At 41.8% G+C, this 70,522-nt stretch overlaps 6 protein-coding genes across 25 annotated transcripts in view; all 6 read right to left on the bottom strand.

Annotated features, from left to right (window-relative positions):
- LOC130185367 (NACHT, LRR and PYD domains-containing protein 14-like) overlaps positions 1–17,401 on the bottom strand; it is a 72,347-nt gene extending 54,946 nt beyond the window's left edge. For 9 of the 19 annotated variants that reach the window (XM_056401809.1, XM_056401815.1, XM_056401812.1 and 6 more), the window contains exons 1-3: positions 17,298–17,401; positions 16,779–16,928; positions 15,273–15,392 (exon numbers count right to left, since the gene is read on the bottom strand). In XM_056401809.1, the coding sequence (XP_056257784.1) occupies positions 15,273–15,392; positions 16,779–16,909 (251 nt within the window). In that variant the 5' untranslated portion in view covers positions 16,910–16,928; positions 17,298–17,401. The other 10 variants (XM_056401822.1, XM_056401826.1, XM_056401823.1 and 7 more) reach the window with 7 other exon arrangements.
- Positions 17,402–21,788: 4,387 nt separating this feature from the next.
- tlcd3ba (TLC domain containing 3Ba) lies at positions 21,789–28,263 on the bottom strand. Its single transcript, XM_056401807.1, has 6 exons — positions 28,097–28,263; positions 26,677–26,760; positions 23,232–23,472; positions 22,960–23,055; positions 22,724–22,833; positions 21,789–22,320 (listed from the first exon to the last, which is right to left on the bottom strand). The coding sequence occupies exons 1-6, from the start codon at positions 28,219–28,221 to the stop codon at positions 22,089–22,091; spliced, it is 888 nt and encodes a 295-aa protein (XP_056257782.1). The 5' UTR covers positions 28,222–28,263; the 3' UTR covers positions 21,789–22,088.
- Positions 28,264–33,441: 5,178 nt separating this feature from the next.
- nlk1 (nemo-like kinase, type 1) lies at positions 33,442–47,859 on the bottom strand. Its single transcript, XM_056400451.1, has 13 exons — positions 47,777–47,859; positions 43,978–47,391; positions 43,294–43,720; positions 41,756–41,885; positions 41,581–41,636; positions 40,272–40,378; positions 39,705–39,790; positions 39,222–39,431; positions 38,439–38,540; positions 36,383–36,469; positions 34,838–35,036; positions 34,619–34,712; positions 33,442–33,795 (listed from the first exon to the last, which is right to left on the bottom strand). Exons 3-13 carry the CDS (start codon positions 43,599–43,601, stop codon positions 33,747–33,749), a joined length of 1,428 nt encoding a protein of 475 aa, XP_056256426.1. The 5' UTR covers positions 43,602–43,720; positions 43,978–47,391; positions 47,777–47,859; the 3' UTR covers positions 33,442–33,746.
- Positions 47,860–47,891: 32 nt separating this feature from the next.
- Positions 47,892–56,103, bottom strand: LOC130184509 (myc-associated zinc finger protein). 2 transcript variants are annotated; one of them, XM_056400453.1, is made up of 7 exons: positions 54,841–56,103; positions 52,691–52,841; positions 50,684–51,087; positions 49,602–49,864; positions 49,360–49,457; positions 48,940–49,111; positions 47,892–48,234 (listed from the first exon to the last, which is right to left on the bottom strand). In XM_056400453.1, exons 1-7 carry the CDS (start codon positions 54,871–54,873, stop codon positions 47,943–47,945), a joined length of 1,413 nt encoding a protein of 470 aa, XP_056256428.1. In that variant the 5' UTR covers positions 54,874–56,103; the 3' UTR covers positions 47,892–47,942. The 2 variants fall into 2 exon arrangements, with proteins under 2 accessions (XP_056256428.1, XP_056256427.1); XM_056400452.1 differs by having other exon boundaries at positions 49,394–49,457; positions 54,841–56,092.
- Positions 56,104–57,083: 980 nt separating this feature from the next.
- On the bottom strand, positions 57,084–63,457 carry cdipt (CDP-diacylglycerol--inositol 3-phosphatidyltransferase (phosphatidylinositol synthase)). Its single transcript, XM_056400454.1, has 6 exons — positions 63,288–63,457; positions 61,836–61,970; positions 61,470–61,623; positions 60,960–61,041; positions 60,769–60,850; positions 57,084–59,931 (listed from the first exon to the last, which is right to left on the bottom strand). The coding sequence occupies exons 1-6, from the start codon at positions 63,328–63,330 to the stop codon at positions 59,798–59,800; spliced, it is 630 nt and encodes a 209-aa protein (XP_056256429.1). The 5' UTR covers positions 63,331–63,457; the 3' UTR covers positions 57,084–59,797.
- Positions 63,458–69,726: 6,269 nt separating this feature from the next.
- Positions 69,727–70,522, bottom strand: part of taok2a (TAO kinase 2a) — a 20,501-nt gene continuing 19,705 nt past the window's right edge. Inside the window, 1 exon segment of the mRNA XM_056400568.1 lies at positions 69,727–70,522. This exon segment is cut by the window's right edge and continues 27 nt beyond it. Within this exon segment, the coding sequence (XP_056256543.1) occupies positions 70,362–70,522 (161 nt within the window). The 3' untranslated portion in view covers positions 69,727–70,361.

The raw sequence follows: 70,522 nt of genomic DNA, 5'->3' as shown, positions 1-70,522 counted from the left end.
TAACGGTAGTTGACGGTGGAGACCGTTAGCGACACCGGCTGCTACTAAAACGGCGCGAATAACAAACGTATGTTGAACTGGTTCATGTAACAGTTCACATATTTCCCTACGAACAAGTGTAAAATTATGTAGGTTAGCTAACGCTAGCTAACGACAGCTCCCGTGAGCGCGTGGGTTGCTAATAAAACGGCGCGAATAGCAAAGTTAGTTTTGCCTTACAAACTAATGTAAAAGGAACTTCGTTAACTAACACAACGGACGTTTGTATCGTCGACTACTACTAAAACAGCGCGAATGACTAGGTTATGGTGAAATGGTACATGTAACAAGTAAATATCTTTCCTTATAAACAAATGTAAAATAAATCACGTTAGCTAACGTACTTAATTTAGCTTTCGTTGAGTTAGCTAACAACAACTACCTTTAAAGTCATAGGGGCTAAAACGGCGCGAAAAACAAAGTTACGTTAATATTAGCTAATGTCTACGCCTTATTCGTTGACATGTCACTTAACTAACTGACATGTCAGTTAACTAACATGGCACTCCAGTTTAAATTGTGACTCACCACTGAATCTCGGTGCTTTGACTTCGGTCACCTCTTCACCTGCTTCAGTTACATGTTTAAAAAGATCCTCAGTTGAAAGGAGCAGGGTGTTTTGGTGCAGAGGTCTGTGTGAGTGTCATGGCTGGAGAGACACGGTCTCCACTGACTGTACGTTAACGTGTGTGGGCGCTACAGGGACTTCATGGTGCATTCAAGTTCACCTCGTTAACTAAGGAATCTAATCTCAAATGGCCACGAAGGTTATTTAAGTTCACCTTTTTCTTTTTTTCCACTCTTTTAAATACATAAACTGTGTGTATTGGACTTACCATCATTGTACCAACATTCAATAGTATCATCTACTGACCTGTGTCAATTTTCTTTCTGTTTTTTTGTAGATAAATAAATGACATAAATTAACCCATGATCTTCCAGCACCATCACTTTAACTGTTAACTACTGTAGATCTTATAACTAACAGGCTCAACAGTTGTTTGTTCATGTTTCTGTTAAAAACAAACTAATCACCTACACTATCAATACTTTATTATTCTTTCAACCAATCAATTTAATAATTAGATGCTAGAAACATAATATCTTATTCACTTGTATAAAGCAAGGTTTTAAAATTTCATTAAAAATATTAAATGGTAAATACAGGAAAACTCTCCAACACATGATTCAAACAAGTTTCACTTATTTCATCTATTATCTGATCTACAACAATTCAACCATGAGAAACTTCTGGGGACATTGAAATGAACTAAATGTGCTGCTTGGAGCTCGGACCACACTCTGTCCACAAACATGGACTTCAACACAAAATCACTGTTTCTCATCATTTCTGTTGCGTATAAAAATAAAAGCATCTCTACAGCTTCATGCAGTTGTTTGGTTTTCCATCAGGTCAAAGTTCTGGATAGAACCTGGTTCCTGCTGCTGTTTTATTTCTGGTATCACCTCCGCTGAGGTTCCAGGTGAGCTGAGGAGACACATGAAGGTGACATGAAAACACCGCAGGCTGCTGATTGGTCAGAGAGAATCGTCACTACTGCGTCATCGTCGTGCGAGACGGGACGTTCTGAACAAACCCGCCATTTTTAAACAGGCAGCGACTGAGCAGCGCTCACTGTAGACTCTTTATTTCTGTCAGTCATTGTTCTGAACTCTTAGTACGACAACCACAGAAACCACCGTGGTCAATGAGGAGGAGCAGACTCTGGTGAGGTTCCCTGGCGTTTGGAGATGACGTCACAGCGGCTTTGTGCGTCGTGGTAGAAAAAGGAGAACTGGGGAACTGGAGTTGAGTGGAGTCGGTACCATGTGGTGGAGAAACGCTGTATGAAACACGGGTCCTGCTGTAGCACCAATCCCATTAGAACCAGATGGAACCAGCGACGTCCTTCACCTGTCCATCGTGTTGAAGCTCCTGATGCACAACAGCTGTCACCTCATCAGGCTGGATGAGGACGTCGCTGGTTCCATCTGGTTCTAATGGGATTGGTGCTACAGCAGGACTCGGGTTTCACACTGTTGCATCTCCTCACTGATGGGAGCTCGTGACGTTCCCTGTTTCCTGGTGACGTCTGTGGCGTGATGACGTTGATCGACTTTGTAAAGTCAAGAGGTTAAAAAAAAAACAAAACATGAGTTTTTTCTCATAAATTTGTCACTTTAATCTAAGAACATCACCGCCCCCCTACAATGAACTTAATATGTTGTCATAACAACCACATTTCAACCCATCCATCCATTTTCTTCCGCTTATCCTCTAGTAGGGTCGCTGGAGCCTATCCCAGCATCTTTTCGGGGCGAGAGGCGGGGTACACCCCGGACAGGTCGCCAGTCCATCGCAGGGCAAACACATAGATACAGACAACCATTCACACTCACAGCCACACCTATGGTCAATTTAGAGTATCCAATTAGCGTAGTCTCCATTTGCATGTCTTTGGACTGTGGGAGAACATGCAAACTCCGCAAAGAAAGAACCTTCTTGCTGTGAGGCCACAGCGCTAACCACTGCACCACCTTGCAGCCCCCACATTTCAACCTCCAACATATTTAGAAATACTGAATAATGTGGAAATTAGCTGCAATTCTCCATAACGCCACATGATGGAGCTGATTAATCAGATTCATCACTGTGGGATCAGCTGATCTGAATGAGACAGAAAACAGTCCAGGAGGAGGAAGAGGAGGAGGGGGAGTCTCAGTGTGTGTGCAGACGCCATTTAGGACAGATCATTCAAGTCAATTTTATTTGTAAAGTTATCTCAAGGCACTTTCCAAATAGAGCAGATCTAGACCTTTTCTTTATAATATTATTTACAGAGACCCAACAATTCCCACCAAGAGCAGCACTAGGCGACAGTGGCAAGGAAAACCTTTTTTTAAGAGGCAGAAACCTCGAGCAGAACCGGATTCAGGGTGGGCGGAGCCATCTGCCTCAACCAGTTTGGTGAGAGACAGAGAGACAGAGAGAAAGAGAGAAAAGCACAGAGGAAGAGAACAAGAACATACGGTGATAGCAATATTAATAATAGTTATAGTAGCAGCAGTAATAGGGTCAGTAATGTAGAGGCAACTGTAGTGCTCATACTGATAAACAGTAGTGATGACGGCTGTTACAGTCTCCAAAACTAAAGCTCAAAAGGGGCAGGAGGCTGCAACACATGTAAAAAGGACACCAGACAAGAATAACTTTTCACCCAAGCTTTATTGAAATACCCCCAAAATATATCAAAATAAATATTTTTATCATCCTAAACCAAAAGAAACAAAAAGGACCGGTGACCCCGGCCGAAATAAACAAAAGACAGGAAAACGCTGGGCCAACCACGCAGAGGGCCGTCGCTCCCAGCACTTCCTCCTAGACTACCTAAACCCAACTTAACCTAAAACAAAAGACGAATAACATGACTGCCCGTAATCTCCTGCCTGAAATAACATAAACTAAAATAATAAAACCCCACCGCACCTAACTGTGCGTGGAGGAACGATCCGCTTGGAGAAGGAAGAGAGGACAAAGAACCCTCACCCAGGTACAGCTGTCTGTGTCTGTGTCTCCTCCCCCCAGTCTCTGTACTCTCCGCCCCTCTTATCCCCTCCCTCTGTCCCTGAGTGCTGATTGCACCCAGGTGTGCTCCCAGGTGTGCACCAGGCAGAGGGAACTGGGAGACATGAGTAGCAGCGAGAGAGGACAGGACACCACACAACCAGGGTGCACGTAACAACGGCTAATAACATTAATAACAATCATTGTTAATTATAGTAAATTTGAGCAGGTTTAGCAGCAGGTGTTAAACAGGATCATGGGGCAGTAGGTGGTTTGCAGTTGCAGGTCCAGACTCTACAGCTGCAGCTTTGGAGGCGGGAGGAGCTGCAGGGAGTAACAGGAAGGAGATAGAGAAGGGGAACGGAGAAAGAGAGGCACACAGCCTGGGCGCTTCATGTGCTTGAGGGAAAAAATAAACAGTTTGAATGATGCAGTGATAATCACAAAGTTTACAGTGATCTCGTCGGCAGAACAACCTGGACTATACTGTACTGAGTTTACTGGTTTATTGAGACTGAGGCCCCCCCGCCGGTGGTAGGATGGCAACAGGTACAGAGCCTGAGTTTGTGAAAGAATAGGAAGCTAACTGCTCTAAACGTCTAAACGTTACAATAATCGAGTCTTGATGAAACGAAAGCATGAATTAAGATTTCAGCATCAGTCTTAGATAGAAAAGACCCAATCCTAGCTATGTTACGTAGATGAAAAAAGGCGGTCTTGGTGATATCTTTAATGTGCTGATCAAAGGAGAGGGAAGAATCGAAAGGGACACCCAGATTTTTGACTGTCAGACTATGAGAAATAACACAGTTATCAAGAGTTAATGTTAATTGGGGCGTCGTGTAGCGTAGTGGTCTAAGCAGGCGCCCCATGTGTAGAGGCTACAGTCCTCGCTGCAGTTGGCCCCGGTTCGAATTCCGCATCGGACGGCCTTTCGCTGCATGTCATTCCCCCTCTCTGCCTCCCTGTTTCCTGTCACTCTCCACTATACTATCAAATAAAGGCATAAAAAAAAGCCCAAAAAAATATACTTTAAAAAAAAAAGAGTTAATGTTGATTGATCAAACTGGTGTCTATGTCGAGTCGGGCCAACGACCAGCATCTTGGTTTTGTCAGAATTTAGGAGCAAAAACTTATGAGACATCCAGCTTTTCACGGCAGACAAACAAACCTCTAGATTTATAATCTGAGAGGAATCATACATGTACAACATACATCTGTTGTATGTGTATGATGACAAGATCTCATCATCATAACAATGGAAATTAATTCCATAACTGTGATTAATTTGACTTAAGGAGAAATATAGAGAGAGAAAAGCAGAGGGCCAAGAACAGAGCCCTGGGGTACTCCATGTTTCACAGCAAGGTATGTTGACATAGTGTTATTATAGGAGACGCGCTGTGTTCTGTCAGATAAGTAGGACTTTAACCAGGTGAGGACCAGGCCAGAAACATAGAATTTGGTTATCATTTTGTTTAAACCACGTTTCACAGAGACCAATCATTTCCAGCTTGTGCTCAAGAATCAAATGAGTCCACAGCGACTGATGATGGTCTGTCAGGTCCAGAGGAACACACAGGGGTGATGGTGGACTGGACTCTGTGTGTGACAGTGGAGCTGTTCTCAGATCAGTTCAGACTGCAGCACTGAGAGTCGTCTCCACTTCTTCTGATTCCTCTGTCAGTCACTGGATGAAGCTCTCCTCTCCACTCCACCTCCCAGTAACATGGTCCAGTCAGAGCCTCTACACACCAGCTGCTGCTTCAACATCTGGATCATCAGGACACACACACACACACACACACACACACACACACACACACACACACACACACACACACACACGCACACGCACACACACACACACACACAGACACACACACACACTCCTCTTCACCACCATCTGTTGAGAGAAGAAGAGACAGAGGAGATGAATCAGTGTTTACAGAGACGTCATCAGCTGGACTTCAGTCCTGTTCAGTCCAGATGTGCAGCAGCTGTGTAGCGTAGCCTGCTTCCTCTCAGCTCTCATGTTAACGTGTTGGAGTGAACACTGAGCTGGAGGCTCACACACCTGCAGAGACTTTTAGCATCAAGTCTGTTGACTCTGCACATTTCCCTCAGTCCACAGTGGAAACAAACTGCTGAGTCATGAAGGTTCATCACTGCTCCAACAGCTCAGTGATGGATTCACTGTCCTGACATTTAAACACAGAGTCTCTGTGTGTTGATGAACATCTGGTCTGTTCCTCACACATCACCTGACAGATAAACATGGAGGCTGTCACTGAAAACATCTGGCAGAGGGACAGATATACAGATGTGCTCACTGGACTTCAGCAGAGCTTCTGGTCTGTATAAAGATCACATGGTTACAGAGTGTAATGATGCTTCTGTGGAATAAGAGCCAGTGACTGTCAGACATCAGACTGATCTCAGAGCTGTGACAGAGATCAAACTGATCAGGTCTTGAGTTGTGAAATGAGAGAACAAACTGTCTCAGATCAGATGTGACAGTTTGATGAATGAGGACACTGTCTCTGTTCCTCTGTGAGGCTGTCAGCTGTAATCAGCTTCACTTCCTGTAGACATCAACTCAACAACAACAGTCGTCTTCACATCCACTCAGACACATGATCACAACGAGCTTCTGGCCGCTCTGATTGGCCGACTGTTCTCTCTCTCTGTCTTTCTGTCCAATCCTGAGGCCCGTCACCGTTCTCCTCTCACAGCTTCACTGAGGGAAGCAGCTGCTGAGAAGGTCGGAGGTTTCCAGGAAACACTGGCTCTTTGCTCTGATACTGTGTTTAGTACAATATGATGGAAGCAGCAAGGACTGACTCCGCCCCTTTTACTGACCTCAGAGTCTCCAGTCGACAGTCTGGACTCTCCTCAAGATCACACAGCTGCTTCACATCTGGATCCTTCAGGTTGTTGTAGGTCAGGTCCAGTTCTCTCAGGTGGGAGGGGTTGGACTTCAGAGCTGAGGCCAGAGAAGAACAGCTGATCTCTGACAAACTGCAGCGCTCCAATCTGAATAAAGAATAAAAGAAGTGAATAAAACAGATGATTTAATAAAAGACTTTGGAAATGTTCAGCAGAAACTTCTACTGCTCCTAACAATAATAATCATGACACATTTTATTTGTCGGCTTCTTTCCAAACATTCAGACACTTTACTAAACAACAAGATTTGCAGTTAATGGAGTGAAACATGTGAAACCAACAGTGTGGTGCTTTTCTCTTCAACACATTCAACAAGTCAATTCAACTGTTAGAAAAATACAACAATGTTCACACTTGTGTTAAAGTTCATTTAAATTCACTTCAAAGAAAAGAAGAGTTTTTTCTTCATCAGTTGAATTTCAGTGTTTTTGTACAAATATTAGTTCTGAGGATCTTCTGTATGTTGTTGTGATAAAAATGAATTGACTTTAAGGACTCACACTGGACATTTTCTACAGTGTATTTAGAAAACATGAGTCCTCTGACTGAGAGAAATACCAGTGTGTGAGTTCTGAAGGTTGAACTGAAGTGAACAGACATTATTCATGACAACTGAGTGAAATGAGCTGAAACTGAAGAATCATTGTGAGAGAAGAACAACTGGAAACATGAGACAACCACTATTTAAAATGTCAGTAATGACTTCATTCAAAATGATTCAAGTTCTGTGTGAAGATAAATCAGCTTCAGTTGTGGATTAAAGATATAAGATCTACAACAGTAACAGTCAGTGAACTGACCTCAGAGTCTCCAGTCGACAGTCTGGACTCTCCAGAAAACCACACAGACCCTTCACTCCTGGATCCTGCAGCTTGTTGTTACTCAGGTTCAGGTGTTTCAGGTGGGAGGGGTTGGACTTCAGAGCTGAGGCCAGAGAAGAACAGCTGATCTCTGACAAACTGCAGAGCTCCAATCTGAATAAAGAATAAAGATGTGAGTTCAGACACAAAGTTCCTTCTTGGAAGCTTCAGTGTTTCATCATCTGTTCAGAGCTGAAGAAGCTTTAGAAAGTAGAAGTTTAGAAAATGAAAGTCAAACACCTGAACCAACAGGAAGCAGGTTAAAAACAGTCACATACAAAGAGTGAAAACAGCTTCATTAATATCAATGACAACATGCTGCTGCTTCAATACAGACGTAGTGACTCCACCTCTTAAACTCTACCAGCTCCACCTGTGGCTCCATCTGTACAAACTCATGTTGAGCAGCCACATTTATTAGAGCTTCTACTTTCACTGAGCTCTTTCTGACTCAAACAGCTGATCTGCAGCGTGATACACTGAGGGTCATAGGTCAGCTTGTGCGTAGTAATATGGCAGTTCAATGCTTGAGAAAAGCTGGTTCCAAAGTTAAGGGCTGTTTGACAGCAACATCAAATGGGGAAAATATTCTAAATGATTTGAGCTTTTTTCCTTGGGCATTTTGAAAGTGTCTCAGACAGTGTTTTTCTGCTGACCCCGCCCACAGCAGCTCATCACTCAGCTTCTGTGGCCGTGCTCTCGTCTCTTTCTCCAAACTGGGAGGGGCCCATCTGAATCTACTATAGCTGATACACTGACTCTGTTTAAACACCTCACACAGCCCCACGTTAAATAACCTCAGCTGTCACTTTCAGCTGCTGTAACTCCTCCCCTCACCCAACCACAGAGGAAACACTCTCTGCCTGAGCCGCCATATAAACCAAACAACATCCAGCCCTTCTTGGTAATCCTCCAAACAAACCAGCTGAGCCTCTTCAGCTTCTTCATTTTAGCAGCAACAAGCCAAACACTTGTGTTTAAAGCATCATGAGTTCACACTACAAGCTCTGCTCTTACCTGTCTCTGCCTGTCTCACCTTTCTTCTAAGCCACAGTCATTGACAGGAAGTGGCTGCAGCGTCTGCCGTGTTCTTCACTGCCTGCTTTAGACTCAACCCTCTTAGACCCAGTTCAGGGAACAGGGACCAGACTTTATCTGCCAACAAAACCCCTCCAGCCAACCTCCACTGGAGCGCAGGTTTCCAACCAGACTCCTCTGCCTCTGCTGCCAGCTCTGTGTATCTGAGCTGTTTCCTCTCATGGTTCTGTCAGCTCCACAACATACACAAGCTGCTGTGTTTCTGACCACAACAACATCTGCTCTCAGGTCAGTGCTGCACTTTCATTTAACAAGGTTCTGACTTCATTTTAAAAACTGTGCACGTCCTCTACTGCTCTGAATCACTAACACTATGACTGCTCTCACATTCTTCTGTTTGGAGTCATTACAACACACAGTTTTTTCTCTTCACCAGCTTGTTGCTTCAAAATCCTCACAGAGAAATCCTGAAAATATATGAACCAATGAAAAACTGAGAGTTCACAAAACTACAACAGTCAGTGAACTCACCCCAGAGTCTCCAGTCTACAGTTTGGACTCTCCAGTCCAGCAGACAGAAGCTTCACTCCTGAATCCTGCAGGTTGTTGTCTCTCAGGTTCAGGTGTTTCAGGTGGGAGGGGTTGGACTTCAGAGCTGAGGCAACGACTTCACAGTGAGTCTCTGACAGTCGACAATCACCAAGTCTGTGATTAGAGAAAAAATAAAATGTGTTAGAATAAAAATTCACAACATACAAAACATGTCGTCATGTGATCAACATCTGCTCTTCACATTCGTGGTTCATTTCATCTTATTGTGTTTGACATGAAACAATAATTCTCTCTCTCTCTCTCTCAGACCTGCAGATGTTTAACGTGAGTCTTTGTTTTACTTTAATCTCACAGATGAAAGGCGGGAAAATGGTTTTACATTTAGGTTCCATAATGTCCACAGTGTGAGTGTGATTGATCCACAGAGTCAGAGTGAAGCCATCGTGTTTAGAAAAACATTTTTACTGTTTTCTGTTATTAATTTGACTCCAGAAGATTTTTCTAATGAGTTGAACTCAGTGAACAATTAAAGATGATCTCTCTTTGCTTCCTGCTTCTGTCAGGTGATGCTGTTCACGTCCATACGCAGGAAAACTTTGGTGACTGTTGCCAAACGCTGCAGAAATGAAACAAACAGCTTCACAATAATGATGAATGAAGTCAATAATATCTGATTTCAGGACAACAAACAGAAAAGGACAAAACAAACAGCAGGACACTGATAATGAAGCCTTCCAATACACTGTACAACTGTTCACACACCTGGATATAATTACACTTTCAGACGTGCATGACAGACAACCACAGAGCTGCTGTTGTCACATGATGTCATCATTGACCTTTGGTGTGTAGAAGAAGACTACTCTCCTCTACAGCAACAAGAGAGAAACACCTGAGAGTTTCTGTCTCATTTAACATGATATATGGAAACACTTTAAAGGACCAGAGTGGAGGATTTAGGAGGACCTGTTCACACAGATGGAAGATAATATTCATAAGCACCTTTTCATTAGTATATAATCACCTGACACGTCTCCTTTCACAGAGCCTGCCATGTTGCAGCGCCATGTTTCTACAGTAGCCCAGAGCGGACAAACTAAACACTGGCTGTAGAGAGGGCCTTTAGTGTTTTTATGTTCCCTGAAGGCCACCATAGCTTCTCCTACACGCTTGGAACGGGAGGGGTGGGGGTGGGGGGGTATTCAGGTGGTTGCAGTCTACAACGTCACCACTAGATGGCACTAAATCCTACACACTGGTCCTTTAAAGAAAGACCATGAAAAACTTACAGAAGGAAATAAAACAACTTCACTCTTCAAATGAAAAGTTGACTTCATAAGCACCAACTCCTGCTCTGATGTGACCAGTAGCTTCTTGTAGCTCATGCTAATGTTAGCAACCTTTAAAAGCTAATGTTGACGTTACTGAGTCACTTCACTAGTTTGATGCCTTTTCTCTGTTTGTGAAGCTGTGACATCATGTTTTAGCATGAACCATTATCACATTAGTGTTTGTTGTCACCACAGTGGCTGCTGTTCACAAAAACTCACCAACTCACTTCAATGTAGAGAATTCAAAATGTAAAGTAGCACCTTTAATCTGAGCGGAGGTCTGGTGAGTTCACGTCTTTCTGACTCCACACATTCACATTCTTTTACTTTTCAAACTTGTAGTTTTCAGACCCAACCCACGCTGACTCAAGTGACATCACTGGAGGACATTTATCAGACTTCACACAGCTCCCTCTGGAGACACTAAAGGCTTTACACTGTTTTCTATATGCAGTCGTACTCCTCAACACCTGGAAACACCTGGAGACACACTGAGGTGTGAGATCAGTGACTCCTGCTTTAATTAGTTTTTACTATTAATTACAACCAAATGAAATATTAACATTTTAGTGCTCACAACATTTAAAACATCTCCAGAAGAAGAAAAGCACAACTGACCTCAAACTTGTGAAATGTGAAACAAAGAATAAAGACAAATATTTAATACTAATATTTAAGACCTAACTAAATGTAATTTAAGACCTAACATGCGGCTAATGTAAAGCTAGCGGAGCTTGGAGAGTTGGTTATCTGGTTGCTAGGCGCACGCACACAGGTCAGGAGCTGCCGTTGCCATGGCAATGTGAAAATCTGCCCAGAATTTGGCTTCTACATGGCTTCAAAACAACTGCAAATTATGAGAAAACCGTTACTTCTTTTCAAAAACTGAAAAGACCGTGCCAGACACTGAAGCCAGAAGTTTCTACAGTCTCTATTTTATTCAGATATTCCTTAAAATGAGTGAGTAAGCTCAGTGCGAAGACAGAGTGAGATTCTTTTGAATAAAAAAGACGATTACATTAGGTGTCAATGAGAGTGAGACAGGTATTGCTGCCGGACTCGGCACCCCCGTTTAAATTTTGTGCAGACCCTGCCTGTCAAAGTTACATTTTATGAATCCCAACAACTATGTCTACATTTTCAGAAAGAATTATTTGTCTCCTTTTTACGGTTTGGCCGCGAGCTCGAGTTAAAAATAAAAATAAAGGTATTTTTTACTGCTTCACGCACTCTAGCCAACTGACGCTTTCACTCTAACTTTGAAGAAAAAGTGATTTGCACTCCTCCTTTGAGTGCTCACAGTTTGAAAAGTTTACATGTTATGTAAAAACAGTTCCTGTCTTTTTGAGAGAGCAGAAGTTTTCCTCCGTTTTATAGTTTGAATCACGTTTCTACGTGCAGGTATGAGAGAGCTGGGTGACTCAGAAAAAAGGTGAAATTTTGTAGAAAAAAGGTGAAATTTTGTGGGTTTCTAAAGAAAATTCCAATGCATTCCTAATGCATTATTTATTCCCAGTTTTTTGGGAATAACTTTGGGAAAAATTGGAATTTTAACACCAAAAGTCATAGCAGCTCTTTTGGGATCAAGACGCACGTTTTGATGTATATATTACCAGGGTTTTCTCAAAGCTGCGGGACGAGTTACGCGCCGAAATTTGGCGGAAGAATAATAAACCCGAAACAGAAGATTAATAGATGCCTCGGAGCTGAGCACCCGTGGCACTAATAATTTAATACTGAGGAAGTTTGAAGAACTAATTGATAATGTTAATGATCATGTCTGGACTCACTCAGCCTTTCTGCAGTTCCTCACAGCTGGGATCAGTCTCCATCGTCCCTCCTCTGATGTGTTGTACTTCTCCAGGTCCAACTCATCCAGAACCTCCTCTGACATCTGCAGCATGTAGGCCAGAGCTGAGCAGTGGATCACAGAGAGTTTCTTCTCTGATCTGTTCTCTGACTTCAGGAACTCTTGGATCTCCTGATGAACTGAGTGATCCTTCATCTCCATCAGACAGTGGAAGATGTTGATGCTTCTGTCAGGAGAGATAAAATAACTGTTCATCTTCTTCAGGTTGTTGATGGCTCTCTGGATGGTTCCTGGACTGTTCTCTGTCTGACCCAGCAGACCTCCTAAGAGCCTCTGGTTGGACTCCAGAGAGAGGCCATGAAGGAAGCGGACAAACAGGTCCAGGTGACCATTTCTGCTTTGGAGGGATTCCTCCATGGCTCTCCTCAGGAAGACATCGAGTGGTGGACCACTGCTCTTATTGATTCCAAGAAACTTAGAAATCTTCTTATGAAAAGACTTTGGCTTGGAGTTCCTGAGTTTGAAGTCTTCTCCCAGGAAGTTCTCCAGGACCTCTGTCTTCCTGTTGGTGTAACAGTGGAACATGTAGACTGCAGCCAGAAACTCCTGAACGCTCAGATGAACAAAGCAGTAGACTGTTTTCTGGAAGATCACACTCTCTCTTCTGAAGATCTCAGTACAAAGTCCTGAGTACACCGAGGCCTCTGTGACATCAAGACCACACTGCTCCAGGTCTTCTTGGTAGAACATGATGTTTCCTTTCTCCAGATGTTCAAACGCCAGCCTCCCCAGCTTCAGAAGAACTTCCCCGTCAGCCTCCGTCAGCTCCTGTGGACTCGTCTCACGTCCCTCATGGTACTTGTTCTTCTTCCTCTGTGTCTGAACCAGCAGGAAGTGTGAGAACAGGTCAGTCAGGGTCTGGGGCAGCTTTCCTCTCTGGTCTGTGGTCAACATGTGCTCCAGAACTGTAGCAGTGATCCAGCAGAAGACTGGGACTTGACACATGATGTGGAGGCTCCTGGACGTCTTGATGTGTGAGATGATTCTGCTGGACAGCTCTTCATCACTGGATCTCCTCCTGAAGTACTCCTCCTTCTGGGCGTCAGTGAAGCCTCGTACTTCTGTTACCCTGTCCACACATGTAGGAGGGATCTGATTGGCCGCCGCAGGTCTGGAAGTTATCCAAACGAGAGCCGAGGGAAGCAGATTCCCCCTGATGAGGTTTGTCAGCAGCACGTTGACTGATGACTCCTGTGTGACATCAGACACAGACTTCCTGTTGTTGAAATCCAGTGACAGTCTGCTTTCATCCAGGCCGTCAAAGATGAACAGAACTTTACAGACAGCGAGCTGCTCTGCTGTGACCTTCTGTAATGTTGGATGGAAAACATGGAGCAGCCTGAGAAGACTGTACTGCTGATCTCTGATCAGGTTCAGCTCCCTGAACGAAAGCAGAACCAGCAGACTGACATCTTGGTTCTCCAAGCCCTCTGCCCAGTCCAGAGAGAACTTCTGCACCGAGAAGGTTTTTCCAACGCCAGCGACGCCGTTGGTCAGAACCACTCTGATGGGTCTCTGCTGGTCAGCTGAGACTTTAAAGATGTCGTGGCACCTGATTGGAGCGTCATGGAGGGTCTCCATCTTGGAAGTTGTCTCCAGCTGCCTCACCTCATGTTGGGTATTAACCTCTTCACTCTGTCCCTCTGTGATGTAGAGCTCAGTGTAGATCCTGTTGAGGAGGGTTCCACTTCCTGTTCCACTTCCTGTTCCACTTCCTGTTCCACTTCCTGTTCCATCAGTTCCTTCAGTCACATGTTCACATCTGCTCCTCAGACTGATCTTATGTTGATCTAAAACCTGCTGCTCCTCCACAGAGACTTCACTCCTCTTCTCTCTGTGAAGACATTTCTTTATCACTAACATGTCACAGTCACAGGTCAACATCTCTGTTCTGATTGGTCGCCAACCTCAAGAGGGCGGGGCTTCACTAACATGAGCCGGTCTGTCTAGTCTTAAAAGTTTAATTCATCAAGTCAAATTAAATTCTGAATATAAAAACTGCCTCTTGATTTTAGTCTATTACATTATGTGTATTCATATCTTGTTAAGCTGTTATGAAATATATTTTCTAACAAATATCTTAAATCATTAAAACCCTTTTAGATATTTCTGTGTGATGAATGTGACGTTTTTGTGAATCTTTCAGGAGCTGATAATGTATTGAATCTTGATTCTGTATTGATCCTATCAGCTCTTTGGTATCTGGCCACTTAAAGCTGGAGTGCAGGACTTTTACATATAAAGGAAGGTGTGTGAAATCCAAACCTTTGTTAAATGAGTTCTCACAGAGCTGATTAACCCTCTCAGCTCCAGGTAAATCTCTGTATTCTGCAGTATAGCTGCGTTTTAAATCTGCTGTCTGCGGTGACTTTCCCTTACTGCGCACCGGTACTGATGCATTTGAGGTCAATAAGGAAAGACTGATTTTGGAGAGCTGGAGAGGCCAGTAACAACAGAGAGTAACCATCATTTACCAAGCGTCCAAGAAAAGTTCCTGATTCTCCAGATAAAAAGAAACTCTCAGAGGAAACAGAGGAAACTGGTGAGGCTTTTCCTGGTTGGAGAGCGCTGACAGAAGAGAGGGGACTGATGGTGTTTGTAAAATACTTGGAGTCGGCTATTTAACTATGACATTAACTTCACCTGAATAATGACTCATCGTCTTGGAGCTGATTGATGGTGTTGCTGTGATTACTCTCACTGCCAGAGGGGGGAGACACTAAATGATAAAGTGTCACCTCCAACATGGAGACACTGTGTTTCTTCTCTGTCCTTCTGTTGATTGACAGGTCTACAGACTGGTGGAGCACAGAGCTGTTGACATGAAATCAGGCTCGTGTTCATGCAGCCACTTTCACACTGACTGAGGTTCATGAAACAGTAACATGAGAACGCTCTGCTTTATAAATCTGATGCAAAGACTGTGTGTGCATGTTTCTGTCTCGGAGTTTTTGTTGTGACCAACACAGAGTTTATGAATCTAGCTCCTGGTTTCTCCCTGTTTCCTTCACATGTGTCTAATAACTGAATCATCTTCAGCTCAGTTTACAGTAGAAACAGCCTCTTACTGTGAGTCTGAGGGTCCAGGTTCATCACTGAAGTCTGGAGGTTTTTCGTTGGACCGGTCACTCTTCATAGACAGACAGATGGATCCTGGAGACTCTGCTCTCAGTCTCTGGTTCTGACCTCTGCAAACACAAACATGTTTTTATTCATATCACATCGATCACTGATCAATTCTCTGATGACAGAGTCGATGTGGGAACTCTCAGCTGACGTCACCATCCAGCACCACACACTGTACTGAAGGATGGAAGCAACACAGCTCAAGAAGCAGAGTCATACAAAGGTGAGATGAGAGGATCAGATGTCTGTGACCCGACACCGCTCAGCATCTGTATCCTCAACCTCAGCTCCACTGTGTCAACATCTGGATCTACCTGGTTAACAGTCCTCAACAAGAGACAGTGGACAAACACACAGAGAGGCAGAGTCACATCTGCATGAATATCACTGATGGTCTTGTGTGTAATTAAAGGATCATTCTGATGTTATTCTACATTTCTGTTCTTGACAACAAACCTCATGAAAAGACCCAAATCAACAGAGTGTGTGTGTCTCAACACTTCCTGTCTGTGTCTCTCAGCTCGGAGCTCATTGGTTCCTACTGAAGATGTAAAGCTTTAAAAACACCTCACAGATATATACTTTCATTTTTTAAAAGTCTCAGTAATTTCCTCAAACAGCTGCTCACTGTCGTTTCTATCAAACAAACAGGAGGAAACATATAAAACGTTTGTTGGGACTATTTTCAGCGGCGGATGAATCCACATTTGGTGCTGTGGTGAGTATTCGGGGCAGCAGGACGGAGTGTGTGGGACTGAGTCTGAATAAACGACAGTGTGTGTTCATGATAATGAAGGAACATGTCACCCAGTGACACAGTGTGGTTCACTGATGTCTTTTAACATGGAGCTCTATGGCTCAGAGGAATAACTTATATCAGGCTGTGATAGGTTTGGCTCTGCACATGGGATTTATTGCTGATAAGAAAAATATGGACAATCACCAGACTCAGCGCTCGACCTGAACTGATTCTATTTACTGCATTTAGTAACTTTACTCATGAATCTGGTTTCCTCATTAATTATTCATCACCTTTGTTAACAAATCCAAATGCTGTTGGTCAAACAGCGTCTACAGTGAAGCTCTGACATGTGAAACTCTTCATCATTCAGGCTGTAAAATGATCCTGCAAACTGCTGTAAACTCTGTTAGATCCCAGCTCATCAAGGTTCACCACACCACCCTTTAATTACTGATGTCTTTAAATCTCTGTCATGTTCATCAGCCGCAGGAAGAATGTGGAAAAGATAAAAGTTCAAATGTTGTTTAATATCTGATTCATTTCACTAGAAACAAGCGACCTGAGCAGTTAGTATTAATACACTGATAAGCCTCAAGAACCAGGAGGAACTTATTTCCTGTTACAGGCTGTGACGTCACTGCAGGACCTCAACACACTAAACACTGTCACAGTCTGGAGGTTCACAGGTTTGTAGCAGGTCTCTTACTGTGAGTCTGAGGGTCCAGGTTCATCACTGAAGTCTGGAGGATGTTTGTTGGACCAGTCACTCTTCATAGACAGACAGATGGATCCTGGAGACTTTGCTCCGTCCTCCTCTTCCTCCACACCATCACTCATCTTCAGGACTTCAGTCAGTCTGAGAGGGAAACCAGTAACACTGACTGTGAGCTCAGACACACAAGAGTCAAGACAATCTGTTCAAGAGTCACATGCAACATAAAGAGAACAGGAAGTAACACACACACTAACAGAATATACAGTATAATAAACTCCAGCTGCTCAGTCTTCATGTTCATTATTCAGCTCATCACAACGTTGAGTCAAACTGTTGATTGTGACGCAGAGAACAGGAAGTACCACAGCTCATGTTGTTCCCTCCTTTTCTCTCAGTGTCTTTGTGTGGACAGAAGTTCACTCTGACTCTTCTTCCCTCCACAGTCCACAGGGAGAAACTGACTCTGAGACTTTCACAGTAAAATAATAATAATGTTGTATTTACACTCACCTGCCTCAGGCACCAGTTTCCTCCTTCTGCTGCGTCGACTCAAAATGGAGTCTGAACTAACACTGAACACTTTCACTTTCACTTCCTCCTCCCCTTTGCATTTACAGGTAATCACCTGAGTCTGGCTCTTCCTGGATTTCTTCCTTGCTTCTCCTAAGAGTCTATCTATCCTAAGTGCTCCCCCTGCTGGGCCCCCAGCTACCATTACTCCTTCTCATCCAGATCCACTGACTGGATCTTGCTGCCTCATCTGACATGTTCTTTAAAATTTTCCTCACACTCTGTCCACTTGCTCCTAACTCCCTAACTCTGCATACCTGTGCTTCTTCCTTTCATATGCTTCCTCAACTAAGGCCTCCCACGGAACAGTCAGCTCTATGAAATATACTTTCATTCTACTCCTAGACCACAAGACTATATCAGGCCTTAGCTTTGTACTGGCTATTTCCTGGGGAACAACAAGCTTTCCTCCTAAATCTACCTGCATTTCCCAATCACAAGCACCTTCTAAGCTGCCTTGCCTTCTTGTTGTCTTACCAACTTTCTCTCCCTCTTGAACAAACTTGATTGCAACTCTCTTTGTTTTAGGTCCTCCTAAATTTGCCTGCCTCCATAACTCTTAAATTCCTGCAGCTAAGCTTTTTAAAACCTGGTAATGTCGCCACGTATACCTGCCTTGCGACGGACTAACCTTACACCCTGACAGAATGTGCTTTAAAGTTGCAGTACCTGAACACAATGAACATAGTGGGTCTCCATTTACCCAGAGTTTTGGGTTCTGGGGAGTTAGCAGTACATCATAAGTTGCCCCTATCAAGAATCTAATACTACTTTCCTCCATGCTCCAGAGTTCTTTCCAGCTAAGTTTTTTCTTGTCTACACCTTCCCAATTCACCCACTGTCCCTGCTTAGCCTGGGCCACTGCCTTAGCACCCCTTAATATTTCCTCCTGTCGGGGCGTCGCGTAACGTAGTGGTCTATGCAGGCGCCCCATGTGTAGAGGCTACAGTCCTCGCTGCAGTTGGCCCCGGTTCGAATCCCGCATCGGACAGCCTTTCGCTGCATGTCATTCCCCCTCTCTGCCTCCCAGTTTCCTGTCTCTCTCCACTATACTATCAAATAAAGGCATAAAAAGCCCCAAAAAATATACTTAAAAAAAAAAAAAAAAAAAAATAATAATAATAATAATTCCTCCTGTCTACGAACCTGCTCCACGACTAGCTTTCTCTTCTCCTTGGGACCTGCTCTACTCCACACCGGTTTGCTTGGGCCAAGCCCCAAGCCTCCCCGGCCTATTTGGACATTACCCACAATCTCTGTATGCCTAAGCGTTGCTTCTGCCTCCTGCACTGCGATTCTTGGATTCCACTTTCTCCCCTTGATTGGGTTTGGAACCACCTTACTAACTACCGCATCTTTGCTCCCAGATAACAGGAGCTCTGTCCTAACCTTGGTACATTTAAATTCCTCCATTAGACTAGTTACTGGGAGCTGAAGTATGCCTTTCCCATACAGTGCCACTGTGCTTAAACATCTAGGAACACCTAGCCACTTCCTAATGTAGGAGCTAACTAATTTTTCCATTTTTTCTGCAGCAGATATTGGAATCTCATAAACAGACAGTGGCCACATCAGCCTGGGAAATAACCCAAACTGCAGACACCACAGTTTCAACTTTCCTGGAAGCCCTGATTTATCTATTCCATCCAGTCCCTCAGCAACATCCTTCTGAAACTGCACTACCTGTTCTCCGTCATTCAAGTCTGCCTTGTACCACCTACCTAGACTCTTTACTGATTTTTCCCTAATTATTGGAATTTCCTCTTTGTCTATTACAAACTTCCTATCACTTAACTTCCCTCTGCTTATTGAGATACTTCTAGACTTACTAGGCTTGATTTTCATACTAGCCCACTTTAAGTTTTTATTAAGTCTCTCAAGTATTCTTTTCATACATGGCACTGTTGTAGTTATCAACGTCATGTCATCCATGTAGGCCCTAATTGGTGTAAGGCGCATCCCATCCTGCCGCCTCTCTCCACCTACAACCCACTTAGAAGCTCTAATGATTACCTCCATCGCCATTGTGAATGCCAATGGAGAAATCGTGCACCCTGCCATGATGCCTATTTCTAGCCTCTGCCATCCTGTTGTGAAGCCTGCTGTGCTTAAGCACAGCCTAATATCTTGGAAATACAATTTTACTAAATTAACCACTACTCCAGGCACTTTAAAATAATCAAATGCCTCCCAAATAAGGCTATGTGGCACCGAACCAAACGCGTTTGCTAAATCCAAAAATATGACATTCAAGTCTCTTTTCTCTGTCTTGGCTTCCTGAATCTGATGCCAAATCATGCTAGTGTGCTCTAAACATCCTGCGAACCCTGGTATTCCTGCCTTCTGTACTGCAGTATCAATTAAGCTATTCCTTTCTAAATAACTAGTTAATCTCCGTGCGACTACGCTAAAGAAGATCTTCCCCTCTACATTTAGGAGAGAGATCATTCGAAACTGACTCAGGTCTGAGGATTCCTTCTCCTTTGGGATAAAAACACCTCCTGCCCTACGCCATGCTCTGGGAATAACCTGTTTCTCCCAAACTATTCTTAATTGCCTCCACAAAAACTTTAGGATATCAGGTGCGCTTTTATAAACATGGTAGGGGACTCCATTTGGCCCTGGGGCCGAAGAAGCCTTTGCACGCCTGACTACCTCCTCAACCTCCTTCCACCTGGGTGGTCTAACATCCATCTCATGATCTATCTTTCCTACTGGCGGCATGTCAGGTGGAAGGCCTATTACTCTATTCTGCTCAAAATCTGAATATGTGTTTCTTAGATATTTTTCTACTTCTAACTTTGTTGCCTTAAGCTGCCCTCCCTTTTCCTGGTTAAACAATCCTTTAGCAAACTTGAAAGGGTCCCTGTAAAACGCTGTCCTTACATACTCTTTATTCTTTCTCTTTTTCCTAAGATATTCAGCCCTTCTAAGTACTGCTAGTCTGCCTCTCAAATCTTCTTGCAACACATTAATTCCCCCCCTCTCTTCCTCTGTTGCCCTTTTCCACTGCTTTCTTAATTGTCTTCTTTCCTTAACTAATTTCTCCATTTCCCTTTGCCGTCTAGACTTAACTAACTGTGCTCTTTCAACCCTCTTTCTGTCTTGCACCCCGAATCTTTCTGCACCATAGGAGTAAATTATATCCCCCATCTTCTGTAGTCTATCGCTTGCATTTCCTCTTAGTCTGCTTAAAATTGCTGACAAATCTCTATTGACTGACTCCCATTCTTTCTTGCTATTTGCACTCGGCCATTTTACTCTAGTTTTCTGCTCCATATTTCTCTCTCTGACTGGCCTATTCACCTCAGTCTCAGCTGCATCCCCTCTTGTACTCTCCTCTTCCCCCTCTGTAGCTGTGTTGTTGATATCCTTCGAACTGTGGTTTTCTACCTGTCGCTGGACTTCATCCGACTTATTCAATTGACTTCTTAAAATTCCTTGATACTGACTCTGTGATCACTGGGTCTGTTTGAAATACAACTTTTACTGTTCTTATTTTATATATGATGTATAAGCTGTAAAGATCATAAAAATGTTAATGTGTTTTTCACCTCTGCAATAAAAATGAAAATTAAATCAAATTTTATTGTTGTTTTTGTTTCGTCCTTCTGGTTTTGATGTTTATTGTTGCAGTTATTCATTTATTCGTAAGATATCATGGTATAATGGAGCATGAAAGGCACATTCTGAATAAATAAATAAATAAATCCAGTTCAATATAAATAAATAGATTCATATATAAATAATGATTACACAGACAATAACTGTATCAAGCTCTAATTTAAAAGAAAAAGTGTTGCAGTTCCTCACTGTGACCACATGGGGGCAGTGAAAACACATGATCCTAAACACCATCAGGTCAAACGCCAGCTCCACCAGATTCAAGTCCCACTGTTTCAAAATAAACTCATGAAAAGACAGGCATGATGTCACACTTTGCACTTTTGGTGAAAACTTTCAAAATAAAACAACCAGTGGACACGAAGGTGGACAAAACATTTACACTAGCGGTATTTATTACACAATTTGTGTCAGTTGAGGTCCTTGATGAGAAAAAGTCTGAGAACCACTGGAACACACAACAGTTCATGATAAACAGCTCCTCAAAATCAAAAAGAAAACTTTCCTAAAACATCCACTTTGTTGTGAAAGTCTTGTTACAAAAGGTACCACCATGATATTTTCACAATAAATCATGACAACACAAGAAAGTTCTTTCAGACCTTAAAAATAAATAAATAAATAAATCTTAACTCATCATTAATAAAGTGAGAACAGGGGATTTTTGCCTTTTGTTCGTCAGTCATGACACTTTGATCCAACCTGTAGCTGAGATTTGAAGATGTGCATGAACTGTCAAAATAAAAGCTCATAAATTCTTTTTCTTTAGAAAGTCTGAATTCTGAGTTTAAAGTCAAAATTTTTAAAAAAAAAAGATTTTTTTCCACATGTGGCTCTAATCGTTTTCCGTAGTCTCCAACGAACATCAGTAAAACTTGTTTATTCCTCCGTCACTTCACTCCTCTCTCTTTACTCTCCGTACATCAAATACCTCACTAGAGTTTCATCGGCTGATGATGATGATGATGCTGATAATGATGATGAGGGGAAACTGTCACCTTCTCTCTGGTTTTCTCTGACCCTGTTTGACCCTTGTGTTGAAGGTCTCATCCCTCTTCAGACATTTTGTTTCTTTCTGTCTTTACTTCTTCTTCTTCTCCTCCAGCGTCAGTGTCTGTCCGTGTGATGCTGCGTGCAGCCGTTACTCTGGGTCAGACAGCCGCCGTGGTCGGGTTTGAACGTCTTCGGCGGTGCGTTCAGGCGTCTCGTGAACAGGCGCAGGGCCCCTCTGCAGATCAGTGTGAACCAGTAGAGCTGCAGGGGCCAGAGCAGAGCGGCCCCCAGGTTACACTGCCACGGGGCCACGAGCGGGACGGAGTACAGCGGGATGGAGGCGTACCTGAAACATAAACGACTCACTGAGACGTTCAGATCGTTAAACTATTAACTGACACCTTCAGATCAGAAACAAGGTTAAGTTAAATAAGTTCTTCAGTAGATTCTCATCTCATTTGATCAAATTTTTCCTTTAATATGAATTTTATTTTATCTTATTTAATTTTGTCTTGTCTTACCTTAACTTTTATCTAAATTCAAGACATTGATTATTTATTTGAGAGCAGTAATTAATAATAAAAAAGGAATAATTTTGTTTCTCTTTGGTGTAAAGACTCAAATAATGTTAAAGCTTTAGTTTCTGTCTCGTCATGTTACAAGAGACAAGACGGTTGTTATGAGTCGTTATTGAAAGACAGACAGACAGACAGACAGACAGACAGACAGACAGACAGACAGACAGTTACCTGCTGTAGGCGTAGTACAGGTAGGGGAAGAGTACGACCCGACAGGTGAAGAAGGTGAGCAGCATGACGACTCCGTTCAGCTTGTGCAGCAGAGTGTGCTGCTTCTTATACTGATGACATCACAGACAGACCAGAGATACAGACACATGACATCATCAGGCTCCAGCAGGTTCAACAGGCTGTCTGTGTGTGTGTGTGTGTGTGTGTGTGTGTGTGTGTGTGTGTGTGTGTCTCACCTGGATCAGGACTTTCCCCAGACAGACAGACGGCGTGCTGAGCTCGGCCAGAAACAAAAGGCCCTGGAAGTAATCACCTTTCCCCTGCCTCCACAGCTGACACACACACACACACACACACACACACACACACACACACACACGGTTCATTTGTTAACAAACGTTGGGCCCCCCCCCCCCAGGCTGCAACATGTAAAGTCAGTCCTGAAGGTGGCGCTACAACAAAGATCCAAGACCATCACTGTCAGTCACGTCACTGTTGCCGTAGTTACCAGTGAGGCGGGGAAGCAGAAGGCGACCATGAAGACGTGGTGCAGCACCATGAGCACCTCTCTGCGCAGGTAACCCACCACAGCGGACCCCTTTGACCTGACGGCCCCCAGCTCCTCCTGCTGCTGCTCCTCCTCGTGACCTTTGACCTGCAGCTTGTGCCAGTGGCACAGGAACATGCCGTAGATGTCGTAGGCAAAGTAAGGCGTGGCGAACAGGATGTAGGCGTCTGTCAGCCAGTGTCTGACCAGGAAGTGAAGGACAGGAGACGTGAGACGTCACAGATATCAGACTGTCTCTACATGTTTAGAATAAATAGGATTTTCATATAAAGTCAAAACACAAAACAGTACGGGAGCCTGGAGAGGACAAACCACAGCGATGCTCAAAATAAATTATAATCGAGTGTGGAACTCAAAGAAAGATGCAGAGGGAGCTTTACCTTTTATATTCAGATAAAAATTCATGTTTATCACTTACATCTGCAGCTTTATAATCTGTATTTATCATTATATATGTCATTATTATTATACATGTAATTTCAGTCTCTTTCCAATAATCAGGAAATTGTAAAATTGATCTGAAACTCACTGAAGAAAACTGATCTCAGAGCTGTTTGTACCATAAAGATCTTTTTTCATCATTATGTGTATGAACATCACTGATCCTTGTGTCATTTCTGATCAAACTCTTAAAGCTCCTCCAGTCTAAAGGTCTGTGTCCATGTGTAGTGTGATTATAGATTATAGATCAGGTCCAGGTTCTATATTAATACTGTGAAAGTATCAAAGCCTCAGTCCACAGAGAAATGCACACAGCCTGTATTCAGAAACTGAGCCTTAAAACCAGCCGTCAGGACTTCTGGAACTTTGTGATGTCACAACAAAGCAGTCACCAAGCCCCGCCCACCTGGACCCACCATCCAAACCTTGCAGGATTTGGTTTCTCTGAGTGTTTTTACCTGAAATCTGCTTTATTTTTATTGGATCAGTCAGAAAACAGTCAGCCAATCAGAAGAGAGGCTCAGAGCCTCCTCTCTTCTGATTGGCTGACTGACCTGTTGTTACTAGGAGCTACTAGAACTTCAAAATAAAATACTGGAAAAGCATAAAATATTGAGCTTTAATCAAATGAATTTAACCCAACCTCAGCTTTTTTTTTTTTTATTTGTTAAAAATTAATAAAAGTGGACCTCCACCAGCTTCAGCAGCAACATCTTAATTAATCATCTATAATCTATATCATTTATCAGTTTTTTTGCAGAACCACGACTTTTATTTACTTCTATTTTTCTGACTAAAAACCTTTTCTCAAGATTTGATCATCAGTTTTATTTGTATGTTTGAGTATCAATTTATATTTTTAAATTTACAAAGAGTTGAATGCAAACACACTCCAGGTCAGCAGCTGTAATGTTTTATGTTGTTAGTTCTGCAGGTTTTTGATCATAAACTAAAGTATTTGACAAATTAAAATCTTTACTTTTGACACTTTAAATGTATTTTTCTGATGATAACCTGCATGTAAGTCTGAGTATTTCTACATGAATGTAAATGCAAACTTCTTCCATCTGTTCATGTGTCTGACTCTGAACATGATCTTCTCTCACACTGACAAACTGAAAGCTGAGTGTTCGTGCGGCGGCTACCCAGAGTTCCCTGCTGCATGTTCGCTGCGTCTCCCGCGTGATTTGCTAAACAAATGAAGCTGCGACACAAACTCTCCACTTTGACTGGGAAATGAAAGAGCTGACGGAGGAAACCTGGGATTTACCGAAACAACACCCCCACCCCTCTGTCATCTGTCTCACACTCCTTCATCTTCATCATTTCATTTCCCATCATGCTCAGCGACGGCGTGGAGGATTAGTGATCTCTGGGACCGACTTAGAGACTGAAATAGCTGCTGCTGCTCGGCTCAGGAGGCGAATTAGACTCAGATTGTTAATTAGATTACAGACACACACACACACACACACAGACAGACAGACACACACACACACACACACACACACACACACACACACACACACACACACACACACACACACACACACACACACACACACACACACACACACACACACACAGATGCACTAGTGTGATTAAATGTTAACAAGCTCATGTTTAACTGGTACAATGTTTTACGTCATTAGTTCTGCAGGTATTTGATCATCAAACCAAAGTATTTCACAAATTAAAATCTTACAATTTAACTCTGTAGGATTCATCCTCTGGGGATCGTGAACATCTGCATAAAGTTTCATCACGATCCATCCACTAGTTGTCGAGATATTTCACCGAAAACCACAAACATCAGTGTTTTGACCCGACGGAGGCTTTAAATGAAGAGATTAAAAATCATTCGTCCTCTGGGAAACAGGAAGTTTCCTGCTGATCTGTCGAGTTATTTCACTGGAGGGAAAAGTGAAGATCAGGTTTCATCCTCCGGGAAACAGGAAGTCAGTCTGGGCCGACGGACGCCATCTTGTGAAAAGGTCACGCAGCTAAAAACAAATCAACACTGGACTCGAGTGAAACCTCCAGCTGAGTTTTATTGATTTTATATTTTCCTCAAGCTCATAAAAGCACCTCAAAGGCTTCTGGGTAACGAAGCTAAAAGTTTAACGAGGGCGTTTTTTTCTTAAAATCAGTAAAAAAAACCCAAAAGCTGACATTTGGAGAGAGAAGGTTTTCACCTTCACCTGTGATCAGTCATTGATCGGCTCCTGGAGCAGCTGCATGTTCGACTCATATTTGTATTGTATATATTTATATTTCCTATATTTTATATAATATTTCTTCATATTTTTATCGTAAATATTTAATTTTATTGTTAAATTTTTTAATTTATATCTAACGTTTAAATTTGTTTCTTTTCTTTTTATTGTCATGAACTGAAATAAGTTATTACCTTTGGTGAAAACTGGCAATAAACCAGATTTTGAGAGAGAATCCAGACAACATCCTCTTTTCCAACATCATGAACATCGTTGAGTTTTGTTGGAAGCAGAAGTTTCTCAGACGTTATAAAGAACAAAATAAATAATAAATCAGCTGTTCATTGTCTTTTTAATCAAACAAACAAACAGGAAGAAATATATAAAGTATTAGATTAAAAACATTTAGAACGATGGGAAAGGTTTATTGAAGGAAAGGCTGCTGCTGTGTCGAGCCAACAATAAAGAAAATGTAAAATATATAATGTAATACAGAATTTTGTTTTGTTTTAATATCTTATTTGTTCATTCTTTAACATCTTATTTATGACGTGATTCATTATTTGGTTTGTTTAGAGACTTCATTGTTTTGTCCTGCAGTTATTTATGTCATGTTTTTGTTTATGAAGTATTTGTCTGGGACTATTTTCAGCGGCGGATTAATCCACATTCGCTGTAGTGAACGTTTGGGAGTGAAGGAAACAAATACTGAGACATTTGGTCCTCACCTGTCCTCCATGACGTCCCTGCAGGATGAGACGATGACGCATCCGGCTGAAGAGGCCATGACGGCCTGGACGGACGACACCAGGCTGAGAGCGGAGACATGATCAGTTTAGATCCTGATCAGAGTGATTGATCAGTTTGTGAAGAATCTGTCGTCGTGTCATCTGAACAAAAACAGGCTCAACACGTTTCAGTCAGTATAAACTCTGACATCAGTGTCGCTGTGACAGCTCGTTTATCATATTGTTACCTGGTGACACATTCAAATGCAGCTCGTTATTCACAGTGTCGTTCAGCTGCATGAACCAGCTGTAATATTTACTGCTTCCTACTTCCTGTTCTTTCCTCAATCAGTTTCCTAGAAAGACAAAACTTCATTTGGATTCTTCGTGACTCTGAGCTGCCACAGATTATTGATCTGCTTGTTGATCAGTAAATATTGATCTACTTGAAGTCTCTGCTTGATGGTTGAATAAAACTCTAGAAACATGTTTGGACCTGACGTCACAGAGACGGAGACTCATGGAACATTTTCTGTCTGATCAGACTTTCTATATTTGATTTTGTGTTTGTAGGAAAATCTGTTTATGAACAGACAGTAGATGGATAGATTGAGTGATAGATTGAGAGATTGATTGATTCTTTATGTCATTGTTGTATTAAAATACACGATGAAATTAAGTTTGGCAGCAAATCTTAAAATAAAGAAAGATATATTTTACTATATATTTGAATGATTTTAGCATTCAAATATATAGTAAAATAAAATTTGCACATAAACATCAATGATATAAACAACCAACCAGGACAACAACAACTCCATATTAAACTACATTAATCTACATTAATCTACATTTACCTGGATTTTTCTACATCAATCGGTTCGTCACATTTTATCAGAAAATTTGCTCCAGGAAGAAAAAATATCAAATGTGACGTCATGTGATCAAAACAGCTGGCAATTGATTTTCTGATTAATCAATCAACTAATCATTTCAGCTGTAGAGAGCTGGAGCTGGTCGGATAAAACACCTTAAACACCTTAAGATTCTCCTTAAAGTCTGAGTTCAGGTTTCACAAAACACCTTTAAGCCTTCTCCTTAAGGTTTCCGTGAAGTTCCTGTCAAAACAGCAGGAGGATGAGAGAGCAGCGCACCTGATTACAGGTATAAGCTAATGCCAGCAAGCAACTGTCTCCATGGAAACAGTAGAATTTTACTGCTGTAAATTACTTTTTTACTTAACTAAAGGAAACCTTAGAGATTCTGTGCAACACCCTTCAGTAATTCCCTCAGCTGAGGAGAAATTAATCCTTAAGTGTCGGATTTAAGAAGAAAACTTAAGGTGTTTTGCAACTGGCCCCTGGCTGGTGTGTGAGGTGAGTAAGTGTGTGTGTGTGTGTGTGTGTGTGTGTGTTCTTACCGTGTGGAGACGACAGCAGCGTCCCCCTCCTCCCATCCCATCATGTGTCTCAGGGTCAGTTTGGACAGGAGGAAGAGTCCGGGGAAGAAGACGGACCCGGCGCTGATGAGGGTGAGGGCCCACATGGCTCCTGGGTTTCCCTGTGTGTCTGTGTGTCTGTGTGTGTGTGTGTGTGTGTGTTTGTGTTTCCTCTCACACACTCTCTGGATGAGCTGCAGTGTTAAATGAGGACAGGTTGTAGGAGCTCAGAGGAGGATCAGGAGGGCGGAGCCTCCTGCTGCCACCTGTCAGAGGGGGCGTGGTGATGAGGGAGGAGGGAGTAACTGCTGGAGGACTCGGTGAGGACCAGGGACCCGGACCTGGACCTGGAGGTCTGGTTTCACTGAGCCTGGTGTGTTCTACTGATCTTTACTGTGAGCTCTTTCGTCGTAGCAGCAGTGACTCAGTTCTGTGATGTGATTGGTCAGTAGTGCTCCAGAGCAGGTTAGGTTGCCATGGTGATCTACCTGCTTAAACCCAAAGTTATCCAGATAACCCCACTGATCTCGCCTCGTGGTTCTGGATCCGGATCATAATGTTGTTGATTTAACAAGAGTTGTTGTCATGGCAACAAGTCCCTTGAACCCAAACCTTCACAGGTGCAGCTTTAATTAAACAGTGTTGATATAATTTTAGATGAGAAATCTTTATGATGAGTTGATGTTCAGTAAAAATCTGACCATTAAAAAACGTCTGGAGCTAAAACGTGATTTAATTTGACATGAAAACAAGAATTCATCATTTGAAGATTAAGATTTATTAAAATATTAACTGCAGAAAATAAAACTTTTTAAGAGATTTTAGAAAAAGGTTTTTTTTATGCTTATTCCTCTTTTTTATTTATATTATTTTTATACAAGCGTCTTCTGTACAGCAATACGTCTAAAAGCAAATTACATGATGCTTCCATGTACAGGAACAGGCTTTCCTGAATACGTTTTAATTTCCACCATATTTCTGCCAATTAATGTAATAAAGAAAGTTTTTAATGGTAAATAAAGAGTAAGTAGTTTTCATCACTCGTTCTTGAGTCCAGGTCGTGACTCAAACGTTTCTTTTCCTGCGTCTGTCGACACGTCAGTTGCTTCAGTGTTATGAATGTATGACTGCTGTTGATCCACAGGAGATATTCAGAACTGCACGTGAATAAAACAAACTGATTTGACTCTAATATTTTCTTCTACTTCACAGATATAAAACCAGGTGATTTGATGCCGCAGTGAAACGTGCTGAGTGAAGGACTGACTGAACAGAGGTTTATTATCCAGTGTCCATTTATTTATTTATCATTCACTACTTTAACTCTAAACATTTTTTTTAAGAAATTCAAGTATTTGTTGGGAACACAAGTCAAAAAAAAACAAACAAAACTTTTTTTGCTAAAACAAAGACGAAAAACATCCGTTTAAAACATCAGTTTCATATTTAGAATAATAAACACATCAAGTTTCTTTTCATAGAAGAAAACAAGTCTAATCTCTATAGATGACCAGCCGTCTGTCCGTCCACCTGTCCACCTGTCCACCTGTCCGTCTCCGTCTGAAAACAGTCATCAGCTGATCTCAGAACAGAGAGCAAACACAGGTCATCTGGTTTAAAAACGCTTCCTAACCTGAAGGATCTCTACGAACACAACAACAGAAAAGAGAAAGAAAAGAAAAAGTCCAGAGGGAAACGTTCGTCAGCTGCTCCCTAAACGAGGAAACGTGCCTCAAATTAACAACCAACCTTCTGATTACTCACCTCTTTAAAACCTTTCATCTATTATCAATTAAAGAAAATGAATCAATTCATCCTTTTAAACACCCTCCAGTTCCTGCAGTGTGATTACACAACGAGCTGCTGATTAATTATAACGAGCATTTTTCACTATTATCTGACGTTTTTCTAACAAAACGATTCACTGATTAATCGATAATGAAAACAGTCGTTAGTCGCAGCCGTAGTGACGACTACAGTTTAACACAGGGTCCGTTAATAATAATGCGGGACCCACTTTATGAGAATATTTTTATATTAGAAATTATACAAACAAATTTTTACTTGATCAAATTAACAAAAGCAGTGGACATGAAGTGAAACCAGCGCTGAGGGAGTCTCTGCTGCAGCAGCTGGTTCTGATCCACAATCCAGCTCCGTATAAAACACTGACCAGTTCAGGTGAAAAAACATTGCTTTAAATCAAACTAGTAAATAAATGTTATTTCCAGGTTTCTGTTGACGAGATGATCAATGGAAAAAGAAAATATCAATAATGAAAATCCAAGAAAAACTTGAAAGAAATGACAGGAACCAAAGTGAACGTTGTTAATTTGTGGAAATAAAATAATCAGAGAAGCTGATTTTAATCCGAGCGCACGAAACCCACAATAACTGCACCAACGAGTTCGTTTCAAGCAGCAACATTTCAATCTGATCACAAACAAAATGTTGCCACTTTAAACGACCGTGAATAAACTTAAATAAACTCCGCAGTGCCGACCGTGTGCACAACTTTAGGCTTTTTTTGGTGTTTTTAGGGAACAGTTATCGGAACGTTTTCCCGCCTCTGGACTTCCATAAAAAGTCTAATTAGATCACAACAAACAAAAACAAAAAGTTCTAATAAAATCACTTCCTAAGATGAATTAAATAAAAAAAATTACCACAAAATGTACGTTTTCGTCATTGTCGACAAACTCAACCATTGCACAGCATTCAAACCCAAATGCTCTCCATGGGATAATAAATATACACATGCAGATATACAAGTCGCTCTCAGTGTTTCCCACAGAGACGCGCTGTGTTCCTGTAGAAGAGGAGCTGAGGTTTCAGGGGTTAAGAATCTGGAAACTGTCAGGGACCAAAACGAGGACGCTCAGGGGGCCCGGCGGCTCAGGGGCCCCGCCTGCTGGAGGTTCAGGGCGTGTACAACAACAACACAACTAAAAAAAAACAAACAAAAAAAAAACCAAAAAACACTTGGACCGAAGCATCTCAACGATTCAAAAACACACGATCCAGGAACTGAGGAGCCGCAGGAACTGAACCAGGAGCTGGAGGTTCCTCCAGCGTCCGAGGTTCCACCACATCTGGTGAGGTTCCACCACATCTGGTGAGGTTCCAGAGGTGGAACAAAAACAAACGACAGCCTGGTTCAAAACATCATGACGACGAACTGCTGTGATGTTCGGATGGCGACCGACCCTTTTCATAAAGTTCCTGAGATCCAAAAAAAAAGGTTCCTGGCAAAGTTCCTGCAGGGGGGGTGGGGGGAGGGGTGGGGGGGTGGGGGGGTGGGAGGTTGGGGGGGGGGCACGGCACGCGGAACCTGCGACGCTTTAAGGACCACACTGATGGTTTTACATGTCGACTGCATCAACTACAGATTGGAACATTTCTCCGAGCGTGAACAGAATCTTCTAAATCTCACCGCTGCAGGTGTTTGTACTGACACGAACAAACATCAGAGCGTCCTTGAATGCACCGTGAGTACTTCATGATTACAACAGAACGAAATGATAAAAAGGCATCTACGTTTAGTTGCTCGATAGAAGATTAAAACAGAAACAACGTTTCAACGTGACGAGCTCCAGCTTCTGAATCTGAACTCTGCTGGTAAGAAACTCAGGATCTTTGGGTTCGGACAAAAACAAAAAGCGAGACGTGTGACGTCACTTTGGGCTCCGGGAACGTGTGACGGATATTTTTAGTTTCTGCTGGAAAAAAAACTTGTTAAACTGTCAGTAGTAAAGTCGATGCAATTTGCAGTCAGGCAGCTAAACATGCAAACACCACCAGTTTGGACGTTTTCCCAGTTAGACTGAGCTACTGGAGGCCACAGCTGACAGGAAGTATGTTTGTGGTCACAGGACAGAATCTACTCAGATGTGACGTCACGCCGCCAGAGAGCCGGCGCTCTTCTCACGGCGTGGAATCTGAAGCCATTATTCTCCGACGACCGTCCTCGTGCGGCTTTATACAATTCATCGTCTACGACAGGACACCTGAGCCTTGAACTGAACAGGAACTAAAACAACAAACGAAAGAGAAGAAAATAAAAACAACAGCAGCATTTCACCGGCAACTTCCTTCTCTCAAAACTCACACTGATTCTGAGCGGCGGGGGCGAGAGACGGGGAGCGAGCACGAGGTAAAAGAAGTCACTGACTCTGGAGGAATGACGGTAAAGATGTGACGGGAGGGTTTCAGTTTATAGATATGCACATATCCCACGTGCACCCCGGGTCCTCAGCCTGCAGCTCGTTTGTTTTCCCAGGGTTTGAGGTAACTGAGACCGAGAGGGGTCGCTTCAAACACAAAAAGGTGGAGACACACACTCGTCAACAAACACTCAATAAATTAAGAAACCATAATAATAAAAAAAAAAGAAAAAAAACATGGTCGCCGTCACTTCTTCTTTCTCTCTCTCTCCGCTGGTGTCGAGGCCGAGGAGTCGGCCGGACAAAAACACACACTGGGCGAGTCCACACGGTGTTTACACATGAGACAGGAAGGAGGAGGAGAAGAAGAAGAAGAAGTCATTGACCATTTAAAAAAAAAAGAAAAAAAAAGAAAACAAGCAGCCAAATATCTGTGTTTTTGGCGTCTTTCTATCTGAACACCATTTAAAAACACTGAAAAACAAAACTTCCTGTCAGTTTTCAAAATAAAACATGATGCGATGACAGAGTCGACTGTGGGGAATGAATTTCCTCCATCGTTCCCAGTTTCCCCTCCTGCTGAATGTGGCCCGGGTTTTTTTTTTAAAGTAGTAGTTAAACACTGATCCAGGACCAGCCAACAAGTCGCAGAGAGGAGGAGGAGGAGGAGGAAGAGGGGGAGGGGGAGGGGGAGGAGGCGATGTCGCTGGAAAAACATTAACAAAGCTTAAAGTGGATGTGGAGAAACACCTGGGAACTGTGGTTAAAACCTGCTACATCTGTTTAATTGCATTATTACGGCCGCGTCGACGCACGAGACGCCGAGCGGCGAAAAAACACAGTGAGTGATGTGTTCAAATGCAGTCCAAAAAAAAAGGAAAACGAAAACCTTGGCGGTCACGGTGTCATGTCGTTTGGCGGGTGATGATGGGAGCTTGTGATTGGCTGATCTGAGTGTTCAGTGTCCCCGATGTGTTTCAGTTAAACCATATTGCACAGGGCTGGAATGACTTCAAAAAAAAAAAACAAAAAAAAAATCAACTAAGCAACGATTCTACCAAACAATTAAAATCATTATTCATTAACGTCTCTACTAACGAGTACCGAGTTCAGTTTTTCTCTTATTATTCCTCCTCAAGCACTTCAGCAGCATTTTTTTTTTCATTTTTAAATTCAGCACCGAAAACTTCTCGAGCATCAGCTGATCAGCCGTCTGGGTCGTTAAGAGTGAAGCTGTAGTTTTTCATACTCAACAAATTTCATGGATTTATACGGAGAAAAAAAAAAAATATCTGAGGGTGTGGAGGAGGGTGGGGTCGGATGTCGTTTCCTCTCTGCATCTCGCCACATGAACAAGAAGAAGAAAAAAAAAAAAAAAGACCCAAACTCTTCGGTATTTTCAGACGCCAAAGCCGATGAAATCATTTCTCCAACCGCTGTCGCTCCTCCAGCCCCACGAGGACGGCCGCTCATCTCTCCTCCTTCCTGGACACCTTGGAGGAATGCCACGCCGTCGACCTGCCGACACAAACACGCAACATAAAGTGACTGATACAAATTAAAATATTCATGAAAGTCAATATTGGCAGGTGGCAAAATCTGACTTCGATGAATATTATTGATTCATTTATTAATCATTTTATTCTTATTCTTTTATTCTTCCACAGTTTATGAAGCATTTTGCTGGATGTTCACAGTCAAGTCTCTTTTATTGTCATTGTTGAAAAACTAGAACCACCGCCTCATGTTTGTATCCCTCCGCCAACCAGACACAGGAAATATGGTCACAGTCTCTCCTTCCTCAGTTACAGCACTGAATATGACCAGAGGAGCTTCTACAGAACACTATGATGTCACAGCGAAGTTGACCTTTGACCTTTTGGATATAAAATGTCATCACTTCATTTTATCCGTATTGACATTTGAGTTAAATTGTGTCATAATTAGTGTCTGAATTAATGAGCGTTTGTGTGTCAGATGTAGAGAAACTCCCTCTGGGTGTTCCTCATATATTACAGGCACAAGAACGTGAGGTCACTGCGACTTTGACCTTTGACCTTTAGCCACCATTTTCTAATCAGTTAATCGTTGAGTCGAAGTGAATGTTCCGTCATGGCGTTACTGAGATATCGTGTCAACGAGAACGAAACAGACGAACAACAAGTAAAACAGAAATATCACTGATAAATAAAATAAATAAATAGCATCAGTGATACACTTTCACAGTTCAAGTCTCTACTGAATGAAAGGTCACTGAAGTTCAATCATTATGTCAAGTTTGTTCCTCCCCCTCCTCCTCCCTCCCTCCTCCCCCTCCTCCTCCCTCCCTCCTCCTCCTCACCTGATGAAGGTCTTGAAGGCAGCACTCTGAGGGTTGATGCACAGCGGCACCCGTTTGCCCTGCTGGTGCTCCGTGATGAAGCGATGGATCAACTCTGATGTTGGGAAAAGAAGAAGAAGAAGGTCACACAAACAGAAACAGCTGGAAATGTCACATGACACAGTTCTAAACCCAGGAGACGTCTGGAGACCGTGAACGCGTTCAAAATGGCCGCCGTACCTTTGCCCTGCCACACAGACAGCAGGCTGTTCTCGTAGCTGTGGCTGAACGGCCGCTCAGCTACCGGCTCAAAGTCCCGGGTGTAAACTCGGCCGCTGGGAACGGAGTAGCAGCACTGACACATGCAGGTGTGGTAACGCAGGCGCCCTTCGTCCAGGTAAGGGTGGGAGAGGGCGTCGCTGCCGGAAATCCTTTTAGTCTGGAGGAGAGAACGCAGTGAGTGACCGGAGAGAGGATCATGGTTTACTGGATCCAGTTTGGACTTTGGGACCGAGTCAGAATAAAGTCCACTGCGGAGCTCAGTCATAAACACACCGTCCTGCTGCAGCAAATAAACTGTAGATTAATCCGCCGCTGAAAGTAGTCCCCAACAAAATGCACTATTTATTTCCTCCTGTTTGTTTAATAAAAACTGTTTCAATTTAAACTAAATATTTAAATTAAACTAAACATTTACGAGGTGTGTCCCGAAGGAGTTCAGAGACGAACTAGCTCACTGTTGTTTGGATGACAGGAAGCAGAACGTGGAGCCACAGCAAAGGGTCTGAAAACTTTAGTAAATGAGATTAACTTCTATAAGTTTTTTAACTCCATGATTCTGTGTTATTGAGTTTAGACTGATGGGTGGAAACATGAAGCGTCTGAACACAGCTGGAAAACAAAGCTTCAAACTCGCAGGATGAGCAGCTCAGATAATGGATGGATGGTTTGAAAATCTGTCCGAACACAGAGAAACAGTTTTACTTATTTTTACTTGTTGTGTCAATAAATGGTCTGGTCCTCGAATATCTGATATACTATATATATTATATATATTTGATGTACTTGAGCCCAACATGTCTCTAAGATCTGCAGGAGCTGGTCACTTACTGGAAAAGTTAAAATTAAACTTAAACTGAACTAAAATGTCTTTCAGTCGTTATGCTGCCCCCTGCTGGGACCAGCCGGAACCAGCACGAACCAGCCGGAACCGGCAGGAACCAGCAGGAACCAGCTGGAACCAGCTCCCAATGGAGATCAAATCAAAACTAAAAACTGCTCTGTTCTCCTCTGCCTTCATCTAATCTTGTATTTTAATTAGATATTATCTTTATTATACCGTTTTCTTACTTACTTTATTTCTGGTCAGCACATTCAATGACCTCTGTGTTTGATAATGTGCTAGACAAATAATTTTGTGATCAACACTGACAAAAGCTGAAGTTGTGTATCAGACCAGGGTTAGCTTGATATTTTTCCCCTCATTGTTTTCTTGTAAAATTCCTAGATGTAGCTGTGCAGTTTGAGTTAGTAAAAGTAAATAAATTATAATACGTATGTTTCTATTAAATTTATCGCATATTTCATGTGTAGAACATGTTAATTAAATCGTTTTCTGTGGTAATTAGGTACTGTCACTTTAAGAGAGAGCAGCTGGGACATTTACTCAGTGGAGTAATTCTAGTGGAGGCCTGACTGGATGACTGGATGACTGGATGACTGGATGACTGGATGACTGGATGACTGGACGGCCGTCAGTGTTGGTGTTAGTTCATCTGAACTCACCGGATCAAAGACCAACATCCGACAGAGCAGGTGCACCGCCTCGTGAGTGGCTCCGTCAGACAGCATGTAGAGCACCGACAGCGACGGCTGAGGACGAAATGTAAAGAGCTTTTGAAAACCTGCGTCTCAGATATAAACACAGTCCATCAGTAACATGTTGTCATGGTGATTCTGTTTGTGTTTACTGAAGGGAAGATCTTGTTAAGTGGATTGAGTTTCAGCCAGATGCGACTGATCCGGTTTAAAACATCAGTGACATTATGAAACTCCTCGTTATTTTTATAAAGTCACAGCCGGGGACAGACTCAGGTTTTAGTGCCGCGACAAACTGACCTCATGTGACCTCACATAAAATGTTCCCAGCAGTAACGCACTTAGATGTGAAGTTGGGGCTCAGACATTTCATTTCCATCAAAGTTTACAACCAGAAGTTCACTCAGGAAGAGCAACAACACCGACTGTGTTCTTCCCTGGTTCATCCTCCAGCCCTCCACCAGGGTCAGTGCAAATCGCTTCAGTACAAACATGTGAAAACAGAACCTCTGTGCTGGAGGTTAAGATGGATTCTGCCCCCTGGTGGACAAATTTCAATAAGGAAGCTTTGAGTGTTTCCCTGAATATATATCGTTAACAAGGCTTTTTTAAATTCTTAAATATTAGCCTGAGACAAAAATCTACAAAATATTAGTAGTGGTGAACTAACAGACGTAACCGAGCTAAGAGGGCTAACAATGCTAACTGAACTAACAAGGCTAACATAGCTAACAGAGGTACCTGAACTACCAGGGCTAACAAGACTAACAATGCTAACAGAACTTACAGAGATAACAGAAGTAACAGGGCAAACAGAACTAAAAAGGCTAACAGAACAGGGCTAACATGGCTAACAGGGCTAACAGAGCTAACGGGGCTAATAGAACTAACATGGCTAACAGAACTAACAGGCCTATCAGGAATAACAGAACTAACAGAACTAACAGAACTAACAGGGCTATCAGGAATAACAGAACTAACAGAACTAACAGAGCTAACAGGGCTAACAGAACGAACAGGGCTAACAGAGCTAACAGGGCTAACAGAACGAACAGGGCTAACAGAACGAACAGGGCTAACAGAGCTAACAGGGCTAACAGAACGAACAAGGCTAACAGGGCTAACAGAGCTAACAGGGCTAAAAGAACTAACAGGGCTAACAGGGCTAACAGAGCTAACAGGGCTAACAGGACGAACATGGCTAACAGAATGAACAAGGCTAACAGGGCTAACAGAGCTAACAGAACTAACAGGGCTAACAGAGGTAACAGGGCTAACAGAACGAACAGAGCTAACAGGGCTAACAGAGGTAACAGGGCTAACAGAACTAACAGAGCTAACAGGGCTAACAGAGGTAACAGGGCTAACAGAACGAACAGGGCTAACAGAGCTAACAGGGCTAACAGAGCTAACAGGGCTAACAGAGCTAACAGAGCTAACAGGGCTAACAGAGCTAACAGAGCTAACAGGTCTAAGAATACCTCTCCTGAACATATTCTTCATTTGACTCATTTAAACATGTTTTATTCTCTTAGTTTCCAGTGACTGTTTCTGTGTCTGTCCTGAGGTTGGAACTCTTTTCTGTTTTCGTTATTAAGTCGATTGATTGTCTTATTTTCTCCTCTCTGCCATTGTTGTGTTGTATTTGTTTTGTGTTGTTTAGCCCCCCCCCCGAAAACAAGACCAGACATCTCAAAGGGTTCATCCTGATAATAAATAGATTTGACATCAAAAATATTATAAATATAATATTTCCTCTTCAAAATCATAAGAGACGTGCAGGAGAGGAGACGTGTGCAGAATTTAGAAGGTTAAAAATCGGTGTGCTGAACATAAAAACATCTAATAATTAATTATTAATTCAAAAATGAATGTGATGCAGTGATTATTTTGGAGAAGTGAGTCAAACCTGAACAGATAACACAGGTTAACATGTTGTTTCTTCTGTGGGAGAATGTGTGAGAACAGAAACTAGAGTGTTGATGTTGGTGGAGGATTCAGAGCAGACCACGCAGTCACGTACCGGTTTGTGCGGCCCCCTCAGGATGTGGGCTCTGGCTCCTTCACAGGCCGACGCCAGGGCCGACAGAGGGGGAGTTCCCAGCAGGTCTGTGATCAGATCCAGCTGGAGGAGAGAGAAGAGAAACCACGTCAGGTGGAAGTATTCTGGATTATTATTTAGTAAAAACAGCCTGATAAACCTGACTGATGGACACCACTGAGCTCCCTTCATAATAAAAGCTGAACCAGGTTTATGAAGCCCAAATAAGGCTTTTATTCTGAAGGGAGCTCAGTGGTAACCTGATGAAAAGTAAAAAATATTACAAAGAAAATGAAGCTGTTTTTGTGTCTCAAACAAACGGAAAAAAGCAGAAATGATAAATTCATGGAAATCAAACTGACTTACTGTTTCAATAAGTTAAAGAAAAACATCAAACATTGTCTGGTTTTCTGTTTTAAATCAAGATAAATTAAACCTGGATTGGAGGTTCAATTAAAGAAGACATCACTTGGTCTCTGGGTAATTTTATCACTACTTTTTAACATTAGTGACGTCAACCTTTAGTTGGAGCTTTACACATTTCTATATTTTTATCTAACTATGGTGCAATGTTGTTAAATTTTGCTGCTTCATAATAACAGAAGCCATTTTCCCTTCAGAGCTGCCGTTTATTTTGGACGTGCTGAGATAATGAACCTAAAGAGGAAATGATTCCCGTCTAAGGAACCAGCAGGTACAGATAACAGATGACTGGACAGGTGGATTGTGGGAGTCACGGTCAGGTGAAGCGCCGCCTCGTCTCACCTGCTGAATCGGGCTCTGGGCCTGGAAGAGGATCCGTCGTCCCAGCAGCTCCGCGAAGATGCAGCCCACTGACCAGACGTCGATGGCCGAGCCGTAGTGCCGGCAGCCCATCAGCACCTCGGGCGCTCTGTAGTACTGAGTCACCACCTCCTGGGTCATGTGACGTGACGGGTCGGGCTCCTCCACACGGGCCAACCCGAAATCACAAATCTGACCAGAGACAACGCGACGATGAGATTTTCATTTCAAACTGACAGAATAATTCAGTCATTTACTGCAGGTCAGACACATTAAAATCTACTTGTTCAGGATTATTCACCTGATTTCTATTGTGAGTAAAAACAGAGACCGAATTCAACAGTCTGACATTAAAACTCTGAAAACGCCCGTTGATGCATTTGTTGAGTCGTCTGAGTGGTTGAGTTCGTTTCACGATACAAAGTTTGAAGTAAAAATGTTTTTAAAGCACAGGAGCAGTTTTACCTTGAGCAGGCAGTTACTGTTGACCAGCAGGTTTCCAGGTTTGATGTCTCTGTGCAGGATCCCGGCCGAGTGCAGGTACTTCAAACCTGAACGACACAACAACAATCACACGTACTGGATCAGAACCTCAAACTACAAACCACCTGCTGGACGTTTTCTCTGCAGGTTGAGTCAATGTTAAATTTTTGAAATTAAAAAAAGACCTTTAGAGAAGGGAAAATATTAAAACTGATGTGTGAGACAGATTTGAGACTAAATTCTTAACATGAGGGGTCCTCAGGAAACCGGACGTGGCTCCCAGCAGCTGGTCTGAGGCTGCTGGTCTCAGCAGACTTAGATTATGACCATATACACGAGGAAACTGATGCTGAAAGTAGGAATTAAATTCACAGAGGACACACTCTGCTGTTTGAATAGATGATTTTAAATTTCTACACTGAATAAAACATCAACACAGAATCTTTGAGAGTAAAATCACATGTTGCTGATCAGAACAGAAGATGGAGTCACATCTTTCCTCCTCACGCTCGCCATATCAACCATCACTCCTCTGTGCGAGCCGCTCACCTCGGAGGATCTGATAGAGGAAGACCTTGATGTGGTCGGTGGTGAGAGGCTGCGGAGACACGATCACTTTGTGGAGGTCGCTCTGCATCAGCTCTGTTATCACGTAGCTGCAGGGCGGTTTGCTGTCAAGGAAAAAAGCTCTCACACACACGGACTGACCTCCGCCTACATGAACACGATGCATCTCCAAGCACAGGTCTCATTTTTAGTACAAGGACACCGTTGCTTAACAACAAGTGTCAATAAAACATAAAAACTACCCTTCGTGGTCGTATCCCTCCGCCACTCAGACTAGTTTCAGATTAAATCCCTGTTTATCCAGAGTCATATGATACATAAGGATCAGCCACCGATCGTTATCGGCCTTTTCTCATTAAAAACATGTGATCAGTGGATCGGCATTAACGCTCCTAGTCACTGATCACCTTCAGACCGATCACCTGTGGTTAATCCTCCGGTGTCTGCGGCTGAGAGAAGCACCGCGTGCTGTCGACAGGACGCCAAAACAAAACATGTCGGCCGTGTGGGACTGATATAACGTACGACAAACATGATCGGTATCGTACGATCTCACTCATAGATAAAAAGTATTGGCGGCAAAAAAACGTGATTGTAACATCCCTGATAAAATACGAACTATTTGTGTGAAATAATTACAGCGAGTTATTGCTAACAGGTGTTTTGTGAAGCGACACTGACCTTGACCTTTGAACTTTAGCCACCAAATTCTAATAAGTTTGTCCTGGAGTCTAGATGAACGTTTTTACCAGATTTAAAGAAATTCCCTCAAGGCATTACAGAGACATAACGTTCACATGGCAAAACATGTCATTTGTGAGGTCAATGCGACCTTGACCTTTGACCTCCAACACCTAAATCAGTTTAATCAGTTTGAGTCCTATTGAATGTTTCTGCCAAATTTGAAGAAGTTCCATCAAAGCGTTACTGAGATATCGTTTCCACGAGAATGAGACGGACGGACGACCTGAAAACAATATGGCTGCCGCTCTGACTGACGCCGGCGCCGGGGAAATGAAAAAGAAAGAATCACATCGACTCTCCACATTAAATATTCACCAGTGGCCGAGCTCACGTCTGCAGCGATGAGCTGGATTTAGAGACGAGAAGCTAAATTAAGTGATTAAAAAGGAGGACATCAGGGACAATTAAAGAAGAGAAAGTGGGACAGAAGGCGCGAGGACGTAAATGTACGTGATGAGTGAGGAGGTCTGATGAACGCTCTGCTGTACGTGGAGATGATATCAAACAAATGAAGGTTGTGACTGTGTTTTCACATGAACAAGGATACATCTCCTCAAAGCAGTCGATCTGCGGAGGCTGTAAAATATCCAGAGCCGACAAAACCTGTTGTTCAGACAGAAAGACACAAACAGACAAAAACATTTAGTCTCGTTTTCATCACCTCATAAAAACGTCTGATTCTGTCTCTCCACATCTACAACAAACAAACCCCCGTCATTTACATTGTCGTGTTTGAAGAAGCACAGCATCCTCAGCTCCCTGAAGACCCTCTTGCAGGAGACCAGGTTCTGGAAGACATTAGGCATCTTCTTCAAAGCCACCTTCCGACCGTCGCGGGGATCCGTCACCGACCTGCGGGACGTTCACAATCACACACATTCCTGTTCAGAAAGGTATTCTCCCGCCAGAGCTCAGGCCAGTTTGGTGACATAGTTTTAACAGACTGGGTCGTTTTAATTATGAAAACATGCGACGAGCTCTGCTGACACACTGGAAGATAAACTGCAGCAGAGCACACGCAAATTCACCCTGCAACACTTTTAAACAGGAAGGTCAAACACCTGCTGGTTCACGTGACGACATGATGATGTAATATAGTGAATATATCTTGGTGTTGGATTATTGGTCAGACAAAACAAGACATTTTTAAGATGTCACCTTGAGCTCTTGGAACTTGTGACGGACGTTTACTGACATTTTAAATCAATTGAAAAAACAATGTGCAGAGAATAAAAACAATCCTTAGTTACAGTCCTGAAATGTAGGAATTGAAACTGAATTTTTTGTAGCTGTTTCCACGTGTTTTAGGCCATTTATTACAAATCATCAATTTTATTTAATTTTTCAAAACTATAATATCAAAGTTTTACTTTTACTTTGTTACTTACTGCAACACTTTTCATTTTGATGAATCATTAATTTTAAACAAGAATGTGAAACATCTGCTTGTTCCAGCGTCTCACGTGAGAATTTGATGCCTCACTTTGATATGATGATGTAATCTGAATATATCTGTAGTTTGGATTATTGATCAGACAAGGTAAGACATTTTCAAGTTATCACCCTGAGCTCTGGGAAGTTTTCACAATTTTTCTGCCATTTTAATGAAAATAATCGTTTTTTGTAAATGTAGAAATTAAAATTTTCCACGTTTCAGCCAATTTATTACAAAACACGTCCAATTCATTTCATTTTTTGAAAGGGAGTTGAAGTGAAGTTGTGATCACAGCAAACCTTGTGTTCTGTTTCACTCATGTCAAACTTATGTTATATTTTCATTTTCATGGTAAAATTAAAGCTGCAAAACCTAAAACACGTGACAACCATCTGTCTTCACCTGGACCTGATGAACCCTAAACCCTGATGGTGATGGTGATGGTGATGGTGGTGATGATGATGATGATGATGATGATGCCATCTTGTCTCGTGAAAAATCTCATTTAACTGCACACAATCCTTGAGTCTGTTATTGTCATTTTTAGTTTAACTCTTGGTTTAAGGTGCAGATTGATTAGACAGAGATGTATTTTATTTTACTGGGAAACAATAGTGCCATTTTGATAAAATAATAAAACTAAACAATCAGACATGGTGTCCACTGTGATGGATGATCTGTCTCCAGATTCAAGTTTAAACACCCAACACAAATGAGAGGAGAGCCATGGCTCAAAAACACCGTGCTGTGCCTCTGATACTGGGTGAATTATTAATAGTTACAACATGCAGGACACTGGCAGAGCCCTCAGTGCTATTTCCTTACCACACAACACCAAATGCGCCATAACCGATGGGGCGGTCCGGCTCCATCTCCGCAGGGCTGGGCACCTCGCTGGCCGGGTTGCTGTAGGGCTGAGGCACCGCTGCTCCGCCGCCGGCGCTTCCTCCGAGAGCTGTCGGGTGACGAGGAGTCCCGGCCGGGGCAGTGGGTCCGGTCAGGCACGGTGTGGCGCTGAGGCCCGTGGAGGGTGCTCCGCAGGAGGAGTTGACACAGAAATACTTGTGGCCCAGCTCGGAGCCCGGAAACAAGTCTCCACAGACGGTCTGCCGGCCTGCGCCGTGAAATGCCATCCTCCTACCACCGAACCCCGGAACAGTCCACTTTGTCTGAGCGGCACCAAGCTGCTGCTGCTGCCCGGCTTAGGCGCAAAGGAAACACGGCCACTCACTCAGCATGACCCATTATTGTCCTGTGTGTGAACATACAGGGAAGACCGAGTTAACACCGTAGATGTAAACAACCGAGCTCGGTGCCAAGACGGAGCGGAGGGACCGAGTGTTACCGCTGCTGCCGCACCGAGCCTCGGTCACTACAACACACGTTAAAAGTCTGAAACACGCCGAAAGCTTGAAGCTTGGTGACATACACATCCAGGCTACGAAACAAACTACCGATTCAAACACTTTAACCAGCGAGATGAGTTTTACCTTTGTGTGTAGCACTCACCTGGTTAGTGGAGCTGCTCGGTTAACAGGGTCCAGCTAGCTAGCGACCGTTTAGCGACGACTCCAAAAATATGAAAAAAAAATGGACGTTAAACCCAATAATAGACTCAGCCACTCACACTGCAGATAATCCCTCGCTAACACAAGCAAATACATTAACGTTATTGTGTTTCCTCATAAGATTGTTCATTAAAATCCTCGTTATTAAAGCTAGCTCCTTTGCTAACCAGCTGTTCCAGCTAACAGGTTAACGCACTGGTGTCTGTGACCCACATAACCACCATCGGTCGTTTACAGTGACCTACATATTTTAGAAAGAAAGATTCCCCTGATAAATTTGTACAGCCGACGTACAAACCGAGCACGGTTAAGCCAACGACGCCACGGCACGAAAACAGACTTTAAAAAAGCCGAGTTTAGACGCCCGTCGCCGGAGCTCCTGCCCCGGCTCCTGGAGCTAGCAGCCGGATCGTCAGCTAGCAGCTAGCTGGCCATGGCGTTGTAACCCCCCGCCGCAGAAGCGTCCCATAAAGGCAGTCTGTGGTGGTTTTTTTTAGTTTTAATGCAGTCTCATCCAACAGGCCCCTTTAAATTCGCTGTTAATGTAGACCTGCTGGCTTTTCTGGTCGCTTTTTTAGACCGGTAAGCTACAGCTAGCGGGCTAGCCCGTGGAGGAGGAGGAGGAGCTGGTGAAGCCGGGTGGGGGAGGGTCGACGCTCTCCGCTCCGCTGTAAACAAAGCTAACGGGTCGGTAGCTGCGGTGCCGCGGACCGACCACCTCCAGAGGACACACGGACCCGAGCTGCAGGAAGAAGCGCTCAGATATTTCACCTACATAAAAGCAGCAACAACACAGTGTAAAAAAAAAAAAAAAAAAACAAACAGTTAAAACCAAAAACCTGCATTCACAAAGTAAAAGTATTAACAACAAACAGGGCCGGATTAACCTCCTGGGGGGCCCTGTTGACCCCCTCAGTACATGTCAGCTCCATTTACCCAGAAACTGATCAGCAAGGCAGGATTATCAACCCAGACCTCCAGGTTTAGTCCATATCATCCAAGTCTACACGATTTGATTATTTATTACAAATTTTCACATTATCAGGGATAAGGGCTCCTCCATCCTCCATCATGGGGCCCCTGAGTGGTAGAGGGGGGGGGGGGCACCACTTTACTTTATGTGGCTCATTTGTTGTTAGGGACACTTTTTTTAAATTCTGACTTTAATCTCAGAATTTTAAGATTAAAATCAAGAATCAACATTTTTTTTAACGTGGCCCTAATCCTGTTCTGTAGTAAAATCCTGTTTTATTAAACTGTGTCACACTCAAAAAACCTCCAGCAGATTCATATTATTCAGTCATATAAAACCTGTAAGGCTGCAGCCAACATTTGTTTTCATTATCAATACATCTGACAATTAGTTTCTTTAATAATCAATATTACTGAAGTTATTTTGATTCTTGTTTATAATCGCTTCAACCTATGTGTATGACTCAATTTTTAAAGTTATGTTTATTAAGTTTTATTTATCATTTTTACAAAATTGTTGTGTTATTTGGGGAGGGAGAGTTTTAATGAATGTTCTGTTTATTCTTTCAAACAAAAGCCAATAAACAAAGTATTGAAATAATAACAACAATCAATTGATTGTTCAGTGTATAAAATATCAGAAATGAATTAAAGATGGCTCATTTTTTAAAAACATATTCAAAGATTCAACCAGCTTGTTTAGTTTGAGCAGTTGTTAAAAATACAAATATGTTCAGTTTACTTTCAGAAAACAAGCAAATATTCACATTTAAGAAGCTCTTCATGATCAATACATAATTATTGTTCAATGAAAAATAACATATTAACATATTCACGTCTTGTTTTATATGATCAAGTCACAAACACAAAGAAGAAAACTGGCAAATATTCACATTTGAGAACCTGGAAATTGAATTTTTGCTTTAAAATTATAAAAACAATTAATCAATTATTAATATTGTTACCATTTAATCATCTATTAAATGAATCAACCAATCATTTCATCTCCAGGGTGCTGGTTGGCGTTGTGGTCAGCAACCAATGGGCCCCTGGGCAGTTGCTCTTGTGTGAAAGGTCATTGTAATGCTAGAGTTTCATGTAATATATCATCAGATTATCATTATTATAACATTTCTATTTATGTTGTAGACAGTTGTTTATATATGTCACTAATTGTTGCTTTAATCCTTAACAATATGTCATTTTATTTTATATAATTAATATCACAGAGCACAAATTTGCCTCAAGGACTTTTACAATCTGTAGGAAAATAAAACCCACTGTGGCAGAAACCTCAGGAGCAGCAGAGGATCTCTGTTCAGACAACTCAGGCTTTCTATGTCAACTTTTAATCTGAAAAGTAACTAGTAACTGAAGCTGTCAGATTCTGTAAATGTAGTGGATCAAAAACTACAAGATTTCCCTCTGAAATGTCGTAAAGTCAAAGTACAAAGTCGTTTAAAATGGAAATATTTAAGTAAAGTATATCAAAATTATGAGTCACCTCCCACCACTGATGTGGATAAAGTGCAGAACCACTCAGACACCCATGAAGTTCATTTCATCTTGAATCCACACATGCATTTTACTGCCTTTTAATACAGTAGTAACAAGGCGCTATGCACTATGCATCAAGTACAATCAATATGCACAGCCACAGAAAAATGTGTCACCAAGGTAAGCTACAAATTACATGGCAATTTACCTTTTTCAAGAATGAACAAATCAGCATCCAGAGTAAGAACAAAGATTATAACGAAGCAGAGAAGTTAATGCACATTCAATGTTCATGGAGAATATACACAAACAACTATGAGTTTGCCTTCATCAGCTCTAGAAAAGTGTATGTACATGGTGGCCCGGCTGAAACACTTGTTCCCATGTCCTGCTCTGAAGGCTCCGACAAAGGCAAACTGGAGACTGCTCTTTAATAAATTAGGGGAGAAACTGAGATACGTCATGTTAATTGAGGTCTTCAGGTCAATTTCCTCATCATAAACAAACACTGATAATCATGGAATATAAAAGATGTAAAAACGGCAACAGCTTTACAAAACCGTGACAGGCTGTGCAGGTCAGTTAAAAATGAAAAACAATGAAATGATGGCAAATAGAAACAGCTAAATGTTAAGCCATAGGAATAAAAATACACATTAATTATCCTCCGTAATGAATGAAAAGAAGGTTTCTGATCCGCTCTCTGCTCCCTGGCTTCGACTCCTCAGGATGTGACATGTACAGTAAAGTGTGCGTCCCTCCGGTCAGCTGTTCGACGCCGCTGACGGAGTCGAGCTCGTCGTCTTTTCTAAACCGTGAGCAGCATCGAGGAGCAGAGACGTTCTCCCGCTCTGTGTCCACCTGTGGCCGTCTGTTAAGGAATAATCTGCAGCGAGAAAACAAAAGGCAGTTCATGTAAATTTTTCAAAATAAAAGCCATCATGCAAACAGTTTAGATGTTCAGATTAAAATCAGTCCTCGTTCTGTGTAAAATACATTCTTAAAGCACCCCTTCTCTTTTTTGGATTAGCTGGGAGTTAGGGGGCGGAGTCAGACACTGCCAAGATGGCAACGGTGGTGCAGCTCACTCTGAGCTTCAGAAACCTGTGGGTGACGTCACGGCGGCGACGTCAAGCTTTATTTACAGCTCACATACAGTGTAGTGTCATAGGGGAGGGGTCACTTCAGGGTCAGTATGGAGAGAGGAAGTGATGTCAGATCTTAAAGTAAAATGAAGAGGACCATGTTTAAACAGATGAACGTTCTCTCACCTGGTTTGGCTGCTGTCCTTCCCATCCTCTCCTCCATGAGTCCTCGTTTACCTTTGCCCCCGTTTACCCAACTGCCCCGCCTCCATTCCCCCCCATCCCACCCCCAGTTCCCCCCTCGCCCTCCCAGCAGTGCTAGCTGTGAGGCTGGGGGGCGATACTGGAGCAGTCAGTAACCAGCAGTCCCACTGTGCTCGCGCTGGACACAGTGACGGCCACGCTGGTGGTGCCCAGGGGGGCCGTGCTGGTCAGGTCGGGGCTGGGGTCGCCCTGGTTGGCGTGGGTGCCCATGTGACCCTGGAGCTGCGTGGCCGTCTTGCACTGCACCCCACACAGCTGGCAGAGCAGCACCCCGCCGGCCCCCGTTCCACCGAAACCCCCCCGCGCACCACCGCTCTCCTTCCACTCCTGGCCGTGGTGCTTCTGAGCGTGGACACGCAGATAGGTGAGGGTGGTGAAGCCTGTAACACACAAGTACAGATCCTCCTCAATATATTTAGTTTTTATGTGTTTTGTCTGTTTTAGTGCAGAAATATTGTTTTTCATCTGCAGAGCAAAGAAAGGACGAACTACAGCTGAGTCTCATCCACAGCTCTTCATCTATTAATGTCTGCAGCATTAAAACTGATCCACATACTAATGTAGACATGTTTTTACTGAATTACAGCACTGCTTATAACACTTTTTCACAATAAAAGCATCCTGTTGGCTGTCAGCTGTAAAGTGTTAAAGCTCCTCCAGTGTAAAGGTCTGTGTCCATGTGTAGTGTGATTATAGATTATAGATCAGCTCTAGCTTCTATATTAATACTGTGAAAGTATCAAAGCCTCAGTCCACAGAGAAATGCACACAGCCTGTATTCAGAAACTGAGCCTTAAAACCAGCCGTCAGGACTTCTGGAACTTTGTGATGTCACAACAAAGCAGTTACCAAGCCCCGCCCACCTGGACCCACCATCCAAACCTTGCAGGATTTGGTTTCTCTGAGTTTTTTTTCTCCTGAAATCTGCTTTATTTTTATTGGATCAGTCACAAAACAGTCAGCCAATCAGAAGAGAGGCTCAGAGCCTCCTCTCTTCTGATTGGCTCACCGACGTCCAGAGAGAATCCTGAGGGTTCAGTAGTTCAGAATCTGAACTCTGATCTCGTGATGTTGCTGCGACTCACTGCGGTTGCAGAGGTGACAGGCGTGGTGCTGCGATTGGTTGTGGACCCTCATGTGGTCGGTGATGTAAGCGGCGGACAGCAGCTTCCCGCAGATGTGACACGGCACCTTCTCCTCGTGACGGATCAGATGAGCACGGAGACGGTCGCGTGTGGCGAACGCTGACGTGCACGTCTGTGGAAAACACGAGGAAAAAAAACAAAAGAATTGTTGAAGAGAATAAAGTTTTAAAAAGAAAAAAAGTGTTTCAAACCAACTGACAGCACATTAGTTACGTTCATTTTTTTTGTTTTCAATTTGTTTCTCTGCAACTTCATCTAAATATAACACAGTCAGGAAGATGTTGAGAGTTATTGATTATATTGGTTCAGTTTAAATCAGATTTTTATCATCATCATTATATGTCTTTATGATTCACAAACCCATATTGGTTGAACAGACAGATGAAGACGTTACCGTGCACTTGAACGGTCTCTCTGTAGAGTGCACCTGTCGAACGTGACTGTTGAGGTGGTCCGGTCTGAAAACACAGAGGTTCAGGAGTCAAACACTTCCAGATATTTCATGTCCAGACCAGGCTGCGTTCAGAAACTGGATCGTTTCATCAGTCGGTCGTTGAATGAGGCAGCAGAGGAAACCTGACGTCATGACATGAGGTTTGTACCTGGAGAAGGCCTTGGCGCAGTGCGGACAGATGTACGGTTTCTCCACGCCGCCCTGGTGCGAGCGCACGTGATAGCTCATCCTGTCTTTCCTCTTGAAGCGCTGCTGGCAGATGGGGCAGGAGTAGGGCTTCTCGTCGGAGTGGGACAGCCGGTGGCGGTTGAGGTGGTACACGTCTCTGAAGGCCTTCCCGCAGGCCTCACAGGCGTGGTTCTTCCTCACCTGGTTAGTGTTGGGGTTGGGGGTGGGGGTGGGGTTTGGATTCTGTGGAGCAGAAGCAGAGAGGTGATGACGCCGACGTCTGACAAAAGACCACGGCCTCTGTTCATAACTTCAAAATAAGAGCAGAGAGAATCAACAGTGTTTTATTTTTCTAACATAAGATGTTTGTAACGTGAGTTCTCTGAACACAAACACAGCGCCACACAGAGAGCGAGGCAGCTGACAAACATGTGACTGTGCATGTGTGCGTTACAGATGATGTCATGAGAAAGAAAAGAAAAAAGAAAAAGTAGAAGAAGAAAAAGAAGCAGAATCAGATGAAGAAGCCTCACACCAAGAAAGATGTCACATGCTTTTAATTACACCTCTGCAGGTCATATTTTCTCAACAGCTCTAAACGGATTCACTTATTTTCACACACAGACCGTCTGCAGGCTGAAAGGTAGAAAAGATCAAATATATAATGAAGACGAACTGACACCATCAGAAACCTGAGGAGGTTAGAATCAGATATAAATAACCAGGTTTATGTTCCAAACTTAAACCAAAATGGACGACTACCTACATCCACGTTTATGTTCATGACGACACCTGGAGAACAGCTGGAGTTTCTGCAGCTTTGTTTATTGTTGTTGCAGTTAAATGATTTTTAACACTTTTTCAAGACCTGCGCAAACCCTGACCTGCAGGTGTCATCAGGAGAAAATAAACAGGAATGACCAAAAGCAGGAGAGAAAACTGAATGAATGAATGAATGAATGAATAAATAAATAACTGAAGTCTTTACTCAGGGTCCGGCTCAGCACTAACCTCCCTGCATACATATCTCACTCAGCCTGGCTCTCTTCCTGCTGAACCCACCTGCTCCATGGACCCAACAACAACAACAGCTGCTTGGATGGGTTGCGGCGGTGCAGCCATGGTTACGGTTGCCGGGGCAATGGACACAGAGACCGGCTGGCTCTCCTGGTTGGCGTGCTGACCGGGTTGGGGGAGGGTCTCCGGTGCGGTGACGGTGGGAGGGGGAGGAGGAGGAGGAGGAGGGGGCTGTGGGGGCAGGGTGAGGTGGAGGAGGGAGAGAGGGACGGTCTGCTTCTCCAGCCGTGCGCCCTTCGCTCCGTCCTCCTTCTCGCGGGCGGCGCGGTCCTTCATCTTGATGCCCGTGTGCACCGACTGGTGGCGCCGCAGGTTGTAGCTGTTCTTGAACTCCTTGTTGCAGGTGGCACAGATGTGGGCGGGCCGGGTCGGCTTGGTGAGCGGTTTGACTGTCGGGTCACAATATCAAACATTTAACATTTTACCTTTAAATTTAATTCTTAAATTGAATCAGTCAGATTTAAATGAATGATCCGTCAGACACTTTGATAGAACAGAAAACTGTTCCTGTGTATGGAAGACAAAACGTGACAAACGATCACAGGTCATTTTCCCATTTGATGATTTTTAATTACATCATTTAATTTAACCCTCAAAAATCAGCAGGACAATTCAATGTTTTTCTGTTATATTTAATTTTTTCATTTTATTTTAGATTAAATATTTATGATTTTGTAGAAATTATAGATTATGGTAGGAGTTTAAAAACGCCGCCAATCTGGAAAAACATTCTCTTTGTATCATTTTATAATGATTAACCAAATATTGATTGATAACAGATCCAATAATTGATTAAATTGAATGACTCTTTTTAAGGAATATATGTTTTGTTTATGTGGCATGTTATGACTCATGAATAGTAAATACAAATACTAATATTTCATCGGTTTCCCTCCATAAAAAATAAAATATCAATGATTCAAAGTGGCACAAACAGCTTTATTAAACCATCTCTGTTAGAAAACTCTTCTTTTTGTAAATTGTAAAAATTGTTATACTTTTTTGTTTTTTTTAATCATTCCGACCTCTAGAAATGACAAGTGATTAATGTCGTTTCCAAAACAAATAAGTTTAAATGAATTTTACCTGATGAAATAGTGAATTGGTGACAAAGTCACAGAAAATATTTTTCTCAGAAACACACACTGTGTCTCCACTGATACAATCATGAAGCCACTAAAATGTATTTTTCACCTTAGAAATCAGAACCTGATCAATGTCACAGTCTGATATTATCGGCCAATACTGGATTATCACAGATATATAAATATTGTCGTATGTGTTTGCAGATATGTAGAGTTAATGTCTTTTTTCCTCTATATTTGACTTGTTTTCATTCATTGTAAAATGTGTTTTTTGTTCATTTAATGCGACTTCATTATTATAAACCATTGATTTAGATTTTCACATAAAAAACAAATATCAGCAAAAACTCCAAAGTATCTCTATCAGCGAGCGTCCTGGTGGTTAAGATGTGTCCCACACAGTCGCAAATTCTGTGGTTCAATCTGGAATTAATCGATTGATCAACAGAAAAAAGATCGGCAACTTTTTTGATGAGGAAAAATCACTTCAGTCATTTTTCAAGCAAAAATGTCAAATATTTGCAGGTTTCAGTTACTGAGAATATTGTCACCATTTTGACATCTTGACTAAGTGAAACGTTTTTATGTTTCATGGACTAAACAATCAATCAATCAATCAATCCATCAATCAATCAATCAATCAATCAATCAATCAATCAATCAATCAATCCATCAATTAATTGACAATGAAAAATAATCATGACTTGCAGCCCTGGTTGGGGCCTTTACATGTCATACTTCTCTCTCCGCATGTTTCCTGTTTCTTTACTTTCAACTGTCCAATAAAGCAAATAATAATCTTCAAAAAATATTTATTTGAGCCTGAATAAATATTCTGTGTTTTTTGATCCTTTAATAAAGCTGAGTTTATACCTCAGTGCTGTTTCAGACCCCTCCCCCCTCTCACCAGGTAGCGGCTCCTCGCTCAGGGCGGCGGTGTCGACGGTGGACGGCGGCGTCACGATGTGGTCGGCAGGAGGACTCTGAGCCGAGCCCGTCAGCTCAGGCAGCAGCTCCGACTGAAGAGGCGTCTCCGGTTGGTTCTGAGTCGGCGCCGTCTGACGGGGTTAAACAACATCTTCATTAACACTCCAGCAAACACACAGTTTATCTGTTTATCTACTCTGGTTACTTTCTTTTAGTTTGTAAAATTCTAACCAAACCTTTATTTTGTTATAATTGGGGGGTTGTTTTTGAGAAAAATATTTAGAGATAAAAAACATGAGATAAAATAATGAAGGTATTCAAACTGGTTTTTGATACAGGGCCTCAATATTCAGTGATAACGAAGGGGCCTTTTAAAACTTAAAACATTATTTTTTGTATAATTCTGACTTTAAACTCCGTCTGTAGCTTCTGCCTCTCAATCAGAACAATAACAAAAGACGACGTTGGGTGACATCATGAAATAGCGTGGGATCATGGGAGTTGTTGTCTTTACCACCGCTACCATAAGCTCCTCCCGGTTTGGATTCCTTCAGTGTCAGTGGTTCAGGAAATCAAACAGACCCGGTGATTCTAACTGTTAAAAACACTGAATAAAAGCAGTTTTACATTTAAAGTCAGAGTCTGAGCGACGCTGTTCGGAGGACGGAGACTCAGGGAAGAGTCGGAGCTGAGATTGATGCTGACCTTTGTTCTGATTGTTTTTCTGATAACTTACAAAACAGACGTTCAGCAGGTTTTTACCAGCAGCTGAATGATCCACAGAGGTTTCCTCCTCTCCAGAACAAACACTCCAGGGGATTAAACCAGTAGAAACACTGAATAAAACAGTTTCACTTTAAATGTCAGAGATTCACCGACGTTCTTCAGTGACACAGGACAGGACGTCTGAGCCGTCTAACATTTCCTCAGCTTGTTTCTCTGATAACTTCAGATCCAGACGTCCGACGAATAAAATCATCTGCTTCAAATAACGAGCTGAAAACCACCGAGGTGTGAAAAGTGTATGTGACTTAAAACTAGATAAAAGTCACTGTTGAGCGTCTGTCAGACAAACACACTGAAACATGATCATAGAGGATATGATGTCATCAACAGGCGACCAAATGACACGGAGCGTTACCATATTAAAATCACATATTTCTCTAGGTTTGCGAATTACTGGAAACATTTTTGATAATGTAAAAACGCAACTCAAATTAAGCAAAATAACACGAGAGGTCGTGATGTTGTACTGAATATCAGCACGGCTGTGATTCGGTCACAGGTACGAGGCCGTGTGATATTACGTTTATACAACATTTCTACGAGCGCCATATTAGTTAAATAAGCAACAACAGATTATGACATGTTCCTGACCTGCGCAGTTCACACTAGCTTGCTACCTTGTCTACACGTTACCTCAGGTGTTTCTGAAGTATCCAGGCTTCCCCCTCTCCTGACGACCAGACATCATTTAATTCAAATGTTGAAAAATAAAATTCATCTTTGTTTGTTATAATCTAAGATAGATAACGACGACCGTTAATGTGGCGCTAATTAACGGTTAATACAACACCTGAGAAGCGGAGTGATACATGTAGTGAAAAGTCCCAGTGCTGTTATAACTCTGTATCAGCGCTCATGGAATGTCTCTCGTCCAATCAGATTACTTGGTCGGAACTAACTGTTGCAACTAACTGTAAAATGTATAAACATATGTCTCCTCATTATAATACATTTTAATGTGCAAAAGTTACATATTATGACTTGAAACTCTGACTTTGATTAAAGTCAGAATTAAAAAAGAAAAATTTCACACGTGGCCCTTGTTCTTTTCCATATGATTAAAATAAAAAATCCACCTGACAAATCAAAACATTACATGGGGACCAGGTCTGGGCATCCACCCCGGGATCCAAGCCTCCGCCGGCCTGCTGTGGAGGACCAAACCAAGAGCCATCTTCACCCTGACCCCTCTGTGACCTCCCCCATCCATCTCTAACCCCGCGCAGAGATGTCAAACACCCCCCCCCCCTCCCAGTTTTCTCCTCCACCCCCCCCCCCCCCCCCGCCCCAAACAAATACCCCAAACCTCAGAGAGCAGCAGCTCCAGCATCAATTAACACTTACCTGAAAGAGGAAATTGCTCCAGGAGGTGTCCATCCTGAAGGAGTAAAAGCTCACCAGGCTGGGAGCAAAGAGGGGAGGGAGGAGGGCAACGGAGCCCGGAAAGAAATGCTCCAACTACCGCTCTGAAAACACCAACCCGAGGCCTGTATGGCAGCTCCTCTCTACCTGCCCGGGTTAATTAATGGAGATATACGATGACACCGGACGATATTTAGCTTCAATCAACTCAACACTTATTAGTGATTAGGCTGCTATGAGTTCTGAATAAATATCTGTTGGCGATAAACAGGCACTGACAAGATGCTTTTGTAAATGCGACAAAATGGTTGGTATCATGCTTGCTTTAATGGTGCATTTTTTAATATAATTTGCTTATGTCTACTGTAATAAAATCTGGTGAATTGCATGCAAAATAGAGATTATTTTTAAACAGAAGATGGACGAGTAGTCGAAACGTGCTAATCATAGTCAGCAGCTGTTCGGGAGTCATTTATTTTGCGATCGCTCCGAGAAAAGGCCGCAGCGTCGGGTTCCAAGCCTCGGCGTTGCGTACAGCTCGTCCCCTAACTACAGAGCTCCTGGTCGGCCGCGGTCCATGGCTCCGCCTCGGTGTTTCAATCGACAGGATGACATCTTTCTCTTTTTTTCAAAAACTCTCTCCCTCTCTCTTTCCCTCGCCCTCCCTCCCTCTCTGTCTTTCTTCCTTTTCTTTTTTTATCTCTTCTTCACCCCCTCTGTCCCTCTCCGCTTTAAAGGGAAAGTATTTTGTGTAAGCACCCTCCTCTCCTAGTGGACCCCGTCTCCTCCTCTCCTCTCGTCGCGTCCCTCTCGCCCCCGCCGCCGCCGCCGCCGCTGCTCGGTAGGCCGACAAATAATGAAATCCGACATTTATAGATTTTAGCCCCGCCGTTAATTCCCCCGCTTCGCTTTGAGGAGAAAACATCCACCGGTGCCTCTGAAAACACTCCTGCGGTCATCCGGACCGTGTTGACCGGACGCGCCAAACTCTCTCTCTTCGCTAAAATGGTGTCGGGTTTAGCTAAAACAAGCTTTATCCGCGCGAGCATCTTAAAGGTAACGATGCGCGCAAGTGCAACAGCTGGATCTAACCCCAGCAACCATGACGTCCACACAGAGCTCCGTTCAAAACACCTGACATTTCAGGTAGGCCGGCTTGTCCCAAGAAATTAACGGGGGTTATAAACAGGTCAACAATATTTTTTACCATTTAATGAGAGGCACTAAAATTCGGCATGTTTTTAATATACACCAAACTGTTTTATATTATTAAATCCCACCTATATAATAAGAAGTAGATTACAAAGGTAAAGATGAAAAATAATCATCAAATATAAAAATATATACTTATATATGACTGAGTATAAAATTGCACTTGTCTGAAGTGTCAGAATTGCACAGTTCGTATAGTTTATTAAGTATAAATAAATAAATATAAATCTGTAATAAATAATCTGAATATATATATATATATAATATAAAAAATATATGATAGGGTTAACTATAAGGGGATATATTGTTATCACATACATACATCCTCTGGGTACATGAAGATATAGGTTTATAACATATATGAAATACCCACAGTAAAAGTTTATTAAAACATACATATAAAAATTCTATATTTAGATGTAGATATATGTCTACAATATAAGCATACATACATAAACATACATATTTGTATTTATATGAAATAATTTCAAATTTATAATAGGTTTCATATAATTTTTAAATATTTCTACATATATTTCCTATGTGGACATTCAATATATGTACATGTGTTACATTTGCTGGGTGATAGCACAACATCTAGTTTAAAAGCCAATATCAATAGTTTTTATTGTTAAAAGCAGCTAATATACTTTCATGTCAGGGAGAGAAATGTGTCATAATTAATGCAAATAATTCACTTTTAACAGACTTAAATATAAAAGTTTGGTCACTTGCTGAATAAATTACATATTCTGTTGAATTCTGAAGGTAAAACAAGTGAATAAACCCCTGCAGCAAACAGTTAAAGCTCTGTTATGGTTTATGTAATGAACTTATAAAATTGAGAAATAATTACACAGTAATTGTGAGTACTCAGCGACCCCCCCCCCCTTTCCAGCTGTTAAACATGGGGGTGAAAAGAAAGTGAAAAGAGGCTCATCAGTGTAAAACACTCCTCGACCTGTAGAAACCCTGCACATAAAACAGGAAGTAAAAAACAAAACAAAAGCCTGTTTTCATGTTTTCATCGTCTTTATTTTGCAGCTGCTTTTACAGTGAATTCAAACCACCTGCACTCCAAGCAAAAATAACCGTCAAATATGTAATTACTACAATCAATATCTTAAATATAACACCAGCCTTGGCTTTGCTGCTCATGTACATTTATATTTTAAAATAATACATTATAGGAAATAAATTTCATCATAAACAAAGAGGCGGATATTTAAATCTCTACAGTTTTAACACACGTTCTGCAGTGAAACGAAGCTTCACACTCCGTCAGCAGCACAAACGTTTCTTTAGTGACGTTAAAAAACGCAAAAACCACAAACGATAATACTTGGTGCTCTCCACGCGAGGTTTAACTTATGACCTGCATAACTTTCTAACTGTCTACGTACGATAAGAAACACCTCCTCTACCACAAATAAAGAACAACGTCCCAACACACTCGCAGGAATCACAACAACTGAACGGTGAGAAAAGCGGCTCGGAGGTCACTGAAGGATATCAAAGCGTGAACTCGCTCCCTGTGAAGTTCTGTGTTAATGGAACAAAGAGCTTTTACCTCCAGAGGAAAGTGTGCGAGGCATCAGCTGTTGGTCTGTGTCGCACACTTCAGGGACACAATCTCAAAATTCACAATAAAAACGAAAGAAATGAGGAATAAAGGTGGATTTTTACCTGCAAGTTTTTTATTTCCACCTCAAACAGCTGCTGTTTCTGACGCTCGGATGTTTTAGAAAATATTTTACAGATCCAGTGATGAGAGAGAACTTTGTGTCAGGGGCCGGTTACACAAAACACCTTAACTTTTCCACTTAAGATTTAATTTCTCCTTAGCTGAGGGAGTTACTTCAGCACAGAATCTCTTAAAAGGTTTTCCTTAGTTAAGGAAAAAAGTTGAGAAATTTACAGCAATGGAAGAGATTTTACAGCAGTAGGATTCTACTGTTGCCATGGAAACAGTAGGAGTTTAAGACTAAGATAAGGCGAAAACCCTTAAATACTTAAGGGAACATTTTAAGACCTTAACTCAGACTTTAAGGAAAATCTTAACTTAAGGTGTTTTTGTGCAACTGGCTCCAGCTGTTTCTCCTGCATCACACTTCCTTTGTCTTTTTTTTTTTGCTCTTCAGTTTATTAAGAAAACCAGTGACATTTGTTTTATTTGCATTTTTCCTGCTCAAAAATAGTTTCTGGTGAATTTTCTACAGGTCAAATGTTTTGCATTAGTGATTTATAACTGATCAATAAAACATTAATCAAAGACCATTAATGACGCCATGAAGAGCTGTCAGCTGTCAATCTGCATTTCATCTTCTTCTTCATACTGGTTGTTCTGGTTACCAGTATGAACTATACTATATATAATATATATATATATATATATATATATATACTGTATATATATACTATAATATTTATCAGTGATATTTTTGCATCGATACATTTCTGAATAAATGTGATATTTAGTCTTTTTAAAGCGTCGTGTTCAGACACCAGACTGTCAGACTATGAAAGGAAACTGTGAGTGACGGAGCTTTAACTGTCAAACACAATGAGAATGATGTGAAGGGAAATGAGGCGGCGCCGACACAGTGAGGTGTTCGTCACCGTCTCTGAGCTCGACGGCGAGTTTCACAAACAAACAGCGAATATTAAACTGATATTAATTGTTTCAGGAGCCGCAGGATTAAAATGATCCACAGAACAATGATCTGCTCCGGAGGAAAGAAAAACTCAGATCATGAAGTTGTTCTGGCTCCAGTTTGTTTCTCTGCGTCATTTTCACATTAAAGTCACAGAGTGAAGAAGATAAATGAAGCAAAAAGGTCGTTCAACTAGTTTCCACTGTGTCGAAGGAATTTTCAGAAGAAAAAAAACACGACAATCAAAACATATAGAAAAAAACCCCCCAATAAAAATAAGAAATTTAAATCATTTCATTAAAGCAAATGAAGCTGGAAATGACAAATATTGGATTATTTTAGTCATTAGTTACTTTTCGGATCAATCAATCAATATTTTGGTCAATAAAACGAAAGGAAATAGTGAATAATGCCCAGCAGGAGTTTCCAAAGTCGAATGTCACCAACAATCAAACAGAATATTAAATCTATATTATTTACAATATTAAATCTATAATCTGTTTCTAATCTATCAAACAGCAAAAAGCAGGAAATCCTTCCATCTGAGAAGCTGCATCATTCAGCTCCAACATTAAATAACTACGGCTGCATTTAATTCTCATATTGATTAATCCGATGACTAGTGTTTCAATTGATGCATCAGAGCTGCAAAATAAATTTAATATAGACAAATGCGTGTGACTGAGGTGTGATCACAGCGGAGGGGAGGAACAAACCGGGGCCATAAATATCACCATCTAATGATATGGATGAGACAGTATGAGTTTATATTGTGAAATACAGATTCTGAGGGGAAGTAAAACCACGACATCTTCACTGTTTGTTTGTAAAAACGGATCAGAGCAGAGAAAACTGGAATCTGTTGTTTTGTCTTTGACCTTTCAGCCTCTCACCTGCCTGGAGTTGGAATTTCTTATGATTCATATTTGGTCATAAAAAAAGAAAAGAAAAAACCGTTTCCACGTCTTATTAAAGTCGCCTCAGTCCACGCAGCCTCCTGTTCCCCTCTAGAGAATCTGAATAAATAAAAACCTGTGATGATGGATTTGTTGTCGCTGGACTCTCCGACCTCCTCACTGCTTCTTCTCTCGCTCGGCGGCGTCCATGGCGGCCATGTTCTGGGAGGCGGTGATGAGGTGCAGGAGGCTGATGCCGGACTTCAGCAGGCAGATGGTCCCGCAGAGTCCCTGCAGCCAGTAGAGCCAGGCTGCAGCAGGAAGCACAGACCTCACATTCAACCTCATCATTTAACCTTATTACACAGGTTATAACAGAGTATGATGTCGTTCATACGTGTTTATTAATGTTCAGTATCTGCTACATGTTTTATATTATTACAGCTGTGTTTTATTACTTATCTGTTTATACAGCAGGAGTCAACTAACACTTAGAACTGCTTACAGCTGCGTTATAGTCTGGTTATTAATCCAGTTATTACCCGTTCATATACTGCACATAAATACTGCAACTATTGCTGTTTTAAACGTCCCATATCTTAGTTTGTTTCTCAGTTTTATTGATCACAGCTCCCTCGGTGTCTGACGCCGCGTTCATGTGGAGTCAGAATAATCGGAAAAATGAGTTTCCGACTGTAAAAGCTTCACGTGAACATGGCGGACGACAGTAAATCTTTGGTTCATGGTGCAAATTCACATATGACATATAAATGTTTTGCCAACATTTAATTTGTAATATAATGTAGTTTAAAAGTTATTTATTAGCAGTAACTAATAGATAATAGATAAAATACAGACGATCGTTCAGCATCCATGTTATTTCTACATTCAGACTTAAAGCTCCATATTTTCTTCTTCTTCTGTGTTTTATTCTGTTTTATACCTGAACAGACCCCGAGCACTATATGAAACACTCTGAATAAAAACTGAAAATAAAGATTTGATTATTTACTGGACACTTAATAGGAAAACTGGAAAACATGGTGAAGACCTCATGTTCCTGTGACTGTATCTGTGGCTGTTAACCCAAACTCTGACGCGTTAATCGCAGCTGAGCAGGAAGAGGAAGAGGAAGAGGAAGGTCTTACCAGCAGGCTCTGGGATGTAATGAAGAAGGTAGAGCAGACAGAAGAAGAGTTCGTTCCCAGCGCACATCACAAACAGCACCGGCTGCACGAGACAAAAACAGAGTCAGTGTGAGTTTGACATCAACACAGGTTGTAGATCATAAACCATCAGCTTCCTGTCTCTGTGAGCGGAGACAGACTGAGATCCTGACCTTGGAGGTGTAGTAGATCCGGAGGACGGGGTTGCCGGAGAGGTCGATGGTCTTGTGACTGGCTGATCCTTTTATCGTGGAGCTGAGGGAGAAGAAGAAAGAAAAGTGATGAGGAAGCAGCAGCAGCTCAGTGAGTCCGACCTGACAGGGATTTATATCTGTGCGGAGAAGAGACGCTGAAGATGGAAGACGACATGAAGAAAGATGAAACTAGAATCACCTCCTCGTGGTCGTATCCCTCCGCCACTCAGACTAGTTCCAGGTTACATCTGTTTATCCAGAGTCGTATAAAATATGAACCATTTGTGTGAAGTAATTGCTGTGAGGTCCTGAGTAATGGCTAAAAAGTGTTTTCTGAGGTCACACTGACCTTGACCTTTGACCTTTAGCCACCAAAATCTAATCAGTTCATTCTTGAGTTCAGATGAACGTGACATGACGCTCACATGGAAAACTGCAGGGTCACATGTAGAGAAAGAGACAGCACAGGTGAAGGTGCTGATGTCTCACCTGTGCAGGTGCAGCCAGTGGCTGGCGATGTCCAGACACATGCTGAGCTGGAACAGGAAGGTGAAGGAGGGGTAGAGCAGGGACAGGTTCACCAGCAGACACATGGTGGCACAGCGGTCTGTCAACATGTCCATCATGGCTCCGAACTTGGTGGCTGATGGGAAACATCAGAGAATCAGGGTCATGTGATCTGGAGACGCTGTTCAGGTCTTTATGCAACAGGAAGCTGTTTGTTAAATAAAGTTGTCAGCAGGTTAAAAAAAAAAAAACCTTTTTAGTCTGGCTTTTAAGATGTCTAATTGATTGATTGATTGATTGATTGGGTGATTGATCCCGAGTGGAGATTAGAGCCCTGCAGATACATACACTGGTTGAGCGCTCGTGCAGCGTGGCCGTCAAACGCGTCGAGCAGAGCGCTGAGCAGGTAGCAGAAGACCGCCGGCCATGGACAGCAGGGCATCAGGTAGAAGGAGATCAGGGCCAACGCCACACGGGCATAACCTGCAGGGACAAGGAGAGGACAGAGGAGAGGACAGAGGAGAGGACAGAGGAGAGGACAGAGGAGAGGACATAGGAGAGGACAGAGGAGAGGACAGAGGAGAGGACAGAGGAGAGGACATAGGAGAGGACAGAGGAGAGGACAGAGGAGAGGACAGAGGAGAGGACATAGGAGAGGACAGAGGAGAGGACAGAGGAGAGGACAGAGGAGAGGACAGAGGAGAGGACAGAGGAGAGGACAGATGAGAGGACAGAGGAGAGGACAGAGGAGAGGACAGAGGAGAGGACAGAGGAGAGGACAAGGAGAGGACAGAGGAGAGGACAGAGGAGAGGACATAGGAGAGGACAGAGGAGAGGACAGGACAGATGAGAGGACAGAGGAGAGGACAGAGGAGAGGACAGAGGAGAGGACAGAGGAGAACCAGACAGGAAGTGTGACCATAGACAGAGAGGAAGACGACTCCTTAATCAAACTGTCATTTCCTGTTATTTCTGTTTTTATTGTGTTTCTATGGTAACTATCGATTATTTACAATGTCCGTCATTTTCTCAATCAGTCAATTAATCGTTTGTTCCTACAAAGCCAGAAAATAGTGAAAAGAGTCAAGGAGACGTCATAAAAATGTCAAAACCCAGAGATACAGTTTCCTATCATCCTATCCTACAAAGAAAAGCATCAAATACTCACATTTGTGAAGCTGGAACCAGATAAAGTTTGACAGTTATGGTTTAAAAAAATGATCATTCAATCATAAATAACCATTGCATGCCCAATTGTACTGCAGAAAGGACAGGAACTGGCCTTTTGGTTTTATATAGAGGGAAAATGCTCGGCACATGTTCCAGAACCCAATGAAGTGAAATCTGTAAATTGCTGATTTTGGTGATTTTCACTTTACAACATGTGACAAAAAAAACATCAAATCTTCACATCCAAGAAGCTTGAACCTGAAAATGTTTATTTTTATATTCATCACATGAATAAAATTATTCCTTTGAATCATTTCAGTCTTTCTACATGTTCCTGCACCTCATCACAACTCAAGTGTCAAATAATTCACTATAAACCAAGCAAAAACTGGAGAAAAATAAAGTTAATTCAGCTTCATTTTTTAGCCCTTTCATCCACTGGTGAGCCTCGTAATTAAAGATATTTAAAACACAGATAGAGATAGATATGTGGCTTAAATTCTGATTTGTTTGTCGATTAAATTTGGCACTTTTTGAACGGAGTTTGGTCTGACACCGTCTTGACAGAACCTACTGTACGTTGCTAACGCTAAAGCTAGCTACATGTTGGCAAAGACGTTAAAAACTCACCGATTAAATTGGGAACGAAGAGGAAAATGTTTTCCTGCGCCATCTTTGAGCTTCTTGGCGGGTTTTAGCGGAACCACTGTGTCTTCTTGAACGAGTCAGCGGCGTCAATTCACTCGAATTTCAGAAACTGTACAAACGACAGTTGAATTTTGGTTTGAGCGACGACTTCCGCCCAGCCGATTTATGGAAAGCGGCAAAATAAGATGACCGCTTCCGGTGGATTTATTTTCAAACTAAAAGCACCACCTAGTAAGTAAGTTGTGTTTGATCAGTATGTTTTAAAATATTCTGTTTTTCAAGTGATTAATACTCAAACATCTCAGTCAAGGTCGTATTATTACATTATAGCCGAACTGTAAGGCTGACAACAAACAGTTACTTTGATTAGCAATACATATAATTATTTTTGTAATAACTGATTGATTGTTCAATTAATAAATTAGAAAATAGTTTTAAAAAATAGTGCACAGAGGATAGAAATACTCAAATATTGCACACGTTTGTAATGTAATGTTAGAATTGCACAGTTAGTATAAGTACAAATAAGTAAATAATGAAGTAATGCCAAACAAATGTCCATCTTTAGTCCCTTAAACACAATAATGCTGAGTTTACTGTCATAGAAAACTTATTAATTTCACATTCAAGGAGCTGATTAATCATCATGTCTTGAATATTAGCTTTAAATGTTTTTACGCTTGAAAACCAAATGTTGTGCTTTTATTTTGAAAACAAACTCTACTTCCTGGTTCCTGGTGTTTCCTGTTTGTGTCCAGCTTGACTACAGTCACGATGTGAGGTGATGCAGCTCCACTCCCCTTTAATCATTTCTCCCAGAAACAGATTGAAAAGTTATTTTTAGGTTCCTGGTGTTTTCACTCAGAGGAAGAGGCTCAGTGTCACCAGGGAACACAGGAAACCATGGAGAAGGTCGAGACTTTAATTATATTAATAGGTCATCAGTTAAAGATGAACGAACGTTAATGATTTGGTAACATGTTTAAATGGAAGAACTCAGATTTTTTACTTGTTAGTATCAAAATCTACTTAAAGTACCAAAATGCTCGTTAATGGAGGGTCTGTTTTAGACTAAAATGTATTATTATTGATGTATTAATCATCACTTCAATGTTGCAGCTGGAGTTCATTTAGACTTTATAAACTGGGATCAATGAAGTTTAATACATCATAAATTATCTGCTCATTCTTATCATGCAGCACATGGAAAATTAAATCAAACAAAATGGAAAAATGTGCAAAATTCAGTCTTTTATATGACATTTAATATCTTTGGAAATAAAACGATCTCAACGATAATTTAAAATAAAATTATTTGAGTTTGACCTCCTGGAGATTTTTAATAAAAAAACAAAAAAGCAAGAAACAAAAACAATAAAGACAAAGCGACTCTTCTGTTTTTGTTCATTTATTTCTCCAAAATTACTTTGTTACGTTTCTGTACAACTCGTCTTCAACACTCCTCCAAACATTTTGCATTGAACCTGAACATTTGAAACTCGGCCTCCGGCTGTAAAAACAGATTTCAATCCAACCACGACCGTTCATGTCTGACAGACACACAAACACCGACTCATCATCATCATCATCATCATCATCATCATCCTCCTCCTCATCCTCACAGCTGCTCCTGTCAGTTTCTCCTGCTGGCCACAAACAACACAACAGTCAGGGGGTGTTTTCTTTTGGTTTTTTGGGAACATTAAAAACTGCACCAGGAAACGATGGACCCAAACAGAAACAAGGAATTAATTCGTCCAATGAAGGAAAAAAAAAAAAAAAAAAAAAAAAAAAAAAAACAGCTCTGCTTTCTGGGAAATTCACTTGCTGCTTTTCTGTTTTTGTCTGTGTGAAATTTAAAATTGTATATTAATAATCTATCAATATTATCTTTTTAATATTTTCAGCTGATGGTTGAACAAACTCGGATGTTTTAGACATTTTTCACTATTTTCTGTCACTGTAGATCAAATGTTCAAATGGAGAAAATCAATCAACAGATTAATGTAGGGCTGCAGCTAATGATTATCTTAATCACTGATTAATCTGCTGATGATTTCTTCAATTGATCGATTTTTTCTTCTATAAAATAAAAACAGAAAAATAAAAAAAATCTGAAACACTGAGACCAGCCAGAGAAATGTTGGTATTTCAATTACTCAAATATTTACAGAATAATGTGATAATTAATGCTCAGAAAATTAATTGAGCTGGTTCTTGCTTAAAGAAATTTAAATAAGCATTTTCACTATTTTCCAACAATTTATCGGGAAAAAATTTACTTAAATTTCTCTCTTTTTTTTTTTTTTTTTAAAATCAGCAGATGAATCGATAATAAAAATAATCATCAGTTGCAGGATGAGACTAAATGAACTGAATCCGGAGAAGACAGCAAACATGAAAACTTCCCAAAATAAATTCCTTAAATTTTGAGGTGACAGAACAGAAATCCTGGGTCAGCATCGGCTCCGTCAGGAAACGTCTCCAACAGGAAATTTCCCAAAGTGTCAAACATCAGTGACTCTGAGCCGCGACGACAACATCAGCATCAGAGACATGGACTCGTCTGTCGGAGGAGCTTTGACTTTATCTTCCTCGTGCAGCTTTAATTGGCAAAAACAACAGAATAATCCAGGAATGATCAGCACTGAAAGTCTTTAAAAAAAAAAAAAAAAAAAAAAAAACATTTAAAAAAGATAAAAGTTGGCAAAATGAAATCTCACGGTTCAGACATTTTTCTCTTGGATTTGAGGAAGGGGAGAAGCAGAGTTCATCCACCCCCAGCCAGCAGACTCCCACCAACAACAGATCAGTGAACGTCTCTCAGCGTCTCCACACGGGATAAAAGTCCAGCATGTCCTGTAGTGATGCATCAGCGGAGGGAAAATTAAAAGAGAGAGAAATTCTACAGCTTCCACTGATTTTTCTCACCGACGACTTGATTCGTCTCCGTAACGTCAACATTTGCACAAATATGAAGGAAACAAAGAAAAATTTTGCAAAAGCCAAGAAATGTGTTTGTTTTAAATCCACCCAAACATTCTTTCACCATCAGTTCAAATGAGGTAGACGAGACGACTAAAGACAGCATCAGATCACTCAGGTCGTCTCTCTGCAGCAGGGATGGAAACAACTAAATAAAATCTACTGAAATCCTGATTGATGCTCCAGCTGTGGAGACGCCGCTGCAGAAAGTCACCACGCGATTTTTTTTCTACCCATTCGGACTGTGCAAAACCAAATGAAGAGGTGTTAAATAAGAACAGAGGAGAGTGGAGAACCAGAGTGTTCAATATTAAACCTGTTAGAGTTACTTAAGGATCAATAATCACATTATAAACTGCGTCAAATATGAAATAATTCGTTATAATAAAATGTTATTGCATCACTTTTTTTCAATGTATTTCTGACAACAGTGGTGAAAAGCCTGAAACTGTTATTTTCATTATTGATAACTGTCGACTATTTTTTCAATTGATCAATATTTTAGACAAAAAAAAAAACTAATCAGGAACTATTTTGATAAAAATGAAAAATCGTTTTATTTATTTATTTTTTTTTTTAAAACAAAAATGACAAAAACTCTCGTTTCAGTTTCTTTACTTGAACGTGTCAGAAAACTAAATGTCTCAAACTGAAACGAGGCGTTTTCACTATTTTTCGGGCATTTTATTGACAAATCAACTAATCGATTAACTGAAAAAAGAATCATACATTTTAATCAATAATGAAAATATTGGAGGTTTGTAAAAACATCAGATAATAGTGAAAAATTTCCATCACAATCCTCAGTGTTAAAACTGCTGTTATGAAATAAAACTTGTATCCAATTATCCTGTAGAATTGAATGAAGAAATAATATTTCATATTTTTTCCCCCAATTGTTTCACTAATTCTTAGTTTGTTTTTTTACATCATTTATTTCTGATCATTTATTTCCTCAGGTTTTTTATTGAACACTTTGGGCTCCACATTTCGCAGGTTACAATGTTTGAGTGAAAGTCCTTCGGACAGTGAGGAGTAAAGGAGAGTGAAATATAAAGAAAAAAAAGAAAACATATGGCACCAAATGTAGTGAAAGAATCTGAAAATGCGTCTCAGCTCGACTGTGGACGCTCCACATTTTAATACTGGCTCAAAATTAAAAAATAAGAAGTAGAACGCAGCCCTGCCCAGAACTGTAGACTCCCACCCTGAGACCTCGGCAAGGAATGCTGGGAAAGGTAGTCCTTTTGTCCTCCTTAAAAACACTAATATTTTTTTTTTATAGCTCTATCACAGTAACATTGCGCTTATTCCCCACCTAGTGGTCAAAATTGGCAATTACATTTCAAAAAAACTTAAAAAATTAGCATAACAACATAAATATTCCAACTGCAGTAGTAGTAATAATAATGATAGCATCTATTTGTCTGCATCTAGTACAAACCGCTTTAACTCACGTGACAAAATAATCATCATTATTATTATTACTCTAACACAGTCTCAGAGTTAGTGCTTCTATGTACACAGGTAAGTACAATGCAAGTCAAAAGTGTTTGGACAGTGAACAATCTTCAGTATACCTGCTACATTTACACAGGTATCTTACATTTATATGCACTTATATATAAATAGGTAGTGTGCATGTTATTCATACAAATGTCGTCTGTACACGAGCTCCATGCACCGGATCAACTCCTCGTAACTCACATGTACATCTTATCTACAGATGCAGACAGACTGTGGGGAGACAGGTGTAGGTGTAGGTTACGTTGTCAGCGCTGCGCACACACACACGCACACACACACACACGCACACACAACACACTCTCTGGCAGCTTCCCTTTAAAGGAACAATCCCACATTTTGGAGATTTTCTTATTTGCTGTTTCAACAACAAGCGAGGTGAGAAAGACGGATCATCGAGTCCAGAGTCCAGAATCCTGGATCTGGTTCGTGTTGTTTAGCACAGCAGGGAGGAAACACTCGCTTCTGTGACAGGAAATCATTTTCCAACAGCTTCAAACTGATCTTGTTTTCATGTCGTCACTGATAGTGTAAAAAATACGCACTTATTATTATTAATAATAATAATAATAATAATAATAATAATAAAAGGTGGGTTCATTATAAAAAGCCTTAAAATGTCCAAAAATACTAAATTAAGATAACTTCAGATTTGGAGTAAGTGAAGTCAGAGGATTGTTTGATCTGATCTGACATCAGATAAAAAGTGTGAATTAATGAGCGCAGCAGTTTAATGGCAGTAATGTAGTTTATGTGATTTCTGTGTCCAGCTGCACAAAACACCTTAAGGTTTTCCTTAAAGTTCAACTTAAGATTTCCTTAAAATAAGAAGAGTTGCACAAAACACCCTTAACCTTAAAGTTTCCTTCTGATTTTCACTTAAGTCTCACAAGTTTTCTCCTCCTCAGTCTGATGCTGAAAGATCCCTTAAAGCCAGTTCAGACCTTAGAGACCAAACTAAGGGAAAAGCTTCAGGTGCCTCAGATTGATCAACATGTCTGAGTTCATGGTGATAAATGACGAGTCTGAACCTGATGGAGCCTCCACCAGAGGAATTGATCTATTGATTTTGCTCTATAGATCTGATCAGTTTATGACTCATCCGACCTTCTAAAGCTGATCACTCCATTTTCTTTCTTCTGGCCGACTGTGAGATGTTCACTGCTATCACAAGCGCTAATGCTACCAAACAAACTGTCTCCATGGAAACTGGAGAATATTACTGCTGTAAAAACTCTTTCATTGCTGCAAATGCCTCAACGTTTTCCCTTAAAGGAAGGAAAGTTATTCTGTGTCTCTACCTTACGTAACTGTCAGCTAAGGAGAAATTTAACCTTAAGTGTCGTACTTAAACGTGCTTTGTGCAACCGGCCTCAGGTCTTTCATTTGTTGGAGCAGCTATAAACAAACATCCACTGAGCAGTTTCTAGGAAACATGACGTATTGACGTTAAAATATAAAATCAATAACAGCAGCAGCGTTTCCAAAAGTGTCTGTGTTCGGGATTTGAAATCGTAGTAGTGTGGACGCAGCATTAGTTAGTTGCTAGTGAAGCTATAAAGTCTCATTATCTCTTTCTTCAGCCTGTAGATGTGACAGTTTGAAGCTGTTGTTTCCTTCTGCTTCAAGCTAAAAAAAAAATTAAAAAAAAGACTGATCAAACTGATCAATAACCTTCTCCTCTGACTCTTGCTGAGACAAGCTCGGCTCCTAAATGTGTGACTGTTCCTTTAAGAAGGTTAAAGGGCAGTGGTAGACCTGTCTCAGGTCGACCCAACAAAAAGATGGCAGTGTGTTTTTTTTACTGTCATTTACAGAATCTTATCACTACAAATAAAAGAATTATGTTTTCAAGAAAATCTTCCCTTGGTCGACTCCTGTGGCCCCCCACCCCCCCTCCGCTCGCCCCCCCCTCTGCTGAACGTATGAAACACTTACAAATCAAAAAACTGGGTTTACAATTTACTGTTATTTACAAAGTTACAGTGATTGTTTTTTTTTTGTTTTTGTTTTTTAAAAGCACCTCAAGCCAAAGTGGAAGCTCCACAACTGTCGCTCAGTTCGATACAAACTGAGAACCAACAACCTGACACGTGCTCCGACACCTGATCACCTGACCACCTGATCACCTGACCACCTGACCCTCAGACTGGTCCGACTCCTGCAGTTAAAACCGTCTCACTACAAAGTCGATACTGTGCAACAGATTCAATGTGTTGTGAGTTTTTTGTTGTTTACTTTCTAATTTTACCACTTTTTTTTTTTTTGGATTGTTTTGTTTCTTCAGTCGTGTGACTCCTCCCCCTCTCCTCCCCCTCCCCCTCCCCCACAGTGACGCTCAGGGTTGTTAATACTCGTTCTCTCTTTCTTTTCACTTCAAGAAAGGAGATTTTAAAATTTACACTTTAAAAATCGGGGTGTTTGTTTTGTTTGTTTTTGCTCCGAACAGAAAAAACTAAACGAAGCTCTCTGCGTGAAGTGGGCGTGGCTCTGCGTCTGTCTGTGGGCGTGGCCCTCAGATCAGAGCAGGGAGACAGCTCGGCCGGTTCACGAGTAGGAGAGGTGAGAGCCGTTGGAAATGTGAGACGTGACCGACGTGCTCCGGCTGAGCCCTCCGTCGCTCCCGCCGCCGCCGCCCGGCCCCCCTGAGGCCGTCCTCCTCAGAGGCTGGGGGCTGTTCCTGAGGGCCATCAGACTGGGGCCCCTGA

This window comes from Seriola aureovittata, chromosome 17, assembly GCF_021018895.1.
Source record: "Seriola aureovittata isolate HTS-2021-v1 ecotype China chromosome 17, ASM2101889v1, whole genome shotgun sequence".
Classification (NCBI taxonomy): domain Eukaryota; kingdom Metazoa; phylum Chordata; class Actinopteri; order Carangiformes; family Carangidae; genus Seriola; species Seriola aureovittata.
This window is presented reverse-complemented; position numbering and strand designations above follow the sequence as displayed.

What these genes read in the sequence shown, in the direction of transcription:
- tlcd3ba (XM_056401807.1), bottom strand. Translation starts at nt 28,221, where the DNA reads ATGTGGGCCCTCACCCTCATCAGCGCCGGGTCCGTCTTCTTCCCCGGA. An exon ending in TCTGCTTCCCCGCCTCACTG is followed by an intron (nt 23,056 to 23,231) that starts GTAACTACGGCA and finishes TGTGTGTGTCAG; the next exon opens with CTGTGGAGGCAGGGGAAAGG. An exon ending in TGGGGAAAGTCCTGATCCAG is followed by an intron (nt 22,834 to 22,959) that starts GTGAGACACACA and finishes TGATGTCATCAG; the next exon opens with TATAAGAAGCAGCACACTCT.
- nlk1 (XM_056400451.1), bottom strand. Translation starts at nt 43,601, where the DNA reads ATGGCATTTCACGGCGCAGGCCGGCAGACCGTCTGTGGAGACTTGTTT. An exon ending in ACAGTAACTGCCTGCTCAAG is followed by an intron (nt 39,432 to 39,704) that starts GTAAAACTGCTC and finishes GTCTCTGGTCAG; the next exon opens with ATTTGTGATTTCGGGTTGGC. An exon ending in GCCTTCAAGACCTTCATCAG is followed by an intron (nt 33,796 to 34,618) that starts GTGAGGAGGAGG and finishes TTGTGTCGGCAG; the next exon opens with GTCGACGGCGTGGCATTCCT.
- LOC130184509 (XM_056400453.1), bottom strand. Translation starts at nt 54,873, where the DNA reads ATGGACACCTCCTGGAGCAATTTCCTCTTTCAG. An exon ending in TTGTTGGGTCCATGGAGCAG is followed by an intron (nt 49,865 to 50,683) that starts GTGGGTTCAGCA and finishes TCTGCTCCACAG; the next exon opens with AATCCAAACCCCACCCCCAC. An exon ending in TGTCTGTTCAACCAATATGG is followed by an intron (nt 49,112 to 49,359) that starts GTTTGTGAATCA and finishes TGTTTTCCACAG; the next exon opens with ACGTGCACGTCAGCGTTCGC.
- cdipt (XM_056400454.1), bottom strand. Translation starts at nt 63,330, where the DNA reads ATGGCGCAGGAAAACATTTTCCTCTTCGTTCCCAATTTAATCG. An exon ending in CTTCGTTCCCAATTTAATCG is followed by an intron (nt 61,971 to 63,287) that starts GTGAGTTTTTAA and finishes TTGTCCCTGCAG; the next exon opens with GTTATGCCCGTGTGGCGTTG. An exon ending in TGCACGAGCGCTCAACCAGT is followed by an intron (nt 61,624 to 61,835) that starts GTATGTATCTGC and finishes GTTTCCCATCAG; the next exon opens with CCACCAAGTTCGGAGCCATG.